General features: G+C 36.7%; 1 non-coding gene across 1 annotated transcript; it reads left to right on the top strand.

The window, feature by feature from the left end:
• The first annotated feature begins 48,008 nt into the window (after positions 1-48,008).
• LOC138079407 (small nucleolar RNA SNORD22) lies at positions 48,009-48,131 on the top strand. The gene has a single exon (XR_011144879.1). It is a non-coding gene; the product is annotated as a small nucleolar RNA SNORD22 (small nucleolar RNA).
• Positions 48,132-72,089: the final 23,958 nt, after the last annotated feature.

Raw genomic sequence — 72,089 nt, 5'->3', positions numbered from 1 at the left:
CTAAGTCGTGTCCAACTCTTTGCAATGTTATGGACAGTAGCCCACTAGGCTCCTCTGTCCATGGACTTACCAGGCAAGAATACTGGAGTGGGGTGTTATTATCATTTCCAGGGGATCTTCCCAACCCAGGGATTTAATCTGTGTCTCCTGCACTGGCAGGTGGATTCTTTACCACTGAGCCACCATGGAAGTCCTTCACCCAGAAAACACTTTACAATTAAAAAAGAGCAGAGGTCTAATGTGGACTTTATAGCAAACTCCAAGAGAGAAGACAGACCCCCAAGTGATCTGGAACAAGTTTTATGTCATCTGAAATGGAGGTTTATATAACTTTTGAAAATATCTCCTGGAATTGTATTGGGTTCTGGTAGAGACAGGGCAGAGAAAAGATTCACAGTTTTAAATAAGGACTTTCCAGCAAAATTTCTAAGCATAGGTCAGGAGCCTATGGTCATGTGTTCACTAGACACCTACTCCAAAATGTACCCTTTTCCTGAAACAGCCTACAATGAATGACTCATCAAATGAAGAATACAAAAATCCAGCCTAAACTTAGCCCAATGATGGAGCATTTTAGCTCCAGAACTTCCTGAATCTGGCTTCCCAGGTGGTGTTGGTGGTAAAGAACCCACCTCCCAGTGCATGAGACCTAAGAGACAAGGGTTTATTCCTTGGGTCGGGAAGATCCCCTAGAGGTGGGCATGGAAACCCACTCTAGTATTCTTGCCTGGAGAACCCCATGGACAGAGGAGCCTGGTGGGCCACAGTCCATAGGGTTGAAAAGGGTCAGACACGACTGAAGTGACAGCCTGTATGCACGCATGCACTCAATACTGCACTTTAGCTTCACTTCTCCTTCTAACTCTGCTCCTTTCACTCTTCTTACCACTGGTGCTAATACCAAGGATATAGCTTAATAAAATTCCTCATTCCTAATAGGCTCCTCTTCAATGAACACTTCCTGGGGAACCTCATTTCTGTCACAAACCTCACAGTCACATTATTTAAGATGTTTGTTTTCATCATCTCTACGTATTCAGTTCAAACTCACCCTGTAACTCTCTGCAGTCTTTTCAACATTTCAGTTCAGTTCAGTCATTCAGTCATGTCCGACTCTTTGCGACCCCAAGAACTGCCACACACCAGGCCTCCGTGTCCATCACCAACTCCTGGAGTTCACTCAAACTCATGTCCATCGAGTCGGTGATGCCATCCAGCCATCTCATCCTCTGTCGTCCCCTTCTCCTCCTGCTCCCAATCCCTCCCAACATCAGAGTCTTTTCCAATGAGTCAACTCTTCGCATGAGGTGGCCAAAGTACTGGAGTTTTAGATTTAGCATCATTCCTTCCAAAAAACACCCAGGACTGATCTCTTTTAGAATGGACTGGTTGGATCTCCTCACAGTCCATGGGACTCTCAAGAGTCTTCTCCAACACCACAGTTCAAAAACATCAATTCTTCGGCACTCAGCTGTCTTCACAGTCCAACTCTCACATCCATACATGACCACTGGAGAAACCATAGCCTTGTCTAGACGGACCTTTGTTGGCAAAGTAATATCTCTGTTTTTGAATATGCTATCTAGATTGGTCATAAATTTCCTTCCTAACCACCCTATTAAAAACGTCCCCCAAGAAAATCGTCCATGGCTCTTTCATTATTAATACCCCCAAAATTTTACGCCTATCTAGATCTTTCAAAAGAATCCAGAATTAATTCATTTTTATTTTATTTTTAAATTTGAGCATTATTTTATTTATTTGGGGGTTGACATGTACACACTAATATATTTAAAATAGATAACCAATAAGGACCTCTGCTCATCTAAACAAGGACCTTTATTAATCTACTCAAAAATAGTTAACCAACAGGAAAAACTACTCAATATTTAGTAATAACCTAAATGGGAAGAGAACTTGAGAAAATAACAGATATATGTATATGTGTAACTGAATCACTTTGCTGTACACCTGAAATTAACACAACATTGCTGATCAGCTATGTGCATGCTGTGTGCTCAGTTGCTTCACTCGTGTCTGACTCTCTGTGACCCCATGGACTGTAGCCCACCTGGCTCCTCTGTCCATGGGATTCTCCAGGCAAGAATACTGGAGTGGGTTGCCATGCCCTCCTCCAGGGATCTTCCTGACCCAGGGATCGAATCCATGACTCTAGTGTCTCCTGCATTACAGGCAGATTCCTTCCCAGATTCTGGATCAGCAGGGAAGCCCACTAATCCACTATGCTCTGATATAAAACAAAATTAAGAATAAGTAAAGAATTGTATCCAACTCATCAAAAAATTGCTATATAGTTTACAATATTATATTACCCTCAAGTGTATGGTTTTTTGATCACTTACTCTAGGCGAATATGAATGACTCAAACTTCAGATGTAATTAAAATGTTAGGGAAGTTGGAACTTTCATGAAATAAGGCAGGGTCCTGGAGTTACACTGACTTCTCATTTTACTGTTTTGGAAGAAAATTGTACTGTCTCTCTTGATGCTTTCAGAAAGAGCCAGAGATGTCACTGCCTGACAGCAAACCTAACTCAGTGGTATCCTCAAGTGTCGCTGGAAGTGACCCCTCCCTGCTGACCTAGTTTATCACACCTTCAGAGAAGGCAAGCTATTCTTAGGGCACCCAGGTGCACTGATTGAGCAGGCTGTGCAGAGGCTTTTCTGTCACAAGTTAACTTGTGATTAATATGAAATATTGAGTTATTTCATCAAACTTGCTTCGTGAGATTTCATAAATGGTCTGTTAGGAGTTCTTTTTTTATACATTGATATCTAGGACATGTTTCACTATGAATACAGATTTTTTAAAGTAAGCTTTAAGAGTGTTATTTATCATTCTATATTCAGCCTTTTAACATGTTTATTGACAGGAAAGGGTTTCTTGATCTGGCTGGGTGGTTAGAAGTGGACTGGCATTAGCAGCACTCACTGTATTAAAATAAGGAGAATTTGATAGACTCCATTTTAACAAAGAGTTTCTTATGCTGGTCAGAGAGAATTTAGCAAAGTTATTTATTTAAAAGACATTATGTTGCTGTGGTTATTACAAGGTGTATATTTAATGGGTTGCACACAGATCTATAGTGCATATATATCACATATATATATTATGCACAGTGTGTAAATCTGTGTTAGAGTGGATCTGGCACTGGAAGGAGTTTTCTATGGCTGACACCTTATTCTATAGGAATTGTGTATATGAACAGCTCATAACTCAAATAATTAACATACTTTAAACTGCACTTACTAGTATAACTTCGTTAGCAGCATAACTTCCTCTTTTGTCCCTGTACTTTACATTAGTTTACTTCTGGAAAAAAATACAGAAGAAAATAATAATTTCCCTGGCACCATTCCCATCTTCTGATTTTGAAGTCCTCAAATAAAATGGCCAATTTTTCTTGTCATATTCTAATCATAATTTTCTTATGAAAGAAGAAATCAGGGAATTAAAAAAAAAAACTGAAAGCAATTTGAAGAGTACAACTAAAGAAAAAACATTCATTTACTTTGCTCTGTCTCTCCTTCACAATGTATCCTCTTATTGGTTTTAAATTTGTTTGAATTTTGATAACAAAAGGTGTTAATATTCAGAAAAGAGAATGCATTGCTTCCCATAAACTGGATACAGTGAGAAACTGAAACTTTATGAGGTGCCCATACTGTGTAAGGCATTAAATTTCCTCAGTCAGCTCAGTCACTCAGTCATGTTCGACTCTTGCAACCCCATAGACTGCAGCATGCCAGGCCTCCCTGTCCATCACCAACTCCCAGAGCTTAATCAAACTCATGTCCATTGAGATGGTGATGCCATCCAACCATCTCATCCTCTAATGTCCCATTCTCCTCCTGCCTTCAATCCTACCCAAAATCAGGGTCTCTTATAATGAGCCAGTTCTTCACATCAGGTGGCCAAAGTATTGGAGTTTCAACTTCAAAATCAGTCCTTCCAATGAGTATTCAAGATTAATTTCCTTTAGGATGGACTGGTTGGATCTCCTTGCTGTCCAAGGGCCTCTCAAGAGTCTTCTCCAACACCACAGTTCAAAAGCGTCAATTATTCAGCACAGCCTTTTTCACAGTCCAAATCTCACATCCATATATAACCACAGGAAAAACCATAGCCTTAACTAGACGGACCTTAGTAGGCAAAGTAATGTCACTGCTTTTGAATATACTATCTAGGTTGGTCATAACTTTTATTCCAAGGAGTAAGCATCTTTTAATTTCATGGCTGCGATCACCATCTGCAGTGATTTTGGAGCCCCCCAAAATAAAGTCTGACACTGTTTCCACTGTTTCCCCATCTGTTTCCCATGAAGTGATGGGACTGGACGCCATGATCTTCATTTTCTGAATGTTGAGCTTTAAGCCAACTTTTTCACTTTCCACGTTCACTTTCATCAAGAGGCTTTTTATTTCCTCTTCACTTTCTGCCATAAGAGTGGTGTCATCTGCATATCTGAGGTTATTGATATTTCTCGTGGCAATCTTGATTCCAGCTTGTGTTTCTTCAGTCCAGCGTTTCCCATGATGTACTCTGCATAGAAGTTAAATAAGCAGGGTGACAATATACAGCCTTGACGTACTCCTTTTCCTATTTGAAACCAGTCTGCTGTTCCATGTCCAGTTCTAACTGTTGCTTTCTGACCTGCATACAGATTTATCAAGAGGCAGATCAGGTGGTCTGTTATTCCCATCTCTTTCAGAATTTTCCACAGTTGATTGTGATCCACACAGTCAAAGGCTTTGGCATAGTCAATAAAGCAGAAATAGATGTTTTTCTGGAACTCTCTTGCTTTTTCCATGATCCAGCGGATGTTGGCAATTTGATCTCTGGTTCCTCTGCCTTTTCTAAAACCAGCTTGAACACCAGGGAGTTCGTGGTTCACATATTGCTGAAGCCTGGCTTGAGGAATTTTGAGCATTATTTTACTAGCATGTGAGATGAGTGCAATGTTCGGTAGTCTGAGCATTCTTTGGCATTGCCTTTCTTTGGCATTGGAATGAAAACTGACCTTTTCCACTCCTGTGGCCACTGCTGAGTTTTCCAAATTTGCTGGCATATTGAGTGCAGCACTTTCACAGCATCATCTTTCAGGATTTGAAACAGCTCCACTGGAATGCCATAACTTCCACTAGCTTTGTTCGTAGTGATGCTTTCTAAGGCCCATTTGACTTCACATTCCAGGATGTCTGGCTCTAAGTGAGTGATCACACCATCGTGATTATCTGGGTCGTGAAGGTCTTTTTTGTACAGTTCTTCTGTATATTCTTGCCACCTCTTCTTAACATCTTCCGCTTCTGTTAGGTCCATACCATTTTCTGTCCTTTATTGAGCCCATCTTTGCATGAAATGGTCCCTTGGTATCTCTAATTTTCTTGAAGAGATCTCTATTCTTTCCCATTCTGTTCTTTTCCTCTATTTCTTTGCATTGGTCGCTGAAGAAGGCTTTCTTATGTCTTCTATCTATTCTTTGGGACTCTGCATTCATATGCTTGTATCTTTCTTTTCCTCCTTTGTTTTTGGCCTCTCTTCTTTTCACAGCTATTTGTAAGGTCTCCCCAGACAGCCATTTTGGGTTTTTTGCATTTCTTTTCCAGAGGGATGGTCTTGATCCCTGTCTCCTGTACAGTGTCACGAACCTCATACCACAGTTCATCAGGTACTCTATCTATCAGATCTAGGCCCTTAAATCGATTTCTCACTTCCACTGTATAATCATAAGGGATTTGGTTTAGGTCATACCTCAATGGTGTAGGGGTTTTCCCTACTTTCTTCAATTTAAGTCTGAATTTGGTAATAAGGAATTCATGATCTGAGCCACAGTCAGCTCCTGGTCTTGTTTTGTTGACTGTATAGAGCTTCTCCATCTTTGGCTGCAGAGAATAGAATCAATCTGATTTTGGTGTTGACCATCTGGTGATGTCCATGTGTAGAGTCTTCTCTTGTGTTGTTGGAAGAGGGTGTTTGCTATGACCAGTGCATTTTCTTGGCAAAACTCTATTAGTCTTTGCCCTGCTTTATTCCACATTCCAAGGCCAAATTTGCCTGTTACTCCAGGTGTTTCTTGACTTCCTACTTTTGCATTCCAGTCCACTATAATGAAAAGGGCATCTTTTTTGGGTGTTAGTTCTAAAAGGTCTTGTAGATCCTCATAGAACCTTTCAACTTCAGCTTCTTCAGTGTTACTGGTTGGGGCATAGACTTGGATTACTGTGATATTGAATGGTTTGTCTTGGAAATGAACAGAGGTCATTCTGTCGTTTTTGAGATTGCATCCAAGCACTGCATTTCAGAATCTTGTTGACCATGATGGCTACTCCACTTCTTCTGAGGGATTCCTGCCCACAGTAGTAGATATAATGGTCATCTGAGTTAAATTCACCCATTCCAGTCTATTTCAGTTCTCTGATTCCTAGAATGTCGACGTTCAGTCTTGCCATCTCTTGTTTGACCACTTCCAATTTGCTTTGATTCATGGACCTGACATTCCATGTTCCTATGCAATATTGCTCTTTACAGCATTGGACTTTGCTTCTATCACCAGTCACATCCATAGCTGGGTATTGTTTTTGCATTGGCTCCATCCCTTCATTGTTTCTGGAGTTATTTCTCCACTGATCTCCAGTAGCGTGTTGGGCACCTACTGACCTGGGGAGTTCCTCTTTCAGTATCCTATCATTTTGCCTTTTCATACTGTTCATGGGGTTTTCAAGGCAAGAATATTGAAGTGGTTTGCCATTCCCTTCTCCAGTGGACCACATTCTTCCAAGATCCTATGCAATATTGCTCTTTATAGCATTGGACTTTACTTTCATCACCAGTCACATCCACAACCTGGTGTTGTTGTTGCTTTGGCACCATCTCTTCATTCTTTCTGGAGTTATTTCTCCACTGATCTCCAATAGCATATTTGGCACCTACCAATCTGGGACGTTCATCTTTCAGTGTCCTATCTTATTGCCTTTTCATACTGTTCAAGGGGTTCTCAAGGCAAGAATATTGAAGTGGCTTGCCATTCCCTTCTCCAGTGGATCATATTTCATCAGAATTCTCCACCATGACCCGTCTATCTTGGGTTGCCCTACACGGCAAAGTTCATAGTTTCCTTGAGTTAGACAAGGCTGTGGTCCATGTGATCATATTGGTTAGTTTTCTATGATGGTGGTTTTCAGTCTATCTGCCCTCTGATGGAGAAGGATGAGAGGCTTATGGAAGTTTCCTGATGGGTTACACTGACTGAGGGGGAAACTGGGTCTTGTTCTGATGGGTGCGGCCATGCTCAGTAAATCTTTAATCCAATTTTCTGTTGATGTTTAATATGGTGTCTAGGTTAGTCGTAGCTTTTTTTCCAAGGAGCAAGTGTTTTTAAATTTAATATAGTATCTTGTGTTTATACAATGACAATATCTAAAAAATACTTTCACAAAATTAGTTCACAGAAATGTCAGATGTTTTTATGGTGTCGATTTTACCAATGAGGAAATTTAGACAAATTACCTCTCTCTAAGTCTCACAGATTGGATCTGCTGATGACTGCTTTTCATTTAAAGCCCAGCCATTTCTACATGACACTGCTCAAAGGTTATATTGAAATCTGTCTTTTCAATTATAAAACATTCAATATTTCTTTGGCATTACATCTTTTAAGTGTTAAGCTGTTTCCAGATTGTAAAAGGAACCTTTTGGGTAGCAGAGAATTGCAGTAGAGGACATATTTATTTATACATCAACAAACTTAAAAATGTGTAGTCATTTATGGATACTGCATATTTTAGTTACATTTCGAATGTAATTTTGTGTTATCTCCATTTCTGACTTTTCTGAAACATAGCTTGTCCACTGTTAGATGTTGACAGACAATTCAAATTTGATTTATGGTAATCACTTCTAAAAGAAAATTATAGATTAAATCATACACTTTCAAAAATAGACCTTTTAAAAATCCTTAAATTTTATGGGCTGCTTTAATTATTTTAATCTCATATTTCAGCATCCAGATCTTTTCCACCACCAAGATTGATCTTCAGAAGTAAATGAAATATAATTATCTTTTTATGTTATGTGAAAATTAAGGATATCATCAACACTTAAGATGTAAATCCTTTCAATAAGTTAACCTATTCATTGTCTTAATTTGAGATAAAAGTTTGTTTTAAACATTTGCCTGGGAGTATTCAAGTACAACCAGAGAAGGCGATAGCACCCCACTCCACCACTGTTGCTTGGAAAATCACATGGACGGAGGAGCCTGGTAGGCTGCAGTCCATGGGATCTCTGAGAGTCGGACACGACTGAAGTGACTTAGCAGTAGCAGCAGCACACAATTACAACTAAAACATATGCTGTATGCTTGCATATGACATCTCAGGAAAAAATGTAAATTAAACAAATTCATAAATTAAACAGGTTTTATTTTACCCCTACTGTGATTCAAGTTTCCCATCTCATTTAGAATAAATTCACTTTCTTTGTGTGTGTGTTTGTGGTGAGAGCTTTTCATATATCCTCTTTTAGCAACTTCTAAATATACAATGCAGTTTTGTTTTTTTTTAAACAAATCCACCATGCTATACATTAGATCCCCACAACTTATTCATCTTATTGCTGGAAGTTTGTATCATTTTCCAGCACAAGGTAACTTGTGCTTAATATGAAATATTGAGTTATTTCATCAAACTTGCTTCCTGAGCTTCTTTGACCACCTTCATCAATTTTCCCCATCCTCATTGCCTCATCCCTGGCAGTCACCATTCTAGTCTGTTTCTACTAACTCAGCTTTTTACATTTCACATATAACAGAAAATGCAGTCTTTCTCTAACTTAGCTCATGTAGCATAATGCCCTCACGATCTACCCATGTTGTCACAAACGACAGAATTTTCTTTCTTTACAAAAAGACTATTATTCCATTGTATATTTATACCACATTTTCTTTATCCATTCATACAATGGAAGACACTTTTGTCTCCCTATCTTGGCTGTTGTAAATAATGCAGCAATTAACATAGAAGTGCAGCTATCTTTTTGAGACAGTAGTGCATTTCCTTCAGTTATATATCCAGTAGTAGAACTGATGAATCATATGGTAGTTCCATTTTTAACTTTTTGAGTAATATCCATACTATTTTCCATAAGAGCAGTACCAGTTGAGAATCCCACTTTTTCTCCCACACTCAACAAACTTATTGCATCTTTTCTATAATAGTCATTCTACAGGTGTGAGATTATATCTTATTACAGTTTGATTTGATAGTGAATGCCTAACAGCCCCTGATGATGAATGATATTAAGCACTTTTCATTTACTTGTTGCCCATTTGCATGTCTTTAATAGAAATATATCTATTCATGACTTTTGTCCATTTTAAAATTGGATCATTTGGTTTTCTGTTTGTTTTGGTTTTGTTTGTTTTTGCTATTGAATTATATGAGTCCCTTGTATATTTAAGGTATTAACTCTTTATCAGAGATGTGGTTTGAAAATATTGGGTTGGCCAAAAAGTTCATTTGAGTTTTTTTATAAGATGCTATGGAAAACAGTTTATGAATGAACTTTTTGGCCAATACAGTGGTTTGTTCGTTGTTTTTTTTTTCCATTTAATGACTTGTCTTTTCATTATGTTTCATTATGTTTCAATGTTTAGGTGAGTAAGTGATAATTAAGTGTAAGCCAGAGGGTACAGCTTCCCTGTTGGCACAGTGGTAAACAATCCATCTGCCAAGTCAGAGACTCAGATTTGATCCCTGGATTGGGAAGATCCCTTGGAGAAGGAAATGGCAACCCACTCCAGTATTCTTGCCTGGGAAGTCCCATGGACTGAGGAGCCTGGTGGGCTACAGTCCATGGAGTCACAAGAGTGGGACACGACCTAGCCACTAAACAACTCAAAGGGTACATTGGAGACTTGGGGAGATATTATACACTTGCTACTACTGCTTACTGTCATGTGTACTTTCACGCATTTTCTCTAATTTTGTATGACTATTTCAAAAGCAGTAGTATTATATCCATTTATATATAAGCAATAGAGACTATTGGAATTGTGGTGCAGGAGAAGACTCTTGAGAGTCCTTTGGATTGCAAGGAGATCAAACCAGCCAATCCCAAAGGGAATAAACCCTGAAAGAGTCATTGAAGGACCGATGCTGAAGCTGAAGCTTTGGTGTTTTGTCCACCTAATGAAAAAAGCTAACTCAGTGGAAAAGGCCCTGATGCTGGGAAAGATTGAAGGCAGGAGGAGAAGGGGACAACTTAGTGACGGAACAATAATAGCAACAATAGAGACAAAAATGTAGTAAAATATCTTGTTTAGTCACTAAGTTGTGTCCAACCCCTGCAGCCCCATGGATTGTGGCCTGTAGGCTCCTCTATCCATGGGATTCAAGAGTACTGGAATGGGTAGCCATTTCCTTCTCCAGGAGATCTTCCCGACCCAGAAATCGAACCTGGGTCTCCTGCATTGCAGGCAGATGTTTCACCAACTGAACTACCAGGGAAGCCCCAAGGGGACACTGTGGGTGCATGGGCTGGAAAATGAACCCAGGCCTCCCTCATGGCAGGTGAGAATTCTACCACTGAACCACCCGTGAACCAGTAATATATCTTGACTAAGATCAAACACCCCAATAATGTCTGATCTGAGATTCATTTATAGGCTTGTTTGTTTCAAAAGTCAACCGCTTTTTCACATATCTGACTTCAGGAAAAATTAGGAAATTGTCAAAGTTGAAATTTATTTCCCAAATTGTGGTATTTTTCTACTTTTTAGTGTATTTTCATGGTCTCTTGGAGAAGGCAATGGCATCCCACTCCAGTACTCTCACCTGGAATATCCCATGGATGGAGGAGCCTGGTGGGCTGCAGTCCATGGGGTCTCTAAGAGTCGGACACGACTGAGAGACTTCACTTTCACTTTTCACTTTCCTGCATTGGAGAAGGAAATGGCAACCCACTCCGGTATTTTTGCCTGGAGAATCCCAGGGCTGGGGGAGCCTGGTGGGCTGCCATCTATGGGGTCGCACAGAATTGGACACGACTGAAGTGACTTAGCAGCAGCAGCATGGTCTCTTTAGTCAGAGTTGGGTTTAAGAAAGAAATGTACTTACATTAAGCTTAAAAAATCATGTGTGTTTTTTCCTCCTCATATATTTATTAAAAGAAAGAAAAATAAACTGTAACAATGAATGATTAATATAATGTACAATTTTCAAAGCATGATTGAATGAGATTACTTTGAGGGTTTGGTTACTCAGCATTTAATTTTACCTGTTTATCATGTCAGTTTTTGAAAGAATAATTATTCTCTTTCCATCAAATGGTGTTCAGTCTTAGAGCTTGCATTATGAGCTTTTTGTTCAGTCAGCCATGTCTGACTCTTTGTGACCCCATGGACTACAGCACGCCAGGCTTTCCTGTCCTTCACCATCTCCAGGAGCTTGCTCAAACTCATGTCCATCCAGTTGGTGATGCCATCCAACCATCTCATCCTCTGTCGTCCCCTTCTCCTCCTGCCTTCAATCTTTCCCAGCATCAGGGTCTTTTCCAGTGGACTGGTAGTTCTCATCAGATGGCCTATATTGAAGCTTCAGCATCAGCATCAGTCCTTCCAATGAATATTCAGGGTAGATTTCCTTTAGAATTAACTGGTTTGATCTCCTTGCTGTCCAAGGACTCTAGAGAGTCTTCTCCAACACCACAGTTTGAAGGCATCAATTCTTCAGCACTCAGCCTTCTTTATGCTCCAGCTCTCACCTCTCTACATGACTACTGGGAAAAAAACATAGCTTTGACCATATGGAATTATGTAGGCAAAGTAACATCTCTGCTTTTTAATACACTTTCTAGGTTTGCCATTGCTTTTCTGCTAAGGAGCAACTGTCTTTTAATTTCACAGCTGCAGTCCCTGTCCACAATGATTCTTATGGGGTTTTGTGGCACCAATCCTCCAGAATATTAGGTTCATTTTATCAATGGAGGCTGTGTATCTTTCCCTACCTAGAGCTCTATTACTGACACAGCAACTGGGCTAAGTCCACAGACACATAAGGGCAGCATGGCCCTAGTTGGTCAGATTCTAGAACTTCAGACAGCATTTAAAATATTTTTTGATTTTTGCACATTGTAAACATCATTTGTTTTGTTTGTTATGATTGTTATTTAAAGTTATCCTTAAACACCTTGGCAGGGTCTATTTTTGGGGAATCTTCTAGTTTTTAATTTCTTCCTATGCTCATGACCCCTTGTCCTGATTCACATATTTTGGATGGTGTGCTTCACTAAATTACCTTCATACTTGGAAGAGATGAGAATGGATTAACATGGCATCTGTGAAACATGGGGAAATAGCAGAAGCATTCACATATTTGATTTCTCTGCAACATTGTATCTCCCACAATATCCCCCTCTCTTAAACTTGCACATTTGAATCTATTTCTTGAAGCTTGTAGTAGGCAGCATGATATTCTCCCAAAGACATCCTAATTCCCAGAGCCTGTGAACATACTTATGTGGCAAAATTGTTCTTTGCAGAAGCAATCAAGTTAAAAATATTAAGATCATTCTGGATTATCTGGGTGGACCCAATCTAATTACATCGGTCCTAAAAAGTCAAGACTCTTTCCTAATTGTGGGCAGAGGGAAAGGGGGCTACAGGAGAATGCTTAGAGAGATTTATCATTGCTGAATTGAAGAGTGGAGGAGGGAAGTCACAAGCTTAGGAATGCCGGCAGCCTCTAGAAGCTGGAAGAAGCAAAGGCACAGATCTCGCCCAGAGCTTTTGGGAAGGAACACAGCTCTGCTGACACTATGATTTTAGCCCTTGTGACCTATTTTGGAATTCTAACCTACAGAATTGTAACGTAATAGATTTGTGTTTCCTGATACCACCAAGTTTGTGGTAATTTGTTAAGAGCAAAAATAGAAAGCTAACACAATCATTCTTCCCTTATAATAACATGTGCTCCTGGTTCTCTCTCTGCTTCAAAAATCGTCTCTCTTCTGTACCACAGGCTCTTCAGTGTTCATCTTTATTTACTGGGTCTCTGTGAGGATTTCTATAGTTATTGTTTCCTTACTGTGCTATTTTCTATAGGCACCATTCCATCTACTGCCACACAAGTACTCTGCTAAAATTACTGCCTGTGCCTACTAATGAAATAGCACCCCAAAAGCAATGCCAACAGCCTGCAGGGAACCATGTCTAAAGGAAGTTCCCATAGATAATCTTGAAGTTAATTTGTCCAAAATCAAGTTCATTGATCTCACTCCAGTATCTCACTTTTACAACTCATTTCTTGAATTCCCTAAGTTTAATCTGCTACTATGTTTAATATATCCTTCTCCCAGAAAAATAAGTATCAATCAATCTTTTCTAGCACCCAAATACAATTTCACTTCACCATTTTCACCATTACTGATCTAATTCAGCTCCTCATTATTTCTCTGCTAAATCATTGAGAAATAGTTTATTCTGATGCTTTAAGCTGAAAAAAATTTTCATAATTGAATGTCTGTATATACTGTGTTTAAAGATACATATCTATAGTGTGTATAGTAGGTGGGATAATATCCTCTTTGGGACTCTATTCTTCAAGAGAAAAAGAAAAAATTTGAATCAGTAGTGGACAACCTCACAACTGATAAAGATCAGGTATCAAGATATCTCTTTGATTATAAATGATAAGTTCAACTAATGAGATGCATGTTCAATTTGCAGAATCACCAATAATACTATTGCTATTTTTTATTCCCATAATATTACTTATAGACCTAGAAGTACTCATCCAAACACACAATGTTTAAGTATGGAACTGGAACTATGGCTCTAATTACAGTGTTCCATGCTATATTTAAGCAAAGCTATGCAAAATGTCACATTGAGCTCTGAAAAATTAAAATGTTAACAATTTTTTATGAATAATTGCCAAATTTTCACATTCTGGGGTTTAATTTGAATGCTGTACTGATTATACAAGCCTTTGAATAATTCATGTATAGACCTTCTCCATTACCCTGACAATCAGAGTAGTTTGCTGGTTCCAAAAAGCTGCTATGTGACAATATTACCTACTATGATTGGGGATGTAAATGCAGTATTAATTATTTTTTCAGGAAGAAATAGAAATGGAGTACCTGAAGAAAATTAACTGACAAATTTCTGTTTCAAGTGACCTTCGTAAAACCTCACATAAAAACATATTTGTGACTTCATTTTCTGTTGATCTTTGTCTGTTTAGTGACCTTCTGAGCACTATGAATGTAGATGTAAATTTCTTTATCCAATAGAGAATTGAGATAGTAAAAGAAAATCTGACAGCATAGTTGACTGTTGATGAAATATAATCACAGATCTCATTTTCTACTAAGAGAGGTTGTACAGGCTACTTGAGTTTTTGCAAAGAACTGGGCATATCATAGGCTTTGCTTGCAAAGATTCCGGAAGTCAAGCAAATAAATGCGTATGTAGCTCTAAAAACACACAGATGCCTATCTGCCCCACTCCTACCCCCAGATACCTTCCGACTTACCTTTAGAGGTAACTGGCTTTATCAGTAATCTTGCCACCACCTAGATGCAGGTACATCTTAGCAAGGGTACCCTTGCTCCAATAAGGCTCTGCATTCCAAAGAAATATTTTTGTTGGTGTTTAGTCACTAGTCATGTCCAAATCTTTTCGACCTCATGGACTGTAGCATGCTAGGCTTCCCTGTCCTTCACTATCTCCCAGAGTTTGCTGAAATTCATTTTTTTGAGTCGGTGATGCTATCCAACCATCTCATCCTCTCCCAGCCTCTTCTTTCACCTTCAATCTTTCCCAGCATCAGGGTCTTTTCCAATGGGTTGGCTCTTTGCATCAAGTGGCCAAAGTATTGGAGCTTCAGCTTTAGCATCAGCCCTTCCAATGAATATTCAGGGTTGATTTCCTTTAGAATTAACTGGTTTTATTTCCTTGCAAACCAGTGTAGTCCACCACAAAAATGTAATTCAATTCCATCTCCATTTCATTCCATTTCTTACTGAAATCCTTTATGGATATCATTGTCTGTCTCAGTGATTAAGTGTGGAGGCTTCACAGTCAGGGGCCCTAAGGTTGAATCACACCCTGTGTCTTACTTGACCTAAGATCTTAAGTGCATTCACCCCTATAAACTTTTGTTTTTTCTTATGTAAAGGTTGTACTGATGGCAATTACAGTACTTGTTGTATATGTTTAGGTGAGAAATCAATGATATAATTTATATTAAAAAATAACATATTATGTAACACATATTGAGAAACAAATAATGAAAATGACCTACAGTTTTCTTTATTCATGTTTCCTGTTATTTTATTTTCTAGTTGTTAATGTTTTGTTTTGTTTTATAGTGGTCAATCTCTTGGTCTGAAGTGAAGAAGTGAAGAGAAGTCTCTCAGTCATGTCCGACTCTTTGTGACCCCATGGACTGTAGCCCACCAGGCTCCTCGATTCATGGGATTTTCCAGGCATGAATACTACAGTGGGTTGCTATTTCCTTCTCCAGGGGATCTTCCCGACCCAGGGATTGAACCCGGGTCTCCCCCATTATAGGCAGATGCTTTACCATCCAAGCTACCAGGGAAGCCTAATCTCTTGGTCTAGATCTAATTTATTTTATAGATGGAAGGTGACCTAGAGAATGTCATACTTTTTTTCTGTATTAATTCCAGATTCTCACTGACCACGATGTTTACCTGGACACTTTCTAAAAACAGAAATTATCAGTCTGTCTCTTCACCACTAGCCTCCTGGATTCTGATTTTGTATTTCTTGGATGACAGATGATGAATCTGTATTTAAAAATTGTTCCCAGCTGATTTTTATAAATTCATTAGGTGCCCACTGCTCTTAGCCATGAGTGTTCAACCTGTGCTTCAGGAGAACCATAACCTCCTAAATGTGTTTTCAAAGTCTCTTGAGATGGACATTTTGTGTATTACCCTAAGAAAAATATACCATTTTTTTTCTTTCAAAATATAAAAAAAATTCCTAAATTTATTATCTCTGCACCTAGAATTAGACAGACAGAGAGAACAAATTGTGAACATAAGAAGTCGATGTGGTTTGTAATTTTGTCTTCTAAATGGTGACTTTATTGATGACTATATTAGGGATGAACATAATAGAATGGGCTTTAGGAAGCATTACTACAAACAAAAGTAGTGGAAATGAGGGAATTCCAGATGAGTTTTTTCAAATCCTAAAAGATGACGCTGTTAAAGTGCTAAACTCAATATGTCAGCAAATTTGGAAAACGCAGCAGTGGCCACAAGACTGGAAGAGGTCCACTTTCATCCCAATCCCAAAGCAAGGCAATGCCAAAGAATGTTCAGACTACCACACAACTGTGCCCATTTCACATGCTAGCAAGGTAATGCTCAAAATCCTTTAAGCTAGGCTTCAACAATAGGTGAACCAAGAACTTCCAGATGTAAAAGCTGGATTGAGAAAAGACAGACAAAATAGAGATCAACTGACCAGCATCCGTTATATCACAGAGACAAGAGAATTCCAGAAAAAAACTTCTGCTTCATTGATTACACTAAAGACTTTGATTGTGTGGATCACTACAAACTGTGGAAAATTCTTAAAGAGATGGGCATACCAGATTACCTTACCTGCCTACTGAGAAACCTGTATGCAGATCAAAAGCAACAGTTAGAAATGAACATGGAACAATGGATTGGTTCAAAATCGGGAAAGGAGTATGTTAAGTATATATATTGTCACCCTGCTTATTTAGCTTATATGCAGAGTACATCATGCAAAATACTAGGCTGAATGAATTACAAGCTGGAAGCAAGATGGCTGGGAGAAATACTAACAACCTCATATTTGCAAAAGATACCATTCTAATGTAAGAAAGTGAAGAGGAACTAAAAGGCCTCTTGATGAGGGTGAAAGAGGAGAGTGAAAAAGCTGGCTTAAAACTCAACATTCAAAAAACTAAGATCATGGCATGTAGTCCCATCACTTCATAGAAAATAGAAGAGGAAAAAGTCAAAGCAGTGACAGATTTTCTTTTCTTGGGCTCCAAAATTCCTGTGGATGGTGACTGCAGCGATGAAACTAAAAGATGTCTGCTCCTTGGGAGGAAAGCTGTGAGAAACCTAGACAGTGTATTCAAAAGCAGAGACATCACTTTGTCAACAAAGTCCTTATAGTCAATGCTATGTCTTTTCCAGTAATCATGTATGGATGTTAGAGCTGGACTATAAAGAAGGCTGATTGCTGATGAATTGATGCTTTGGAATTGTGCTGCTGGAGAAGACTCTTGAGAGTTCCTTGGACTGCAAGTAAATCAAACCAGTCAATCCTAAAGGAAATCAACCCTGAATATTCAGTGGAAGGACTTATTTTGAAGTTGAAGCTCCAATACTTTTGCCACCTGATGCAAACAGCCAATTCATTGGAAAAGACCCTGATGCTGAAAAAGACTGAAGGCAAAAAGAGAAGTGGGCAACAGAGGATGAGATGTTTAGATTGCATCACCTACTAAACAGACATGAATTTGAGCAAACGCCACGAGATAGGGGAGGACAGAGGAGCCTGGCATGCTGCAGTCCATGGGTTCAAAAAGAGTCAGACATGACTTAGTGACTGAACAACAAGTGGCACCGTGAACTTCATCTCCTTTAAAAATTAATAGTGACTTTTGAAAATACGTCAGTGCAATTTTTGGCTTTACCGCCATGAATAGATAATTTTCTTTCAAATGTTAGGCTTGTTTTCCACATGAACTTTTATGAAGAACATTTTTTTTTTCCTTTGTCAAAATACACAAATAGCAATAGACACATTGGAAAGGCCATACTTAGTCCTATGCTCATTTGTCCTTCTTGACATCATCACCTATGCATTGTCCATTTTATTTCATCTCATGGTGTATGTGTGCCAAGTCACCTTAGTCATGTCTGACTCTGTGGGACCCCATGGAATGTAGCCCACCAGGCTTCTCTGTCCATAGCATTTTCTAGGCAAAAATACTGAAGTGGGTTGCCATTCCCTTCTCCAGGGGATCTTTCTGACCCAGGGATCAAACCCATGTCTCTCACGTCTCCTGTGTTGGCAGGCAAGTTCTTTACCACTAGTGCCATCTGGGAAGCCCCTTTATCTCATGGTTATGGATCACAAAACTTTTCTATTCCTTACATGATTTTCACTGTCATTTCTTTAATTCTTTAAATGTTGTATATCTGGTGAGTGTTTTTTTTTTTTAAGAAATAATTCTGAGTCATTGAATGCGTAGCCATATTTATCAATGATAAATATGTTTTATAAAGTAATTGATTTTAATTTTGTAAAGCAGAACCATAATTTCATCTTATTGTTGTAGTCACTAAGTCATGTCTGACTATGTGACTCCATGGATTACAGCATGCCAAGCCTCCCTGTCCCTCACTATCTCCCAAACTTTGCCCAATTTCATATCTGTTGAGTTGCTGCTGCCATCCAACCATCTCATCCTCTGCTGCTGCTTCTCCTTCTGCCTTCAATCTTTCCCAGCTTCAGAGTCTTTTCCAATGAGTCAGTTCATGTCAGGTAGCCCAAGTATTGGACTTTCAGCTTTAAAATCAGCCCTTCCAATGAATATTCAGTGTTGATTCTCTTTAGGATAGACTGGTTTGATATTCTTGCTGTGAGTCTTCTTTAGCACTACAATTTGAAAGCATCAATTCTTTGGCACTCAGCCTTCTTAATGGTCCAACTCTCACATCCATCTGTACATGAGTACCAGAAAGACCATAGCTGTGACTGTGCATTTTTGTCGGCAAGGTGATGTCTTTGCTTTGTAATATGTATGTGTTTGCCATAGCTTTCCTTTCAGGAAGAAAGTTTCTTCTTATTTCATGGCTGCAGTCACCATCTGCAGTGGTTTTTGGAGCCCAAGAAGGGAGAATCTGTCAGTGCTTCCGCTCTTTTCCCCCTTCTATTTGCCATGAAGTGAAGGGACTGGATGTCATGATCTTAGTGTTTTGAATGTTAAATTTTAAGCTAGCTTTTCACTTTCCTCTTTATCTTCATCAAGAAACTCTTTAGTTCCTCTTTGCTTTCTGACATTACAGTGGTATCATTTGCATAGCTGAGGTTGTTGATATTTCTCCCATCAATCTTGATTCCAGCTTGTAACTTAACAGCCCAACATTTAGTATGATACATGAATAATATAAGATACATTTGGATGGGTTCATATAAATTATAATGAAAGATAAATTTTACGTCAGCTTATAAATTTAGTTCTACTATAATCTGAAAAGAAAAGACAGAGGAACCAGAGATCAAGCTGCCAACATTTGTTGCATCATAGAGAAAGCAAGCAAATTCCAGCTATTTCTGCTTTATTGACTACACACTATAATTCAGTACTACAATTTGACTGTGAGGATCACAAGAAACTGTGGAAAATTCTTGAAGTGCTGGGAATACCAGACCATCTTACCTGTCTCCTGAGAAACCTGTGTGTGTGTCAAGAAGCAACAGTTAGAAGCTTACATGGAACAATGGGCTGTTTCAAAATTGGAAAAGGAATATGACAGGCTGTATGTTGTCTCCCTTTCCAATTTTGAACCAGTCCATTGTTCCATGTAAGTTTCTAACTGTTGCTTCTTGACACATACACAGGTTTCTCAGGAGACAGGTAAGATATTCTGGTATTCTCATCTCTTCAAGAATTTTCCACAGTTTGTTGTGATCCACACAGTCAAAGGCTTTAGCGTAATCAATAAAGTAGAAATAGATATTTTTCTGGAATCCTCTTGCTCTCTCTGAAAGTGAAAGTGAAGTCGTTAAATTGTGTCTGATTCTTTGCGACCCCATGGACTGTAGCCTATCAGGCTCCTCCATCCATGGGATTCTCCAGGCAAGAGTGCTGCAGTGGATTGCTGTCATGCAACAAGTGTTGGCAGCTTGATCTCTGTTTCCTCTGTCTTTTATTTTCAACTTATAGTAAGACTAAATTTGTAAGCTGACATAAAATTTTTCTTTCATTATAATTTATGTGAACTCATGCAAATGCGTCTTGTGTTATTCATGTATATGTCCTTAATTACATGTTTTATGTACATATATATTATTTAAAACATACTATGCTAACATCTTAGATATATAACTGATAACATTAAATTTTTTATATTTGTGTTTATAATTTAGGAGTTTTCCTAGTGAATTTCCACAGCAAAGTACAAATAGTTCTTTGGGGGTTCCAAGTCCAGATCTAAAAATCAAGTTTGAGTTAATATTTAAAGTCCAAGTCATTTTTTATAAGTATTTAGGGTTCCTGTGTTTACATTAGTTTAAAAAATTGACCTTTTTGCTCATATATTTGTTACAAAAGAGTAGAGAAGGCTTATTTCATAAGTATAAAAATTGTGATGTTTCCTAATACACAGTCAGGTTGCATGTTTATTTTGAGAGATAGAGAAAGAACAAGAGAGTAGAGGATTAATACCTATTCCCAGAGATATTTTGGTCACAAAGTATTGGAACTTAAAGTTTACAGTATCTCTGGTCCACTTGACTTTAGCGCATAAACTGCAGACTCATTGAAGTTTGTTTTTCGTGCACTGCATCCTTCATAGACATTGACAATAAAAATCTACTGCCTCTACTGAGTATCTTCTATTTACAAGATGTGTTAGGATCTCTTTTATCAACGTAAGTGGGAGAAACACACAAAAATAGAGACAGAGAGGATGATACAGGAATAAAGAAGGAAAAGGACACAAAGACATAGGTGAGACAGTAAGAAAGAATGAAGGGAGGGAGGAGAGAGATACATAGAGGAATGTTAGTGAGTGATAAAGATGCAAAAAAAGAGAGAGAGAGAGAGAGAAGGAAGGTCAGAAAATTAGGGAAAGAAACAGAAACAGTGTCTGCTTTAGACATGAACTACGAGGAAAAAAAATCTAATATAATTTAACTGGTAGTCTATCCATGATTATATAAATATTTCTGAAACAAAGGAAAAGCAGGGCACAGGTGTCATGGTTATGATCATATAAATGCCATTATTTCATATGCATCTATTGCTGGGAGCAATCTCTTCTTCATTTTATTTGAAAATTTGGCTTCTAATATGCAGTGATCCATCATTTGTAAGAGAAATGTGCAGAAAGATAAATTGTACAGTAGTCTGACAAATCTTATTACAGCAACATATAGAAGAGGAAAAATTAACAGCTAATCCATTATAAATGTCAAATCTACAGTGCCACTTTCTTCATAACTATTGTATTTCCATTTCTTTCTCATTAATTCTTAGTCCTTATGAAATAGTTTTCATTGGTTGGTCACTCATGTAAATCCATGAACTTCTAATCAAATATGTCACTGTTACCTTTAATTTAAAAGCATTATTGCAAAAAGTCAGTGAAAATTTTCCTCCTGAAAAAACAGACCAATGCATACCTAAAATTAATCACATTGGCCTTTTCAGTTAAAATAGAGGGGGAAACCTTATTTCATCTTTTGTTCAATTTTAAATTATTATAATTATATGTAGAAGTAGAAAAGCAAAAGAAGTTACTATTTAATATTTTCAGAAAGACCATAAACAAATAACAATGTATTTACTAGATTCTTTAGAGAAAGGATTGGTTGCTAGATAAGTATCTGAGGCTGCCTCTTTATGGAGGATGACTGGTAACTATTATTTTTTCTTCCTGGCACTTTTTCCTTTCACCTTCTTTTAGATCTGTTGGCAAATCTCTTGTTTCTTTGTATGTGAGTCTATAACAGAAGCAGCAACAGAATCAATGAGGACTTTTTCCAAGTAAAGAAGTTTCAAACACATTGCTACTCCCCTGGTAACACACAGAATTTAATTATTGTTCTATTCAAGTCTACCCATAGTGACTTGCATGGCCAATAGAAAATGGCAGAGGTGATGCTTGGCCAACTTCAGGTCTAGGTTTTAAGATGACTAACAGCTTATTTAATTCCCTCCAGGAGCTGTGAGTGAAAATATGAGAAATTTAAGTATTCAGAGGCCACCATTCTCTAAGGAAATCCAAAATACAGAGATTGTCCACATGTAAGCACCCCACCTGAGAGTGCTCCACCTGAACCAAGCTTCCTACCCATCCTCATAAAGAGAGCAGAAGTCATAATGGTTTATCTAGATTAGGTGATCAGTCTACTACCAAATAACCTCTGTTAAAACCAGCTGAACTAGATTTTCCCAGGAAATCCTTGCCAAAATGTATGAGCTACAAAATTGCAAGATACAATAAATGCTGTCTTTTGAGCTACAATGTTTGTGGTAGCTGTTACAGTAGGTTTCATACATGAATGTTGAAAGTGAGGATTTTTTGGCAGAATGATTGAAAGGAGATTTTGTGAACATACAGAAACCTTATTGACCTAAGGGCATAATCACCCTTTGAGTTAAGTGTGGTATGATTTAATAAGTTGATTCAGGTTTTAGGATTTACAATATAAACCAGTTTGATTTTATTCCTAGTATTTGCAACTTTATAATGTTTGAAAACCATCCTAGTAATCTCACATTTGCTTATAATTGTCTAAAAGCTTTTGAAATTGTAAATAATTTACCAAGGTCAAAATAACACATTTAGGTACATTTTGCTGTAGAAAACAAATTGGAAACTTTTTTGAATAGGCACACCCTTTAACAAGGTATGAAGACTAACTCTTGCTCTTGTGACTTTCACATTGTGTTACTGTCTTGGGGCTCTTCTAGTCCTTGATTGCTCTCCAGTGGCATTTCTTCCTTCACTTTTTCTATTATAATGTCACCATTTTATTCTTGTTTTATCCCTCTAGATATTAAACTGCTGTGACTATTTTCCTCCTCATAATTTCTCTATTTCTCTCCTACAGATGGCTATGTGGCTCTTAACTCTACATTTCCAACACCCAACTAGTGGTTCTATCTCCATGTACCAACTTTCAATCACCTCTTTACTACTATTTTAGTAATTCCAATAATGTGCAACACAAATTGCCTAAAAGTAGAGGCCTTTCACCTTAATTTATTTTTCTGATCTCTCTCTCCCTGTCTTTTTCTTTCTTTCATCTTCTGCTAGTCTTTATTCAACAGAAAGATCAGATTATTCTTACAGGACAAATGTTACTTTTGCAATTTCTACCTATGTATTAAGATCTCCTTTTAACTCATAAAATGTGATCCCACCTTATAGTCAACTTCTGTTTGACACTTCAGGAGTGTCAAACCTCCTGTTTGCTAACAGGAGGTTTTCTTCATGCCTAGCTTAACTACCATATCCTATAAGTGATGTCCCAACCATTTTTGAGCACATTCTCAGGAGTGATATAGCACAAAAACTATTTGCAAATTTGATTAGAACAGCCAATTCTAATTATTCCACAAAGTAGGGTAACAACTGCAGTGTTACTTCTAGAACAAACATGCACCTTTAATTTCCTGTATGCAACCAAACACTATTCAGAGTTTTAGTGTAAATGGTGCCGTGTGTATAAAACTGCTAACATCAGTAACAACATATCACAACACATCCCAAACTAAGAATTTGAGACCTATTGAGAAGTACCAGCTTGATAATCTTACAGTCTCTAATAATATTGTATGAAGATGAATTCAACATATTTATTATCAAAAAGCACATTGGTTTGAAAATCAGCTGGTTTACAAACAAGTACAGCAAAGTGTATGATTGCAATAATATACCCATGTGAAAGGTATCTCATCTTGAGGTATGCAGGTCAAGGGAAGGACTGGGACACAGTCAAGTCCTGGGATGACTTTTACCTGAACTGAATCTCATGGGACAGAAGAAACTAAGTCAGAAGGAGTGGTTGGCAGGGTTATAGGACGTCGAGGAGTTGCGTCTCAGATAAAAAAGAGCATCATGTTCCTAATGGTACAGAAATGGGAGAGATTATCGCAACACTGGGAAATTCCTTTTACCTATTTAAAATGAATAAAAAGTATGAGATAATATGGTTTTGAAAAGTCATGTTTAACTCAGAAAGAGGACTTTTCAAATCTTGATAAGTAGCTTTGATTTTTAAAAATAGGATGAGGGAAACTGTTAATTTTAACTTTATAGTCAACACTATAATTTACAAAATAACTGCTGAAAAAAAAAATGTGATGGCCAGATATCATGTATGAAGGCCAAATATGTTGAAAAAAGACAAAATACATATTGAGATTCTAAACTTTTCTGGGGGTGGTCTAGATGGTGAGAGAGGTTAAAAAGATGTTCAAAATGTAGACTTTATAGAATGTAGTGACCTCATGAAATATGGACAGTTGAGGGTAGAGTCAAATTGCATGAAGGCAGACTCTTAACCCTTAGTTAGGTTGGCTGCATGGTGGGGTTACATTACAAAACTGGGAATATGAGAATATGATCAGTCATGAGAAGGAAAACATTCATTTGTAAGAGCACTATTACCCCAGTGTTGGGGTCCAAGGGTAGAAAATATTCTTGGGAGTAACTAACAGAAAGAAAAAGAAAGTAACTTCTATTCCCAGACCGTGAGAGATGGGTAAGTGCCAAACCCCTACAGTCTCTCATCTATGTGTCAATTTTATCATCCATAAAGTTATTGATAATTTAGGTGAAAAGGAATTCATGATTTAGACCAAATCACACAAGTCAAAATTTCAAAAGACAGGAACCAAACTCAGTTCATTTCTGGCAACCAAATATTTTTCTTTCAACTATACCTGAATTTAAAGCATTGTAGAGGTAGAAATTAAAGCATGGTTAACTGGGGCTGGAACACATCTAACATAAGCAAATTGATATGACTTAACAAAAGTAGAATTTTGGTTATTATTTATCCATGCAGAAGGAATGCCAGTATAAAATCAAGCTGGAATCTCTCAAGGGTCCTTATTCTCATCTCCCTACTAGTTTTCCTTTCTTTTCCCAGCTTCTATTAAATTACTATATCAAAATAGTCACACAGATAATTTTTCAAGAGCAAAAGAGAGGTCTGAGATTGTTTGCCTTTTAGTTTGAAATATAGTTAGATCCTTTAATGAAAATGTGTTCTCTTATAAATAGAGAGTAATTATAAAAAATTAAAGATACCTATTTGAAATTATCCATTCTTTCTAGGTGCTGTGTTTAAAGGATAAATAAGATCACCACATATATATCACAAATATAATTTTTATCACAAAATATACATGCCATACTACAAACTTGAATCTCATAATTTAAAAAGAACAGAGCAGACATATACTCCAAGTGTGTTTCATCTGGTCAAATACAAATGAATTTAAGACAAGCTAAGTTCAACCCCTGGGTCGGGAAGATCCCCTGGAGAAGGAAATGGCAACCCGCTCCAGTACTCTTGTCTGAAGAATCCCATGGAGGGAGGAGCCTGGTAGGCTAGAGTCCATGGGGTCGCAAAGAGTCGGACACGACTGAGCAACTTCACTTAACAAGCCATTGGTATGAATCTTTTTGATAGATTTTATAAGAAACTATTAAGAAAGAATTGTCTGTTTTAATTTACCCAGGCTTAAATACTATACAGGAAGATAAACATTGAATTATAGCCAGCGATTTTTCTTTCAGAGAAGTTTTGCTTTTGTTTTAACTTATATGTAAATTTACACCTAGAGTAACATATATTTATAAACAAAAACAGAAAGGCTTAATATATAGTTCAAATATAAATTTATATAGAATGATATCCATATCTCAGAAAAAAACCCAAAATATTTTAAATAGGAATGGTGGTTCTTATAACAATGTATTCTAGATAAAAGTAAACAATATGGAAATGGTCATGCCTAAATACTTTGTAATATTCTTTTATGTAGTTTATTAATTGAAATTCACATTACAATGTGTATACATGTCATGCTCAAGGTGTGATGTCTAAACACTGAAAAGCCAATACATATCAAGGTTTTTATACATTACTATATGCCAGTTGCCATGCTAGTAATTTCTATAGGGATCATTTCATTTTATTCCCATCTAAAATTCAGTGTTGAGTTCAAAGTGAGCTATCTGTAGCAACATGGCAGACTTATCCATATTATCAGATATTATCCAGTTGATCTCATCACTGCAGTTCCCTCCATCTTTTTTATCTACCCCTATTGTTTTCTTAGGGTTTCCCTGGTGGCTCAGTGGTAAAGAACCTTCCTCCCAATGCAGGAGACACAGGAGATGCAGTTCAATCACTGGGTCAATAAGCTCCTCTGGAGGAGGAAATGGCAACCTACTCCAGTATTCTTGCCTGGAAAATTCCACAGACAGGGGAGACGGGTGGGCTGCAGGCCATGGAGTCTTGAAGAGTTGGACACAACTTAGCGACTAAACAACTGTTCTTTCACCTTATTGATCTGAAGTTTCCTGAAATTTTTTAGACTTATTTAACATGTTTGTTTGGTTTCAAAATGGTAAGCTGAAACTTAGATTACTAACAGAATGTATAAAATTTTAGGAGAATTTTCAGAAACCGACTGACATGTTAGGAGCACAGTGAAAAACCTTCATTCAGGACAATGTATAAAATGAGAAATAAAGTTTTAAAGACATAAATAAAATGTTACAGAAACTAAGTCACATCCAGAAAGAACAAAGGGTTTTTTCTACAGGGTCCCTAAATTTAGAGTAGTACCTCAGTAATTCCAGCTATCATCACTTTGTTTCATGTTCATTTGAGCACATATACTATATTTTATTTTCTCTATCTCCTACCATCTGGATAGAATTCAGCACCTAATTAGGTCCTGGCCTGCTGTAGTTGCTGGAAATTTTTTCAAAGAGTTGACTTAGTACAGAAGGGTGGGGGGGTGGGGCGGAAAAGGGGAGTTCGTATTTAAACTAAAACTTGAAATTCAGAACATTTCCACATTATGTACATCTTAAACATTTCTAAGAACAAAGAAAATGCATAATAGAACCCATACTCCTAAGCCTTGGAAGACATTAAAAATGGAAGTAAAAACAAAGAACAATGCTGACAAGATGGAATTGTGTATCAGCTTACTGAAATCTGGTGCCTAGTGTAACTCCAATTCTATTAGGTTATCCCATTTTAGGGTTTCCAACACACTACGATGACTCACCATCAGACCCCCAAACTGGAATCCTATGTGTCCTTTTTTAAATTACATCCTAATAATGCTGTGATCTCCTCTTAATTGTATTGCTTCATCCACAGCAGCTAAGTATAAAGAAAGCATTTTAACTGAGAAGCAAATTCCCCAAAAGGAAATGGAGATTTTTTTAGCAATGTGTACAAGAAGACTGCTTCCAAGAAACAATATAGGAAGTATATACAAATCCACTGTTACTTGGTGAGAAAGTAGCAGGGGATTGGGACATGAAACTATGGTTCACAAAACAAGAATGATCATGAAAGGGTGTTGACTGACCTAGACATGATGTTCTTACAGCAAGAATGAGTCAATAGAGGAAACTCATGGGATTTGGTTGTATGCTGAGTATCCCCGATTGGTAATGTGAAGTCCTATAAACAAACAGGCAATATTCATTTGAAGACAAGAAAATAATAAAAATAAAATCTCAAAAAAGAAAAAAGAAAAAACAAGTTAGTAGAAATTAGAATTGTTTTTCTGGGTCTTACAAATCTGTGCATTCCTTCTGAACCATTCCATTTTGTCTTTTGTTCTTTACAAACTACAGTTTACCAAAGTAATTTGCTGTCACATAATTCTGTTATATCTTGATAAACTGTTATAGTTGGTTGTGAAAGGGACTGTTTACATATTTGCAAATCTTTATATCACAAACAACAGCTGATGGTTTTACAGAATTAAATTCTGATGGCATTAAATACCATATATTATTAATTAATAGAAGCTCACAGCAATATCTACAGCATCCAAGTATATTGTATAAGAAGCAGTTGCTTAATCATACACTCAGTAAGTTTCTATTAAACCTCTATTCTGTGCTACAAACTGTTACTGACACTAGAAATATAGTAGTGAACAAGACAGAATTGCCTGCCTTCTTGGAGATCACATTCTACTTTGAAAAGAGAGACAATAAACAAACAAACAAAAATAAACTATATAGTATGTCAGCTGGTCATAGAGTCACTGAAGCAAAATAAAGCAGTGAAGGGATGGAATTGCACTTGGGTTGTAAAAATACTTTAGATTTGTTCGTTTGCTTGCTTGCTTGTTTTACCTATGAAAATTTCTTTTATCACCATGATGCACATGATGGAAGTACATGTACTTTCTTAAAGTGCTAAAAGAGTTTAATGAAGTCTGTAAATCATGATTTATTGATGAGCTCAAGGCAAAGGTAACCGTTACTCACCATTTTTTGTCACGAGTCTGTTTGTGTGTGTTTTGGTGCACTAAGAGATGTTACTTAAACCTCAAGTCAAGTATGCAATGTTCTTTGGGTGACAAATTCATATCTTTTTGATCATGGCATGTGTCAGTTATACAGGACACCAGCATTAATATTTGAAAAATAACTGTTTGCTCAAGCATAATTTTTCTGCCTTCTCTCCAAAAATAGCATTGTCAGTTCTAGTTCTGCTAATGGAAGAAGAAATTTATTTCCTGCAAAATGTGCTAATCTGTGTCATGGACAAAGTACTCACACGTATTATATACTTGATAAACTTTGATAGTTAATTAAAAAGGAAAGAAATAGAATTTTAAATATCAGGTCAACAGGATATGAACATATTTTAGTAGTAGTCTACAGAGGAAGGACACCAAGGCCTATATGTTCTGAAACATCTCTCTTTTATTCTCTCATTCAAACAAGCAATAAAATGACTGCATTGTAAAGCTGTATTAGCACTGATATGTGAATTAGCTAGTCATTCATAAAAAAAAATGAGGTCTCAGAAGCACTGAGCCTTAACAGTTGGATTTGACTGTAGATTCATTAGAAATGAATCTTCATCCTAAAAAATGAGAGGGAGGGCAGCTTGACTAGAGATAGAACAGTAATAACCAAATAAACAAAGAAAATTACTGTGATTTTTAGCTTCACATTTTGGCCAGCTCTGTAGTTTTTATTTTTACTTTATCCTTCCCATTTTCTTTAGTTTCGATCCAAACCTTTGATAATATTTTTATGAGGTCAGATCAAATTTAATTAGCAAGCTTAGTTTGAGACTTGTCACAGATTTATGTATATTTTTATGCACTCATATAAAGGGTGTTCTTTTATGATCATCTTAACAGAAAACCCTCAACAGATCTTGATTGTTTTTACTCTTTGGATTTAGGCTCATTTTTCTTACTTCAGGAAACATGATTCTTTATGTACAGCAATACTCTTAAATGTATTTTTCAATAGCTGTGTTCATATTATTCTATACTTTCTGAATGAACAGATTTCCATCTAATTCAGAGCAATAGATTTTTTTTACAAACTAATAAGCAAACCATATTTCTATATAAATAGCCAAAAGCAAAGAGAAATAACATAGTAAAGCCAGACAATTTTTAAAGTGCTACAGAAGAAAAGGATTGAAATTCTGGTACATTAAAAAATAATTCTGAATTTGAATTCCAAATTTCATAAAGTTTGAAAAGATATCTGTTATTTCACAAACTGCACAACTGTTTTTCTCAAATAGACTTTTTTTCCAGTTGTTACAGGTAAAGTTATGCCAGCTTTACAACAATCCGATTCTTTAGAATAACAGCCAGTCAACATTTCTTTTCTTCTCTAGATGGTAATAACCCTGACATTTCTGAATCTCCCCAAAGCAATCATTTAGTGTTCCAAATATTTAGTAAAAAAATCTGAAGACAACTTAGTAGCACATTAGGTACTTCCTTCAAAAAATTAGCCAATCTAGTCTCTAAAATAGGGATGGCATTTTAGACTCTCACACCTAGGACCATTTCAGACTGAATATAAAAAAGAGTAAGGTGTGAATCCTGGGTCGGCTGAAAAGAAAGGCAGGGAGTACATTTGGTGAAATTGCTATTTGCTAAAATTGAATAGGTCTGTCACTCACTTGAATGTCATGGTCCTAACTCCTTGGGGAAATGGAACAGTCAGACGTTTCCATCCTTGTGGAGTGGAATATCTCCCCCCATATCAATAAGCAGAATATAACAGCCATCAGCAATTTCAGGCCTCCAAACGTGAATGAGGACTCCTAAAAGGGAAAGCAAAGCCTGTGATCCAGCAGATGCTACTCCCTCCTCATAGTGACAGCTGAAAAGCTGGGAGAGAGGGGGATTTGAGCAGTAAAAAAACCCAAAAAACCAAAAAACAAAACCAGGATGCTGGCCCCAGGTAGCTGAGATGGATATTAAAGGAATGACAAATAACCCCAGACATTGCATTTCCCCATAAGTTGCTATTATTGTTCAATTTAAGTCCTGTCTGATTCATTGTAACCGCATGGGCTGCAGCACACTAGGCTTCCCTATCCTTAACCATCTCCAGCAGTTTGCTCAGATTCATGCCCTTTGAGCTCATGATACCATCTAACCATCTCCTCCTCTGTTGCTCTCTTCTTATTTTGCCTTCAATCTTTCCCAGCATCAGGGTCTTTTCCAATGAGTCAGCTCTTCACATCAAGTGGCCAAAGGATTGGAGCTTCAGTTTCAGCATCAGTTCTTCTAATGAATATTCAGGGTTGATTTCCTTTATGATTGACTAGTTTGAGCTCCTTGTAGTCCAAGGGACTCTCAACAGTCTTCTCCAGCACCACAGTTCAAAGAAATCATTTCCTTGGCACTCAGCCTTCTTTATAGTCCAATTCTCACATCCATATATGGCTACTGGAAAGACCATAGTTTTGACCTTTGTTTGCAATGTCTTTGATTTTTAACACACTGTCTAGATTTAGCATAGCCTTCCTTCCAAGGAGCAAGCCTCTTTTAATTTCATGGCTGCATTTATCATCTGCAGTGATTTTGGAGCCCAAGAAAGTAAAATTTGTCACTGCTCCCACTTTTTCCCCCTTCTATTTGCCATGAAGTAATGGGAACAGATGCCTTGACTTAGTTTCTGAATGTCGAGTTTTAAGCCAGCTTTTTTCACTCTCCTCTTTAAGCTTCATCAAGAAGCTCTTTAGTTCCTCTTCAGTTTCTGTATTAGAGTGGTATTATCTGCATATCTGAGGTTGTTGATATTTCTCCTGGCAATCTTGATTCCAGTTTGTGATCATCTAGCTGAGCATTTCACATGAATACTCTGCATAGAAGTTAGATAAGCAGGGTGACAATATACAGCCTTGTACTCCTTTCACAATTTTGAACCAACGTGTTGTTCCATGTCCTGTTCTAACTGTCATTTCTTGACCCACATACAGGTTTATCAGGAGACAGGTAAGGTGGTCTGTTAATCCTTCCTCTTCAAGAATTTTCCTCAGTTTGTTGTGATCCACACAGTCAACGACTTTATCATAGTCAATAAAGCAGAAGTAGATATTTTTCTAGAATTCCCTTGCTTTCTCTGTGACGCAATGACTGTTTGCAATTTGATCTCTAGAAGAGTGCAAAATTCCTTGAGATAACTAGTTTTCCATAATTAACAGTAATCTGTGATGTTCAGACTGTCTGCCCTCCTTTGTTACAAACTTCTATATATCCTGACTTCTTCCCTCACTTCCTCGGATCATTTCTCAGGACTACTTGAGACGCTACCTCACAGGCTTGAAGTCCTAACATTCCCATTCAATTAAACACTCTATACATTCAGATTGTGACCATATTTTTTAGTCCACACACTGTGTAGAGTGTCTTGACAAAAAACCGAAAACGATGCTAAGACGGTCACTGAAATCCTATCAATGGAAACTTGACTCTTTGTTAGCACTGACTTGAAGCTACTCAGGATTTCTCAACTCATTATGCTTTTAGGCCACTCTAAGATGCTTGGGCAATCTACAGAAGAATTGTGGGCATATTGGCACAGTTCTGCTGGGCAGCTAACTAAGAGAGAAGACGTTCTCAAAGGAGGTCTCCTTCTGGTCAGATGCTACAGCCCAAGATATAGCCATACAACCATATGGCCCCAGTCTTTCTCATGAATCCAGTTCAATGACAGAAGTTGGTACAACATAATTCCTGTGAATTAAAAAATACCAACTTTCTGCTGCAAACCACTTGACTGCACAGTGTTGAGCCTTGAGTTGCTTTGATATGGGAAAAGACAGGATCCCAACAAAATGTGTCAAATAAGCTCCATTACTTTTGAGATTTGAATAGTCAAATGACAATCTGCATGTTGGCATAGAAATTTACATACACATACAGATATAGATGATACAGATACAGACAAATATACAGGTAAAGCTAGAGGTATATACACATGACTCTCTCTGTGTATTGGGGTTAGGGAGAGCCACAATTATATGTGCATGGTTGGGAAAAACTGGCATGGAAACACTGGTGGCCTTCCTATATTTTATTTTCAAAAATTGCTCAGTCTGAAATTAACATGAAAATAAAGGTTACCAATATTAATAGTTCGAATCCACGTTGGAATTTGAAACAGACACAACCTGGCTTAGAATGACATTTTGTTAGTTCAATAAACCCAGTCTTTCTTCAGGTTACCTTACTTCTACTTCTTGATTGCAAATGTAGCTTGCTTAGCAGTTTGCCCTACATTTTGGCCTTTGTGAACACAAAAAGATCCATCATAGAAAGGAAAGCATTTGGCTAGACATCGAAATGCTGATAGGATGTTACCAAGTAGGCAAGGTGTTGTCCCTTTGCTTTTAGTTTGACCACTTGGAAAGTATTTTATTTTTCTTACAACATGTTTCTTTTTTTGTCATTTCCTATTTGGGGAGCTGTCTTATAGGAAAATTAGTAAAAATGTAAATGTCCACTCTCAAATATTTTAGCCATGATATCTAGGAATATGTTAATAAACAATTTAAAATGTTCTAATAACATTTGTGATAACTTGTCTGTCCCTTTTTATCATTCAATAATGGTAAGCTAAAAAATCACATTTTCTTTATAATTCTAATGATGGTATATTTTAGATTAGTATATTATTTAAATGTGCAAACTGCAAATTGACAACATCTGGTACTTTAATGCAAAATGATATGGCACTGCTTGTAAGAGCAAGGTTACATAATTTGATACAGGTTTTTTATGCATTACATAAATAGCAATAATTAATTCAAAGCTGCAACCAACTGCATTTTGATGCTCTTTGAACTCTGAAATGAGAAGATCTGTGGTATCTTCTTACTTGGTGCACAGAAGTAACACAGAAGTAAATAATAGGAATATGATGTGCTTAAAATGAAAATGACTAAATGTTTTAAAACATTTAATTTTTATTACCATTAAATAAAATATCTTAAGTGGTCATTGAGATCTAATATATTACTGACTGTCTCACTGCAAATCTATGATGTTTGGCTAAAATTTATTTCAAGCTAAATTATTTGTTCATTGAACAAAATACACAAGTAGCATAACAAGTTATTTGAAAGAGACGATTTATATGGTTGTAGGCAATGAAACAAACATACAAATATATTGCATATATAGAACTGAAAATGAATATAACACAGTTTTATCTATAGGTATCTAATCATTTCTTTGAAACTTTGGAGTCAGTGGGAGAAGGTGAGGGTGAGATGATTTGAGAGAATAGCATTGAACTATATACATTACCATATGTAAAACAGATGACTAGTGTGAATTCGATGCATGAAGCAGGGCACCCAAATTCAGTGCTCTGTACAACCGAGAGGGATAGGGTGATGCTGGAGGTGGGAGGGGAGTTCAGGATAGGAGGGGACACACGTATACCTATGGCTGATTCATGTTGATGTATGACAAATACTATCACAATATTGTAAAGTAATTATCCTCCAATTAAAATAAATAGATTTTAAGGAATTTTAAAAATAAAATTAATTTTAAAAGGTAAACAAAGTTCTGTAGATTGATGAGAGAATGTTCAATATACATTTTTAAAATTTAGCACGTTATAAACATGATTATAATTCATTGCTAAGAAATAAAAAGTATAGTTAACTTTTTTATCTGTTTCCAATGAGTGTAAAAAAATATATATGAAGGTGAAAACTGCAACAAAAATAGAAAGTCATTAAGCTAACATAAAGAAATCAAGTTTTGTGCCCTTAGTGCAAATTCATTATTCAAGAATTCTATGAAAGAAGATATAGTGTATATTTATATTTCTGAAATATTAAAAAAATGATTCCTAAAAGATTTATAAGCAGAAGGGAAATTGGCATAAAGGACAATTAACAACATAATGAATCTAAAGCTTCATAAAGTCTTGAAATGTTTTTTTCAGTAGTATTAAGCATATGGGTCATTTGAAAAGACAGCAAGCATAGTGCATTACAACAATACACCAGAAGTCAGGAATTTTATTCCCAATTTCTATCATCTATGAAATGCCCCCAGACAATCCTCTTTAACCTTTGCTTCTACCCAGGGAGAAAATAAAGATAATAATATTTGCTTCTTATCAGACAAAAATTTTTCAAAGATTCATAGGCTACTCTTAAAAACAGATTTTGAAGTCCTAGGGGGAAAGAGTTGTGTCATTTATAACTATAAAATATTATTTCAAAACTGAACTAAGTTCACTTGTTATGAATTTCAAAATCAATTTCAAAAGAAAAGAGTTATGCAGAGAATTTTTTCTTGGTTGAAATGTCATGAACTTGGCAAAAGATTTAGTGTTTTATGAAAGGACCTGTACAGGAATAAATTTTCAGAATTGAAACTTTCTGAATGTCTCTAGGCATTTTAAATAATCTAAAAATGTCAGTATCCCAGCGTTGTGAATTTTTAGCCCAACACGAAGATAGACGGTGTCACAGAGGATGACACAAACGCTAAGCAGGGATGCATCATCTCCCATGAGCTTTGGGGTTTTCTTCTTCCTCTTGACTTCACCACACTTGATTCAGAGTAAGCACATATTCCCAGTAAGATTCAATTGAATCTAAGTGTATAGTCATATGTAATGCCCAGACTCAGGTAAGAAGACAGAAAGCAAGAGGAAACAAGGTGTAAAATAGTATAGTTTGCTTATACTTCATAACTACAAATCTCTTAAGAGGAACTATTTGTGTTTTTCTTTCCCATTAAAGGAACTGAAGGATATTATGATTTAGTAAATCACTGAGGATCACAGAGATACTGGTAAAGTTATTTGCTAGCAGGTCACCTGACTCTAAATTACTTTTGCCTTTGCAGCACCAACTAGGAGACAGACGGTACCCCCTAAGAATGTCTCCTTCATAGATAGAAATAACTGAGTTAACTTGACTACTGATGTCTATTTGCTACATTTCTAAAGAGCTCTTAGCCAATCCTTTTTACTTATGATGTTGCTAAAGCAGAGCTGCTCTTCTCTGTCCTTGACTTTGGCTTCCACCACTTCAGCACCTGTCGGTTTAGTGTCTGCGCTGACTACATCTCTCTATCTGCCTGAAATAGATTGAATGAAAGCCATATCTAGACAAAGAGAAAAATTATAGACACATGAGTAAGTTCTACAACTTGATTTTGAAAGATATTTATGTGTCCTAATATGAAATATTATAAGAGGACTATATATGTTATCTGCTGGGAAATTTTCACTTTAAAAAAAAGAGTATAATTATTTATTAAAGAATCATATTGAAGTTCAATAGATCTCTCTGTTGACAACCATGTGAATATATTTAACATTACTGAATTGTAATGTAAAAATGATTAAGATATTAATATAATGCTATGCTTTTTTTCAAACACAAAAATAAAAGAGTCTCCCCAAACAAACAAACAATGCAGCTATTTTACTTTAAGAATATTAGTAAAAGCATTATGCCTTATACAGACACATGGATTTTAAGACAAGGAATATAAGCTGGTGAATTCATCAAAGGACATGGCTGTGCTAAATGTTTATGCAGCTCATAACAGAGCATCAGAGTACAGGAAGCAAAATCTGCTAAAATTGCAAGAGAGAAAAGACAAATTCACAATTACAGTTTGAGATTTTAAGATAACTTTCTAAAGAATCGATGGAGCCAATAGATCATCAAAGTATCTACTGAATTTGACGTTATCAATACTTGTTCAGTTCAGTTCAGTTCAGTCGCTCAGTCGTGTCTGACTCTTTGCGACCCCATGAATCGCAGCACGCCAGGCCTCCCTGTCCATCACCAACGCCCGGAGTTCACCCAAACTCATGTCCATGGAATCCGTGATGCCATCCAGCCATCTCATCCTTGGTTGTCCCCTTCTCCTCCCGCCCTCAATCCCTCCCAGCATCAGAGTCTTTTCCAGTGAGTCAACTCATTGCATGAGGTGGCCAAAGTACTGGAGTTTCAGCTTCAGCATCATTCCTTCCAAAGAAATTCCAGGGCTGAGCTCTTTCAGAATGGACTGGTTGGATCTCCTTGCAGTCCAAGGGACTCTCAAGAGTCTTCTCCAACACCACAGTTCAAAAGCATCAATTCTTTGGCGCTCAGCCTTCTTCACAATCCAAATCTCACATCCATACATGATTACTGGAAAAACCATAACCTTGACTAGATGGACATTAGTCGGTAAAGTAATGTCTCTGCTTTTGAATATATTATCTAGGCTGCCCATAACTTTTCTTCCAAGGAGTAAGCGTCTTTTAATTTCATGGCTGCAGTCACCATCTGCAGTGATTTTGGAGCGCCCCATAATAAAGTCTGACACCGTTTCCACTGTTTCCCCATCTATTTCCCATGAAGTGATAGGACCAGATGCCATGATCTTCGTTTTCTGAATATTGAGCTTTAAGCCAACTTTTTCACTCTTCTCTTTCACTTTCATCAAGAGGCTTTTGAGTTTCCCTTCACTTTCTGCCATAAGGGTGGTGTCATCTGCATATCTGAGGTTATTGATATTTCCACTGGCAATCTTGATTCCAGCTTGTGTTTCTTCCAGCCCAGGGTTTCTCATGATGTACTCTGCATATAAGTTAAATAAGCACAGTGACAACATACAGCCTTGACGTACTCCTTTTCCTATTTGGAACCAGTCTGTTGTTCCATGTCCAGTTCTAACTGTTGCTTCCTGACCTGCATACAGATTTCTCAAGAGGCAGGTCAGGTGGTCTGGTATTCCCATCTCTTTCAGAATTTTCCACAGTTTATTGTGATCCACATAGTCAAAGGCTTTGGTATAGTCAATAAAGCAGAAATAGATGTTTTTCTGGAACTCTCTTGCTTTTTCGATGATCCAGCAGATGTTGGCAATTTGATCTCTGGTTCCTCTGCCTGTTCTAAAACTAGCTTGAACATCAGGAAATTCATGGTTCACATATTGCCTGGCTTGGAGAATTTTGAGCATTACTTTACTAACATGTGAGATGAGTGCAATTGTGAGGTAGTTTAAGCATTCTTTGGCATTGCCTTTCTTTGGGATTGGAATGAAAACTGACCTTTTCCAGTCCTGTGGGCACTGCTGAGTTTTCCAAATTTGCTGGCATATTGAGTGCAGCCCTTTCACAGCATCATCTTTCAGGTTTTGAAATAGCTCAACTGGAATGCCATCACCTCCACTAGTTTTGTTCATAGTGATGCTTTCTAAGGCCCACTTGAATTCACATTCTAGGATGTCTGGCTCTGGATGATTGATCACACCATCATGATTATCTGGGTCATGAAGATGTTTCTTGTACAGTTCTTCTAATACTAAATATAAATGAATAAATCTTTATTTATTTTATTTTCTAGAATTAGGGTTCAGTTCAGTTCAGTTGCTCAGTTGTGTCTGACTCTTTGTGACCCCATGAATCGCAGCAAGCCAGGCCTCCCTGTCCATCACCAACTCCCAGGTTTCACTCAGACTCACATTCATAGAGTCAGTGATGCCATCCAGCCATCTCATCCTTTGTCATCCCCTTCTCCTCCTGCCCCCAATCCCTCCCAGCATCAGAGTCTTTTCCAATGGATCAACTCTTCGCATGAGTTGGCCAAAGTTCTGGAGTATCAGCTTCAGCATCATTCCCTCCAAAGAAATCCCAGGGTTGATCTCTTTCAGAATGGATTGGTTGGATCTCCTTGCAGTCCAAGGACTCTCAAGAGTCTTCTCCAACACCACAGTTCAAAAGCATCAATTCTTCGGCACTCAGCTTTCTTCACAGTCCAACTCTCACATCCATACGTGATTACTGGAAAAACCATAGCCTTGAGTAGATGGACCTTTGTTGGCAAAGTAATGTCTCTGCTTTTCAATATGCTATCTATGTTGGTCATAACTTTTCTTCCAAGGAGTAAGCGTCTTTTAATTTCATGGCTGCAGTCACCATCTGCAGTGATTTTGGAGCGCCCCATAATAAAGTCTGACACTGTTTCCACTGTTTCCCCATCTATTTCCCATGAAATGATGGGACCAGATGCCATGATCTTCGTTTTCTGAATGTTCAGCTTTAAGCCAACTTTTTCCCTCTCCTCTTTCACTTTCATCAAGAGGCTTTTTATTTCCTCTTCACTTTCTGCCATAAGGGTGGTGTCATCTGTATATCTGAGGTTATTAATATTTCTCCCGGCAATTTTAATTCCAGCTTGTACTTCTTCCAGCCCAACAATTCTCATATTGTACTCTGCATATAAGTTAAATAAGCAGGGTGACAATATACAGCCTTGACGTACTCCTTTTCCTATTTGGAACCAGTCTGTTGTTTCATGTCCAGTTCTAACTGTTGCTTCCTGACCTGCATACAGATTTCTCAAGAGGCAGGTCAGGTGGTCTGGTATACCCATCTCTTTCATAATTTTACACAGTTTATTGTGATCCACATAGTCAAAGGCTTGGCATAGTCAATAAAGCAGAAATAGATGTTTTTCTGGAACTCTCCTTCTTTTTTGATGATCCAGCTGATGTTGGCAATTTGATCTGTGGTTCCTCTGCCTTTTCTAAAACCAGCTTGAACATCTGGAATTTCACAGTTCATGTGTTGCTGAATTAGGGTTAAATACACTTATTGTCTCATACATTTTTGGTTTTGTACATGATAATTTATATGTTATAATCAATTTTACAAATAATGAAAATAATCATGCTACTAATGTTTTTGTGTTACTTGTTTTCATGTACTAATTTATATTATTTATGTGTATTTATTTATTTAATCTTCAAAGTAATCTTAAGAATTAAGTATATTGTAGCCTCACTTTCAGAGAAGGCAATGGCACCCTACTCCAGTATTTTGCCTGGAAAGTCCTATGGACGGAGGAGACTGGTAGGCTGCAGTCCATGGGGTCGCTAGAGTTGGACACGACTGAACTACTTCACTTTCACTTTTCACTTTCATGCATTGGAGAAGGAAATGGCAACCCACTCCAGTGTTCTTGCCTGGAGAATCCCAGGGATGGAGAAGCCTGGTGGGCTGCCTCTATGGGGGTCGCACAGTGTTGGATACGGCTGAAGCGACTTAGCAGCAGCAGCAGCATCACTTTACACGGAAAGATATATTGAGGCAAGTAAGTTGAATAAGTTAGTCAAAATCATGCAGCTAGTAACAAGCAGGGTTAGGATCTGATAAATCATTCTAATATATAATTACCTATACATTTCTTATTGATGCTTTTGAACTGTGGTGTTGGAGAAGACTCTTGAGAGTCCCTTGGACTGCAAGGAGATCCAACCAGTCCATTCTGAAGGAGATCAGCCCTGGGATTTCTTTGGAAGGAATGAAGCTAAAGCTGAAACTCCAGTACTTTGGCCACCTCATGTGAAGAGTTGACTCATTGGAAAAGACTCTGATGCTGGGAGGCATTGAGGGCAGGAGGAAAAGAGGACAACAGAGGATGAGATGGCTGGATGGCATCACTGACTCGATGGATGTGAGTCTGAGTGAACTCCAGGAGATGGTGATGGACAGGGAGGCCTGGCATGCTGTGATTCATGGGGTCGCAAAGAGTCGGACATGACTGAGTGACTGAACTGAACTGAACTGATACATTTCTTCATATATTTTGCTATGGAAAGTATAATATGTTTTACCACAATTTATTTATTTATGCATATATGTGTCTAGTTGTCTAATTTATCTCAAAATCTCTACCAGCATTCACTCATTTCTTTTTTTAACCCATGAAAGCTCAAAAACTGTCAATAATATTCTTGGCAGTATGTGAACATATGTGTATTTATCCAAAATCCTCTCTAGCATTTTCACATTTGAATGTAGTGTTTAATACAGGCAGGTATTTATAGGTAAAGACATACATATTAGTACTATTTTGGCATTGATGACTTTAGATATTATATAGTCAATCTCCACAGGCCGCAGTTTATGACACTAACATTGGCATAGATCTCAGCTACTTCTAAAGTTTTAGAATGAATAAAATACTGGTGTGAGATTGTGTTAAAGGTAAAGTGTTTGTTGTACGAGTAAGTGCTTAGCAATTCCAACTGCTCTATGCAGTTTATTTCCCATTGCCTGTGTCATAAACATCTAAGTGTTCCTCTGCATTAAAAGTAAAACTTTTGTTTAATTCTACAGGTCTTTCAGTGAGGCCTTTCTTTGATAAAATTCAAATTGAGAAAAGTCCATTTGAACTCTACGCATTCAGGAAAAATGTTTATGTAAATCATGCTCTATGGGATAGGAATATTATTATTTGGAGATGTATGAATTACTAGATAATGTACATTAAATGAATGGTCATACCTGAAAGAAGTGAAGTAAAAATTACCTCCATCTTTTTGCCCTGCTGCTCAGAGTGAAGAAGAAAAATTAACTTTTAAGAACTACTTTACTAATATAATTATAAAGTTAATATCACAACTTTATATTATAAAGTTAATATCACAAAATTTAAAACACAATTTAATTTCAAGCAAATTTTAAATACTCATAAACAAAATTACTTTAATGATTGCCATGCCAGCACCCTGGTGTGCTGCACAATATTCAAGGAAAACCTATGGAAAATTTTTAACTTGTGGGGGGAACAATTACATCTTTGGACACCCACAAACTACTACTTCTAAATGATTGTACTGAACTACTTGGTGATGAGAATTAGTAAGCATTTATTTTGGCTTAGAGATGTTTTGAAAAAATTACTAAAACATTAATAGAGTACCATGGACCCAGAAAATATGAGTCCCTCTGTTTCAGACATGTCCTGTTTTTGTTTTGTTGGAATTTACCTATAATGGAAACTATCGGGCTAATTTGCTTTTAGATTACTAATCCAGAATCTGGCATGTATATACTGAGAATTTATTTAAAGGTAACAAGAATTTTAACTTGCTTTCCCAATCATCATGTTCTATTTCCCAAGCAAGCCTGTGTTATTAGGGAAAAAGTAAAAAGAAATTAACTGGTTCTCTATATTCTACCTGTTTATTTTCTGTCAAAAAAGGCTAAGAGACCAGAAATCTATTTCAACATTTTACCTGTGCAAGGTATTCATTAAAATCCCTCCCCCAATAGCTCCCACTATTGTCTTAGGGTAATTTTCCCCCTTAACATTTTTTCCTTTTTTATCTTGTATTTTTCCTATCATACATTTATCCAGATGTTGATTTAAGAGCTATTCTTCCAGAGAGAAAATACTTCCTAACAGGATAGATTTTCAAATTCAGCACTAGAGAAATAAACTAACCAAGTCTGTGACAGAGCATAGAAGCTAGAGTAATATACCTTGTCAGTGAAATTAAAAAATCATCGTATTATCGGATCCATCTCTAATTACAAAGATTTCTTAGGAGAACCTAATGTTTCCTCGAGAACTATCATCTCCTCTTGTACTCTCAATAAATCTCAGATGTGTCTTTAGCTGCATGTAATTATGTGACTTCTTAAAGTGTTTGAAACAGAATCCAGATGAATGAAGACTCTTAAAGCCTCCTGATAGAAGAGCAAAGTGCTAAGAGGGTCCCTATTGTAACTGCCATGACAACCCCTATCTTTTAAGCTGAAATTCAGCTTTTTTAGAGTAGCTACTTTTCAGTTCCATGGGGTGAAACTCAATTTGTATCACTGGCTGCTGTGCTGTCAAGGACAATTTCAAAGCCCTGTTGAGTGCTAAGTCTTCTTGTTAGTTTGTTTGCTTGTTTGAGAATAATCTTTAGACAGGCATAATGACACATGTCATAACATTTCCCAAACTGAACTTTTTCTTCCCTCTGGAAATGATGAGATTGGAAGAAAAAAAAAAAACATAATTAGTGTAAAACAAATGAATACAGAACAAAGCCAGGTCTTCTTTGCAATCAAGGATACACAGCGATCATTTCTGCAGAGTATGAACCTTGTATCCAAGAGGAGATTTATAGGCCCCTTCATGAACTGGTGGAAGGAAGTTATGCTACTTAATGAGAACAAATATAACTAAAGAGAGAGGACTGAGAATGATTCTTCTGGGAAGGATGGATGATTTAGAGCATCTAACTAAATTTAAAAAATCATTGTCTTGTTGATTTTTATTGATAATTAATAAACATTGACATCAGTTGATATTTAATCATCTAAATTGATTCTATTTAAAATAATCACTTATAAAAATTAGTTAATAGACTGGAAGAACAACAGTTGAAGGCAATACCTTGTTGTATGAAATCTATCTCTTAAAAAGGTTAAAGTAAATAAATCCACACATATATAAATAAATGATAAAATGTTAATATCAATATAATGAGTTGCATATACTTATATGTAGTGGTTATATTTGGTTTAAAGGATGGTAAAGGAAATAAGAACTGAAGAGCCTCTTGAAGAAAGTGAGAGAGGAGAGTGGAAAAGTTGGCTTAAAACTCAATGTTCAGAAAACTAAGATCATGGAATCTGGTCCCATCACTTCAAGGCAAATAGATGAGGAAACAGTGGAAAGAGTGGCAGACTTTATTTGGGCAGGGGGGAGCTCCGAAATCTGCAGATGGTGATCGCAGCCATGAAATTAAAAGACACTTACTCCTTGAAAGGAAAGTGATGACCAACCTAGACAGCATATTAAAAAGCAGAGACATTACTTTGCCAACAAAGGTCCATCTAGTCAAGGCTATGGTTTTTCCTGTGGTCATGTATGGATGTGAGAGTTGGACTGTGGAGAAAGCTGAGCACTGAAGAATTGATGCTTTTGAACTGTGGTGTTGGAGAAGACTCTTGAGAGTCCCTTGGACAGTAAGGAGATCCAAGCCATCCATCCTAAAGGAAATCAGTCCTGAATATTCCTTGGAAGGACTGATGCTAAAGCTGAAACTCCAATACTTTGGCCACCTGTTAGGAAGAACTGACTCATTTGAAAAGACCGTGATGTTGGGAAAGATTGAAGGTAGGAGGAGAAGGGGACAACAGAGGATGAGATGGTTGGATGGCATCACAGACTCAATGGACATGAGTTTGAATAAACTCCGGGAGTTGGTGATGGACAGGGAGTTAGACAAAGATGTCTAACTCTTTGATGAAGTCTCAAAGAGTTAGACATGTGTGAGCGACTGAACTGAACTGAACTGAAAGGAAATAAAGCTTTTATTTTGTATTATTCTTTACTGTCCTGTGAATTTTGGAAGATGATTGATGATTTTAATGTCATTAATTTTCACAGCAGTTTGATTTTTATTCATCAACTTTAAGCTTTTTATAATATATATACATGGATAATTATAGGCTATAAAATATAACATTACATACAAAAATTTCCTAGTGGAATTTATTTCTTAAAACTTTCTTTGAATATCTAAGAGATATTACAAATTATACACGCCTATATATTCATATGGAGTAGGAAACGGCAACCCACTCCAGTACCCTTGCCTGGAAAATCCCATGGACTGAGGAGCCTGGTGGGCTACAGCCCAGGGGTCGCTAAGGTCACTTCACAGGGCAGTGGTAAAGAATCTGCCTGCAAATTCAGGAGACTCAGGAGATACAGTTTTGATCTCTGCATCAGGAAGATCCCTGGAGGAGGAAATGACGGCTCACACCAGTATTATTGCCTGGAAAATTCCGTGGACAAAGGACCCTGGAGGGCTATAGTCCATGGGGTTGCAAAGAGTTGGACATGTACTTATATAAAGAAAATTTATGATTTTTGTGAAATGTTTGCCTCTATGAATATAATCTTTTCCTCTATTAAATGCTTTCAAGCTGAATTCAATTTAATCTAAAAACATATCTGTATCTGCTTTCCTCATTTATTATTTTATTTATTGGCTATTTTAATGCTTCAAATCTAATTTTATTTACTGTTTCTTGTTGTTCTGTTTCTCACTGTCAGCTATATAGTTTTAGAATCCATCTCTCATAACCCTAGAAGTTAGCCCATCTAAAGTCAACTCTTATAACTGATTTTTACTTCACTGTTATCTTTTATTGTCTGTTTCTTTAAAGCTATATGTATTTTTCTCTATCATAGCTGGTTTTTGTTCTTATATGCTATTCATTCTAGTTTTAGTTCAATAAAATTCTTAAGTCTAACAGTGCCAAGGAAGAAATAAGTTTTAATTATTTTTATTCTTTATTTGAAGGAAGAAAGGTTGTTCATCAACAATCTTTGCTTTCCCCATCATATTCTTTTAAATAGAATCCAGTTTTATGGAATTAATGTGAAAAAAATTTAATATTACTAAGTTTCCCAAAATGATAGTTTGCCTTCCATATTTTATTTTTAAATCATAATTATATGAAGTATTATACTTTACTCCTTTATTACTGTGAAATTCCTTCTTGAGTTCTGGGTATTTATTTTTTTCTTTTGGCCATACCACCCGGCATATGGTATCTTAGTTCCCCCATCAGAGATCAAACATGCATCTCCTGCATTGGAAGACAGAGCCTTAACCACTGGTCCACTGGGAAATTCTTTTGATTAATTTTTTGAAGACTAATGTTTGTTCCATTGGTAAAACTTGTTTCATTTGTAAAACCCCCCACAGAAAAAGACCAAAGAAGTAGCTATACTTTCAATTCTTTTCTATCCCAAAAGCATAATAGGAATGCAAATTATTTTAGTAGTAATAATGGAATGATTGTAGGCTACTGTCTTCTGTTTTTTTTTAATGTTGGAATTACATATATTCTGCTATAAATAATTATGATATTTTTCAATAATTCTGTATAAAATTTGGTGAACAGTTTTGGTTAACTGAATTTTTATTCTCTATTTCTTTTCTCTCTCTTTTCTGTCCTTTATTCCATCTCCGTTATCTCTATTTTCCTCTCATTTATCTATGTGTTTCCTTCATATTCTGAATATCCAATACTGGTTCTTTGTAAAAAGATAGAGAAAAATTTATTTTTCTCCATCCAATAATAGTTCTGTATGACCTCTAAACAAATGCAATTTTTCTAGTTAAGTTTAAATTTCCTTTCATGTCTAATTTAATATTTGCCTCTATGTCACCCTTTTCTTTTGGCTTTCTACTATTATTTAATAGAAACTACTTCTATTTGCATATTTTTCTTAAGAAACCAGGCCGATATTATTATGCTTTTCTAGTTTCTTTTACAAGGGCATTGCAAAGTTTGTATTCTTTTGACTTTATCCATTACCAGCATTTGGTGTGAATATAAGGTGGTTGACAGCCTTTAAAATTGCAAAGCCAGCTACTTCCTCCTTAGAACAAAATCTCAATATCATTTGGATGGGACTAAACTTATTTGGGGTTTTCCAGATGGTTCAGTGGTAAAGAATCTGCCTACCAATCCAGGAGATACGGGTTCAGTCCCTGGGTATGGAAGATCCCCTAGAAAAGGAAATGACAACCCACTCCAGTATTCTTGCCTGGAGAATTCCATGGGCAGAGGAGCCTAGAGGCTGCAAAAAGAGTCAGATACAACTTAGCAACTAAACAACACACCTTACTTAAATCTGACACTTAACAGATTTCTATATAACACAAGTGCTCTGGTGGAATTTCTGTATTTTCCTGCTCCATCAGGTTGTCTTATTTAACTAGGGAGTTAGAATTTTTATTTCAATATATTATACATTAATGTTAAAAACCACACACACAGCACAAACACTCATTTTTCAACTATGTTTCTTCTGTACTGTTCCCCTGCTTGAATGTTAAGCATTGTAAATAAAGTAGCAATACTGCCTTTTATTTATTTATTTTAACCTAGAATCAAGACTTTACTCACACAGAATCATATAGGGATCACAGTAGCAATTTTTTAAATTTTGTCAACAAAATGAGTTTTTCTAAAAAATAAGTTTCTAGAAAATGTTTTCTAAAAAATAAGTTTCTAGAAAATAAGTTTTCTAAAAAATAATCTATAGGCTTTGCTTACATCTTCAGAAAGGCACCAGGGTGTAGTAAACAACACAAAATTTAGAATCAAGAAGTCTTTGATTTGATTCTGGAGTCTTAGAGACTTGACTTTATTCTGAATATATTTGCCATATGAATTTGGGTCAATATCTAGCCTTGTTGATCTTCAATTTATTCATTGTTGCTGTCATTGAACTGTGAAGTTCTATAATAGAAAATCATGTAAGTAATTAGCAGAGTACTTAACAATGAATTAATCTTAGCTATTATTAGCTGACACTCTTTATGCAATCTTGTACATTTATATATATATTACAATGGCGCATTTGAAGAACGTGATATATACATTTAGTGGTTCACTGTTTTAAGAGAGAAGTTAGGAGGCATGCATTTGGCATGCTTTAATTTATTTGAGTAAATGACTTGAGCTTTTTCCTTAAAGTAGGGAGTAAATAAATATACTCTTAACAATCTTAGATGAGCACTGATGCATAAACAAATATTTAAAATGAAATTATGATTAAGCTTTAACACTGAATTAATAGGAAGAAATAAATATGGGGAATCCAGAAAATATAAATATATATCATACTTCACACTTCAACATTTTGAATCATGAGTGTACATGTGTATGTGAGCTTGTGTATGTTGTTATAATTATGTAGGTGAGAAACACATCTAGTCTGTTGAGTTGAGGACAGCTGAGAAAGAGTTGTAAAAGTGTTTAGGTTCTTGAATATGAAGAATATTGAGGCATTAATTAAAATATGCATTATTTATCAAGAAGAAAACAACAGTAAATACTCCAACTCAAATATAGCTCAACATGCTTCAAGGTTTCATAGGTACATTTAATGTGAAGATAAAGATGTGAAATCATGTTCTGTACACATTATATTTGTAGAGATTTTATTTTTGCAATTTAGCAAATCAGTTGTGATTACTATAGGCTTCTGTTATATTTGCCGGAGTTGACATAAACTGGATTGGAATGGAATTAGTTTCTTCCAAGGCTTATGACTGAAATCCCTGTAGCTATCATCAGATATTATACTGTGCTATTTCAGATTGTTAATGAAAAAGCCATGTGGGTTCCATCAGTGACAAATGTAAATTATGGTAGCAATTCAATTTAATTATTTTTTACTGAATATTAACTCTTACTTAGAATGATTTTAATGTGCATATACATATATACCCTTGTGAACAGTAATAAAGACTACCTTACATTTTAATTGTTAGTCACCTCCTACTCTTTGAGACCCCATGGACTGTAGCCCTCCAGGGCTCCTCTGTTCATGGGATTCTCCAGACAAGAATACTGGAGTGGGTTACCATTTCCTTCTCCAGCAGATCTTCCCAACCCAGTGATCAAAACTGGGTCTACTGCCTTGTATGCAGATTCTTTGCCATCGAGCCACCAGGAAGCTTATATCTAAGTATTAAGAATATATTTTAGGGTTTCCCTGGTGGCTCAGTGGTAAAGAATCTGCCTGCCAATGCAGGAGATACAGGTTCGATTCCTGATCCAGGAAGATCACACCTGCTGCAGAGAAACTGAGCTCCTGGGCCACAATCCCTGAGCCTGCGCTCTAGAGGACGGGAACTGCCACTACTGAGGCCAAGCGGCACAACTCCTGAAGCCTGTGCACCCTGGAGCCTGTGCTTTGCAAAAGAGTAGCCACCACAGTGAGTAGCCCACGCGCGCTGCAACTAGAGAGTAGCCCCTACTCTCTGCAACTAGAGAAATGCCCATGCAGTAATGAAGATCAAGCACCGCCAAAAGTAAATAAATAAATAACATACTGTAAATCCAGAGAAGAAGCAGTCACACATTCCACCTCCTGTTCTAGTCCCACAACCTGTAACGGTGAACCCGCTGGAGCTGGCTGGGGGAGGACGCAAGTTTGTTTCAGAGGGACTGTCTGAGAGATAATGAGGGTCTCCAAACACAAGGAAGGAAGAAATATCACTTTGTGAAAAATCAATTCTACACTTTTTTCCAGGCCTGGAGAAAGAACAGGGTACATATAATGGAAGTCAACTCTCAGAGGATATCAAAAAGGGAATTTACAAGTCATTACTTGTAAAACCTACCTGTTCAAATTAGCATACAATCATTTCAGCTTTTCTAAATATAGTCTTATTTTAACTTTCAAATAAAGGGAAAAGATCAAATAAGCTTTTGGATGTTTGAACCTATCTAGACCTTGTGAAAATTAGTGCCGAATACTCACTGGCTTTGTCATACACAACAAATGAAATTTTGAATATTTTCCACATTTGCTTTAAAAGGTGCTAATCAAGAGTTGGTTGTTAATTGAGTATCTTCATGTCTCATAATGAAATTAATAACACAAATTGTTCTAAAAATGATTATAAAAACCACTCTACTGATGCAAACTGTATAGAGGAGAATAGCTTCAGGTTAGAAGAATAACGATTTGTGAGTAATACTGTGAGGAAAATAAAGCAATAATAACATCCTAGAAGGAAAACTTAGAGGCACACGGGGGACCCTGTGGCAAAGAAGGAGCCAAACCAGTGTGGGTCTTAAAGGTGTTTCTCCACAGGGATTATTGATGATAATAACTGTTACATATTGATTTCTGACATGTCTAGCCCTTGAGTCCTACAGTCCAGGAAAGAAACGGTTTACACTATAATTGTCATGATGACAAATATAAATTGAAAAACAGATTCTTAACAGCTTCTGGGCAGAAATTCCTTTTTACATGGTGATCATGAGTGTGCATTTCTCTGTAACTTCAACTGTCACACAGGGCCAAAGGAAAGAAATAAACAGTCTCCATAGAGTGCAAGGTGTGGACAGACATCAGTGAGGCTACTTCACATCCAGCAATTTTGTTAGCACCCTACCTGAGAAAGAAAGTTTGTTTCCAAAATGCCAATTCCACAACCCAGCTTTGGGCAGGAAATCAAACACAACTTGCTAAAAGAACTGTGCCTCAGAGAAAATTTCTGGAGAAGGCATGCATCACTAATCATGCCTCAACATCCTGTTAATCAAAAATTTTGTCCCAAGTATACAATTCTTAGGAGATCCCTTTATAAGAAACATAAAAATGAAGCTACTAAGCTCCGATATTGACATTAATACCACTAGTGTCAAATATATTGGAAAGAAATCAAACATTTAACCCAATAAACAAATTGTGATTCCTTCACCATCCCATTGGGGCTTAGTAATGATTCAGAGCACATAATGACTTCAACCAAAGTTTAGGTGAGTTTGTTTTTTAGTTGCTTTTTTTTTCTCTTAGGTTTTTATTACTATTATGGCAAAAAAAAAAAAAAAGTAAACTGTTAAGTCCTTTTGAGACACAGATGTATAGAATGGACTTTTGGACTCTGTAGGAGAGGGAGAGGGTGGGATGATTTGGGAGAATGGCACTGAAACATGTATACTATCATGTAAGAAACGAAGTGCCAGTCTATGTTCGATGCAGGATACAGGATGCTTGGGGCTGGTGCATGGGGATGATCCAGAGAGATGATATGGGGTGGAGGTGGGAGGGGGGTTCAGGATTGGGAGCTTGTATACACCCGTGGTGGATTCATGTCAATGTATGGCAAAACCAATACAGTGTTGTAAAGTAAAATAAAGTAAAAAAAAAAAAAAAAGTCAAAGTTAGAGAGGCTATATATATATATAAAGACCTCCAAATGGTCTGATGTGACAATTTTAAAGTGTGATTTGAGGCACATACCTTGAATTATTATAAAAGTTTTAAATCTAAAGACTGTTCAGAAAAAAGACTAAGAGAAATTATGTCAGGGATAATTTCTGTAATCATATTCCAGTGCTCTCAGTTAAGTCGCAATCTGAACAATGCTCTGTCAGAGTGCTGATTGACCATAGCCATTACAGAATACGGAGGGGAAATATAACCAAAAAGAGTTTTAATTTGAAAATATTTTTTAGAGGTCTATAAGCTTTAGTAAGAATTTTAGTATGAAATACCTGTAAATGTAAATGTAAAAATATAATACCTGTCAATGTAAAAATATCTGTAAATGTAAAAAGCTAGTGAAAATGCATTGATTCTAGAAGAAGCATGTATCAGGCACATTTGAGTTATCTTTTTTTCAAAGGTTTGCCCTCTGACTATGTTAATAATCAATATTATCCAAGATGCTTACATTCTCATGTCTTTACTTATTCTTAAAATTGATTTAAATACACTTGTAAAAGTCATAAAGAGTTGGCTTTTTCTTTTATAAAAATAAATGAGTAAAGTGGCTCTTTTCAAAATTTTATTCTTTTATTAAGCACCACCAGTGTGGTTCGTAGTGAAACAGTAAGATCTGAAAGAGTCCAAAAAAAAAATTGCAAAATCAAAGAAAACTTCAAAAAACATGACATGTTCAAGAAATACAGATAGTACAATACACTGGAATTTTGTAGTGCAGCAGAAAGCTTGAAAGTTGTATATCTATGCAAATTCTAGGGTAAACACTAAGATGAGACATGGCATAATCAGAATGACATTTAATATAGTGATTTCAATGGGAATGTGTGACGAAATATGATTGACAAAAGGGATTAACATCTGAGCCCTTTGATGTGAAACTCCTGATGGTTTCTCATATACCTATGGCTGATCCATGTTGATGTTTGGCAGAAACCAACAAAATTCTGTAAAGCAATTATCCTTCAATTAAAAAAAGTAAATTAAAAAAAATGCAACTTGAATATTCAAGAGTCTCCCAAGCATTTGTTGTCTGTTACCGAATTTTCAGTGTTTACTTATAGGAGGCTTGTTTTCCCAAAGCACAAAAGATCTTTTTGGTTCTGGAGTATGAGAAGATAAAACATGTATCCGCACATAGCCTGATTAAGTCTAAGCCACAACCTTGACCATATAAAGTTAAAATGGGTACCACATAAATTAATATGTAGATAGGACTATATGTAGAGGGCACTTGTTGTTATTCAGTCACTAAGCCATGTCCCACTCTTTGAGATCCCATGAACTGCAGCATGCCAGGCTTCCCTGTCCATCACTATCTCCCTGAGTTTGCTCAAGTTCATATCCATTGAGTCAGTGATACCATCCAACCAACACATCCTCTGTCTTCCCCTTCTCCTCTGGCCCTCAGTTTTTCCTAGTATCAAAGTCTTTTCCAATGATTCAGCACTTTGAGTCAGGTGGCCAAAGTAATGGAGCTTCAGCTTCAGCATCAGTCCTTCCAATACATACATTCAGGGTTAATTTTCCTTAGGATTGACTGGTCTGATCTTGCAGTCCAAGGGACTCTCAAGAGTCTTCTCCAACACCACAGATTGAAAGCTCAATTCTTCTGCACTCAGCCTTCTTTATGGTCCAACTCTCACATCCATTAGAGGGTGCTAATTTTACTGCAATGATGCAATACGTAGAACAGAATAAGGGCTTCTGAAAGATATTAATTTCCTAATCCCAGCAATTTGTAAATATTTTATGTGGCAAGTGGGAATTAAGTTTGCAGATGGAATAAATTTTCCAATAATGAATTAGAAACAATTTACTCTGGATCATCTGAGCAGACCCAGTGTAATCAGAAGGTCCTTTTATATGTGGAAGAGGGAGAAGGAAGAGTTAGCTTCAGAGTACCGTGGTATGAGAAAGACTGGCCATTGCTCCCTTTGAAGATGGAAAGGGGATATAAGGCAAGGAGAGAGGATAGCCTCTAGAATCTGGAAAAGGCAAAGAAATAGATGCTTCTCTAGAGCCTCCATAGGAAACGCAGTCCTGCTTGCATGTTGATTTTGGCCCAGGAATACCCATTTTGCATTGCTGACCTCTGTAAATGCAAGATGATGACCCTGTGTTATGTTGAGCTGCCATGTTATATGGTACAGCAGCCATGGAAAATTAATAAGAATGTTTTGACTTATCTACTTGCACTAAGCACATTTGTACCCTTGTGTTAAGGCTTTGAACGACATAACAAACATCCGATAGGAGAATTTTTTGTTTGGTTTATTCTCATTTCTCCCTTGACTTATCCTCCAATAATAACCTCTCCCTCTACAAACATAGAAAAGCCAAAAACTACAGTTTCTATACTGAAGTGAAGTCACTCAGTCGTGCCCGACTCTTTGCGACCCCATGGATAGTAGCCTGCACCAAGCTCCTCCGTCCATGGGATTTTCAAGGCAAGAGTACTGGAGTGGGTTGCCATTTCCTTCTCCAGGGAATCTTCCCAACCCAGGGACCGAACCCAGGTCTTTCACATTATAGACAGACGCTTTACCGTCTGAGCCACCAGGGAAGCCTTCTATACTGAACTGCTATGTATTTGTGACATATGAATATTTGCAATGTTGTTAAAAAGAAATGATAGAGAACAATATGTATAGAATTAGACTGCTATAATGAGTATGCCAGGATATTATTTATATATAATTAACTCAATAAAATATTAAAAAATATATTTATATTTACTCTGAAAAATTTTTTCCTCATTGCCACCAGAAGCCAGCTGACTCATAAACCTACAGAGGTGTGGAAGAGGAGACATTTTCCCCTTGAATACTCGGGGTCATGTATGGGAAAGCAGCACATATAAACACACACCCTGAACTGGTCTGCAATGTCCTTGTGCCCCTGAGGGAAATTCCTGCTGTGGTGTAAACTTGACCTGATTTGCACTGACCTGCAGGGCTCTGCCTGGAAAAATGCCTCCTGCAGAGAGGTGCCTTCAGGTCAGGCTTGTTTGGGATAGAACATTAGATGCATAATCAGTTATATCTCAGTAACCTTTAGACACTTTTCTTTTAGGAAGAAAAATATTTTCAATTTCGATCATTACCACATTTTTTAACTTCAAAAATGAATTCTCCATCCTATCAAACCCAGACACAGTAAAACAATGACAGTATCATATTACTGAAAAGAGATAGACTACATGGAATTACAATAAAAACCTGAAATACTCTTCTCATTTGATTCAGAGAGCCAGCTCTGGGACTTGTCAGGTGTGATACTTGATGACAATAAGTGCAATTAATCTTACATAAAATTTTGCCTAATCTATAATACAGAAAAGTGTTTTTTTTAGCAGCTAATAGGTTATTTTGAAGTGAAAAGAAGGTATTTGTCAACTAGGTCAAGAGGAGTAACAAAATTGGAAATAAAAAATCAAAGACAAAGAATGAATACAGAATGAAGTCAGATTTTCAGCAGCATTGCAACCCATTTAAAGGCAAATGAGTTTTACTTTGTTTCATTTTTAACCAATGTCCACCTAATAATATTTTTCTAATGTCAAAGTAGCAAGGAATTTGCTGTTTTATATGCATAAATGGAAGTGGACAACAGAAAATAAGAGGGTTGAATGGGATCACTGATTCAACGGACAGGTTTGAGCAAACTCTGGGAGATAGTGAAGGACAGGGAAGCCTGGCAAGCTGCAGTCCTTGGGGTCGCAAAGTGTTGGACACGACTGAAGGACTGAAAACAACAACAAATGCATTAATATACACATGTACATACATGGCTACTGTAAGTTTAAATGCTCTATCAGATCTATTATTTGTGTAATTTTAGGTTTGATATTAAATTGTAAATGGAGAATGTTACTACTATATGCCATAATTTTAGGTTAAGTAGTCTTTAAGAGTAAAACTAAAAAAATAAGAATAAAAAAAGAGTAGCATTAATAGCTACCTCCCTTTTAAAATAACAGAACAGAGGCCTTCAGGTATGATGCAAGCCTGACTAACTATTTAAGATTTACAACACTGCTATCACCAAATTAGCACCTTTTAAATAAAAAATAGACAATTGTCACTTGAAACTTTTATTATTAATGGGGATTTTTATTAACATCAAGAATAATTTAACTATGGAAGTTTACCTTATATATATATAATAGTGTACTAACCACAAGTCTAAAGCTTAAGGTATTTTCAGTTTATGCACTCATATAACGCTGCTGCTGCTGCTGCTAAGTCGTTTCAGTCGTGTCCATCTCTGTGCGACCTCATAGACGGCAGCCCACCAGGCTCCTCCATCCCTGGGATTCTCCATGCAAGACACTAGAGTGGGTTGCCATTTCCTTCTCCAATGCAGGAAAGTGAAAAGTCAAACTGAAGTCGCTCAGTCGTGTCCGACTCAGCGACCCCATGGACTGCAGCCTACCAGCCTCCTCCATCCATGGGATTTTCCAGGCAAGAGTACTGGAGCAGGTCGCCATTGCCTTCTCCGCATATAACGCTGCTGCTGCTGCTAAGTCACTTCAGTCGTGTCCAGCTCTGTGTGACCCCATAGACAGCAGCCTACCAGGCTCCTCCGTCCATGGGATTTTCCAGGCGAGAGTACTGGAGTAGGGTGCCATTGCCTTCTCCAGCATATAACGCTACATAGGTATATAAATTAGGAAATGTTTTATATTGTATTTTAAAACATCAATGGAGTTTTCACTTTCTAAAAGAGAAGAAGATCAAATCTAAAAAAAATTTTAAAAAAACAATACAATATTGTAAAGTAATTAACCTCCAATTAAAATAAATAAACATATTAAAAATAAAAATTAAAAAAATTAAAAAATAACTTTCCAAACTTGCATAAATTAGAAAGAAAGAAAATTTATGTTGAATATCATGAAAATAAACCAGAGAGTCAGAGAAATCAGTAAATGTATGCTCCAAGCAAGATCAGACCACCAAATCTCATTTATTTTTTGATAGTTGTTAGACTAGACATCAGGGAGTTGTTGATGGGAAACACAGTGGATCTACCATATTGAACTTGAAGGAATCAACATGTGTTTACAACATGCAATACTTGTACATACTTGTACAAATTGTCAGAGAAGGAGGATTCAAAAAAAGTTTCCACATTGCTGGGATTATTTGTATTAGAGACAGAATTTTAAGGTTGGCTTGTTCTTTCATGCCTGATAATGTTTAGAAACCAGAATTCTAACATTTTCAGAATTATTCTTGTTCTTTGTAAAGCACCTAAAATAACCACTGAGAACTGGAGCTTATCTTTAGAAATTTGAAGCAAAGCTGTGAATCATATTAATACTTAAAAAAAATTAAAGCAGCTTCACATTAATTAACATCAAATGAATTTGGAAAGCAGCCAAAAGAAACACAATACACACACAAACAAAAAATACTTTGTTCTTTAGTTGTTGTTTTCTTCTAAAATAAGTGATTGTCTTCCAGCATGAATTCAAAGTTCCTCATCATTTAACTCTCAAATCTTACCCTCAAATGTCATGCACTCAAGCCAAGACTTTTGAAAATTTTATATATATATGAGCATATATTTATATATATATGAGAATATATTTATCCTATTTTCTTACAATACAGGGACAAATGAATCACTTCAGGGGTATACACTGTACAGTTCCCTGGGCCCTACATTAAGAGATCTTGATTTGGAAAATCTGCGGCAGAACCTGAATTCTGAAATTGTAAAATATACTACTCAGGTGATTTTATTGAAAGTAATTTGATTAGTAGCAACTAGTAGGACTGACTCAGAAATATAAGTACTTCCATTTATGATATTGCCTATAGATATATTTCACAATATTTAGTGATTTATCCAATAGTTTTTATTGCATTATTGCTCAGCCACCCCAAATGTATGTGAAGATACAGGTTAAGAAAGTTGCATTAGTTCTTCAAACATATTATGCTGCTACTGCTACTGCTGCTGCTAAGTCGCTTCAGTCGTGTCCAACTCTGTGTGACCCCATAGACAGCAACCCAGCAGGCTCCCCCGTCCCTGGGATTCTCCAGGCAAGAACACTGGAGTGGGTTGCCATTTCCTTCTCCAGTGCATGAAAGTGAAAAGTGAAAGTGAAGTCGCTCAGTCATGTCCGACTCTTAGCGACCCCATGGACTGCAGCCCACCAGGCTCCTCTGTCCATGGGAGTTTCCAGGCAAGAGTACTACGGTGGGGTGCCGCTGCCTTCTCCGCAAGCATGTTATATGGTTGGTTAAAACATTATTGGCTTAGCTAAATGTTCTATACCTCTACTCTGCAATGAGATAGATACTGAGATTATCTGAATTTACTGAATTACTATGAAATAATTGGATTTTCCCATAAACACATAAATTAGAGCTGAATTTCAACATTTTCTTAATCAGAGCCTATTTTGTACAAGGCAGAATGATGAATAAAACTGTATGTGCCATACTATGCTCTATAAAGAGGGTGCTATAATAAAATCAGTGTACAATGTGTGGTGTGTGTGTGTTTGTGTGTGTGTGTGTGTGCGTGTGTCCATGCATGGTCTACCTTAGTTAGATTACAAAAAGCTTCTCTGAAGAGATACTACTGGATCAACAACAAAGTGAGCTAAAGAGGAAAAGTGGCCAGAAGTTTCCATTTAGTAAAATATTAGGTTCTGTTATGTAGCATTACACTTAGAGATGTTTTCCTTTTGCAAAGAAACAGGGAAAAGAAAATTAAGGAATGTCAATTCTGCATCAAGCAGTCTTTTATCCTGTTTCCCATATATTGCATAATTTTTTAATTGTCTTTTTTAAATTAATTTATTTATTTTTAATTGAAGGATGATTGCTTTACAGATTGTTGTTGTTTTCTGTCAAACCTTCAATATGAATTAGCCATAGATATACATATATCCCCTCCCTCTTGAACCTCCCTCCCATCTCTCTCCCCATCTCACCCCTCTAGATTGATACAGAGCCTCTGTTTGAGTTTCCTGAGCCATACAGCAAGTGGAAGAGAGGGTGAGATGTATGGAAAGAGTAACATGGAAATTTACATTACTATATGTAAAAAAGATAGCCAATGGGAATTTGCTGTATTTGCCATATATTGTATTATTAAAGATTACCACTGAATATTGCCATTTCTACCAAAGTCTGAAAAAATGTAATTTACAATGAGTTTTAAAGCCCAATAAACATAACAAACAGATAAAGCATATAGCATGTTAAGAGTCATGTAAGTTCAATGAGAAATAAACAAAATGGAACAGACATTAACAGGGAGATTCAGTGATGGGGTGATGTGTGGGAGGCAATCTACAGCATTAAAGAAGGTGGAGAGACAGATTTTTTTTTAGAAAGTGAGACTTGAGCAAAGACCATAAGGAGGTAGAAGTATCCAAGTGTATGTTAAGGAGGAGAACTTTTCTGACAGAGGAGGGAAAATCTATAAGAAAGTCAGTGATAGCAAATATAACTGGCAGGTTGAAGGAACACTGAGGAAGCCAAGATGATAACAGGGCAGAGAGTTAGTGGGGTGTGCAGGGACTGGCCCCAAAGCCAATTAATGCTGTTTAACTTTTACTCTGAGCAAAGGGTGAGGTGTTAAAAGAGTGGGAGCACAGAAGTTTCTGGATCGGGGCTGCCTTTGACAAGGATCCCCACAACTCTGTTGAGTCACGTGAGGATACAGAGACACTGAATCTCCTTCTCAGATTCTCCTGCTGGTTCCTTCTCTTCTTCTGGATTTCTTAATATTGAAATGTCCTGGGCTCAAACTTTGCTCTTCCCTTCTCCGGCTACACTCACCCCCTTAGTGCCTTTATCCTAAGTAGTGGCATAAAATACCATCTATAGCTTGCCAAGTCCCAAATTCATATTTCCACCTGGGACCTCTCCTCACATTCCAATCACATGTACCCAAATGCTGCCTGAAAATCACTACTCTGATTCTTAATAACAGGTCTAAGTGGGGCCTTCCCATCTTTCTCTTAAAATCTATTAGTTTTGTTGCCTTTTTCCTTTTATCACTATTATCTTTCTGTCATTGCCAGGTCATGAGAGTTGACTTGAGAGTGTGGGGTACTTTTTGTGCTTAGTATGAACAGGTAAAAAATGATATTTAGAAGATTCGAGGATAGTGGGAAGACATGGATATTGGAGGTACACGGGTGGGATGAGTCTTCACTCTCATGACTGTACAGGCTTCCTCGTAAGCTTTTCCCACCACTACCTCCAGGTTTGTGCAAACAGCGAACAGGAGAGTTTCTAGTTGTTATTCTTCATGATCCCCAGATCCAAGAAAGCAGCACCTCTTTTGTTCTCGAGTAAGCATCCAGAAAACTCAAGGAAGACTTTTCCAAGGAAAACCAAATCTTGGGACACAGCCAAGATCAGGAAAACTCTACTATTCATCTAGGGGACCTTACTAACAACCAATCAGGGGAATGATGGTGGAATAAAACACCAGACTGTCTCACTGAAGTGTTGTGTCCTGGTTTATTCATAAACACAATAATCATTTGCTGTGGAAGACTTACAGACTTCTAATGGAATGTGTTGTGCTGAACTCCAAATTTATAAAGCAAAACCAAATACCATGTTTAACTTGAATAAATCTATTTACTCCATCTTCAATTCAGACAAAACTCATACTGAGATGGTATTAAATAGTCACTGCATTAAATTTTTTTCATCTTGTCTTCTCACATGACATCAATGAAAACAAAGAATGACAAAGTCTTATAGAATTAAACTTTTGAGGATTTGAAGGTACAAGTCCACCAGATTTTTAAGGTTTCTGAAATTTTGTTATATATTTTCAAAAGAGAGTGAAAAATATTATGTCCCAGCTGTACTATCAACATAGATGCTAATCTTGAATATGAATTAAAGCAGTAACACTATAGGCATAAGTGATAAACTCTGAGAAGATCATATCATATATCCCTAGTGGCTCTCATATATCATGACCAGTTAAATGTGTTTTGCTTTTTCCCCCTTTGGGCAAGTTATTTATACCACCATTTCACAAACACGAAAACCAGAGTGTTGCTAATACAGTAAACAAGCAGCAAAGAAAGAGCACAGTCTATTTTACTACAATCCCCGAATGCCAGTAAAGTTTATTTCTCCTTTGACAGATTGAAAATTGCAATTTGGAACTAAAAGCTTATCCCTGCCATAAAGATTGGCTGGTGAAGTTTTACGAAGAAATGAGAATTTTGGTTGCTGATTGTATTTGAATGCTGTTGGAAAAGAGACTCTCACCAGAAAAGGTTGTGCCCTTGATGTGTTAAGCAGGCTGCCCACTTAACCCAAAGGTCTATTCAAACAGTTCAATCAAATTGTTAGCTGTCACAAAGCCATCCAAATACATTAGAGCAGTTCTGTTAACAGCTGAAAGACCTTGTGTAAGCACCAACTATATTTATTGAGACTAAAGCATGAGTCCCAGTTGAGAAGCTGAAAATGGACCTCAGGTTAAAAAGGATAAGTTCTTAAATAGATTATTGATTGTACTGACTCCAAATATATGAACAGTGATCTTCTAAGACAGTGATTTTCAATGTGAATCTGCAACATTAGCATTATCTTGAAGACTTGTTAGAAATGCAAATTCTTGAGTCCTAACCCCTGGAGGACGTCATGCCAACCACTCCAGTATTCTTACCTGGAGAATCCCAATGGACAGAGGAGCCTGGCAGGCTAAAGTCCATGGGGTCCCAAAGAGTCAGACACAACTGAAGCAACTTAGCATACATACAGCAAGGTAACACTGAATCAGAAAACCCTGGAGGGCAAACCCAGAATAACTTCCAGATGATTCTGACTCCAACTATAGCATAAAACCGTTTCTCCAGGAGTCATTTTTGATGAGGCATTATGAACACTACATTTATTTTAACACTGAAAGCAAATTGTTTTTTCTTATTGCCACATGGCATGCAGAATTCTGATGAGGGACTGAACCTGTGCCCCCTGCAATGAAAGCATGGAGTCTTAACCACTGGACCACCAGGATGTACCTGAAGTACACCACCTGACGTACTTTTCAAAAGTAGTTTAATCGTGACAGGATGATCTTCGATCCTTTCCAAGATAAATCATTCAACATCACAGTAATCCAAGTCTACGCCCCAACCACTGATGGAAAAGAAGATGAAATAAAACAGCTCTATAAAGATTTATGAGACCTTCTAGAACTAACACCCAAAACAGATGCCCTTTTCATCATAGGGGACTGGAATGCAAGAGTGGGAAATCAAGAGACACCTGAAGTAATAGATAAGTTTGGCTTTTGGAGTACAAATGAAACAGGGGAAAGGCTAACAGTTTTGTCAAGAGAACAAAATGGTCATAGCAAGCACCTTCTTCAAAAAACACAAGAGATGACTCTACACATGGACATCACCAGATATTCTATATCTAAATCAGATTAATTTTATTCTTTGCAGCAGAATGTGGAGATGCTCTATCAGTCAGAAACCAAAACTGGGAGCTGACTGTGGCTCAAATCATGAGCTCCTTCTTGCCAAATTCAGACTTAAAGTGAAGAACGTAGGGAAAACCACTAGGCCACTCAGGTATTACCTAAATCAAGTCCCTTATGATTATCCAGTGGAGGTGACTAATAAATTCAGGGGATTAGATCTGGTAGAAAGAGTGTCTGAAAAACTATGGATAGAGGTTCATAACATTGTACAGGAGGCAGTGACCACACGTATCCCAAGAAATAAATGCAAGAAGGCAAAGTGGTTTTCAGAGTAGGCTTTACAAATAGCTGAGAAAAGAAGCGAAAGGCAAAGGAGAAAACGAAAGATAAACCCATCTGAATGCAGAATTCCAGAGAATCACAAGGAGGGATAAGATGGCCTTTTTAAGTACTGCAAAAAAAGATAGGGGACAATAATATAATGAGAAAGACTAGCAATCTCTTCAAGAAAATTAGAATTACCAAGGGAAACTTACATTCACTTCTAGCTCAGTCGGTAAAGAATCTTCCCGACTGAGAAGGAGACCCAGGTTCGATCCCTTCGTTGGGAAGATCCTTTAGAGAAAGGAAAGGCAACTCTCTCTGGTATTCTGGTCTGAAGAACTCCAGAGGAACTTGGTGGGCTATAGTCTATAGGGACACATAAGATTCAGTCGTTCATGACTGAATGACTAACACATTTTCACTTATTTCAGCTGCCTAATATTTATCTAAGTTCACTGTAATGAGCCAATGTATTTGCATCAGTCAGGTGTGTATTGATATTTCAAACCTTGTATTATGGATTATCTTCTAAAAATATAATGAAAACTTAAAATTTGGCTAAAATTAATACTGCACACACAAATATTAGTAAAAATATAACATAAGAGAACTTGTTAAAAAGACTAATAAAATTATAATATGCAATTAAATGGATTTGTGAGCACTTAAAATTTTAATTAATTTCAGATTAAGGTAAAAAAATTTAATATTTATTTTATTTTGGCTAACATTTTTTATTTGAATTTTTCTTCTTTCTTAAGAAGCATGCTGATAGAAGATAAAATATTTTCTATTAATATAAAGATATTAATAGAAATATATATCAGAATATATTTAAAATATATCCCAAATGATTTAGGAGTATGGTCTTACCTTCTCATGCTCAATCACTAAAACTGAAAATGAACAACTAAAGAAATAAAATTAACCTTAAAAATATAAGACATATGAATATATATATATGTAACCTTTATAGCTTTTGGCTAAGTATTCATTTAAGTAAAATGTTTATGTATTATTCTAAGAAAATTATATTTGAGATATTTTAAGATATTTTCAAAATAATGAAAACAAAATTGATTACATTTATGAAGCATTAAATATACATTTGATCACCTTAATTTAGTAAATGGATAATTACTGACTACTTGGCTCATTTTGTTATCTTCTGTGTAAAATGCTAAGAAGAGTAAGGAAAATAAGTGAATATGAAGAGCTCTATATTTTAAACAGCTTATATGGACAACTACATATTTCCAATTAGGTTTATCGAATAGACCTATTATTTTAATACCACAGAGAGTAGAAGGAATTGGATTTAGGATTGTTTGTGTATTTTGTGTGTTATTTTTCCTCAATATACAGTTACCATAAAATTTCAAAAGACAGTATTATGCATGCAACAATGTCAACATTCAGAGGGAAAAACAATGTTCTATGTGTCCTCATATTGAGAAACCTCTACTTACATCCCAAGATCTATTTTACTAAAATTATAATCACCCTCCTATATTCAACCATAATGGATTTTTACTAAAATCAGTAAAATAATGATGCATGAGAACATTCACTTAAAGTACTTAAAGTAAGATAAATTAGCTTTAGGTATGTAACATAAAAGTGTAATCCAGTCATTTTTGCATGAAAATTCTAATATTTCAGTGGTACCTGAATGCTAATGCAATCCTATACCCTTTAAATTCTTCAGGTGCTATACAACTGATTTTAGAATTAACACATATAAAGAGTGTACTGGAGTGGGTAGCCATTCCCTTCTCCAGGGGATCTTCCCAACCCAAGGATCAAACCCGGGTCTCCCACATTATAGGCAGATTTTTTACCAGCTGAGACACCAGGGAAGCCCAGGAATACTGGAGTGGGTAACCTATCCCTTCTCCAGCAGATTTTTCAAACCCAGGGATCTAAGCAGGGTCTTCTGCATTGCAGGTGGATTCTTTACCAACTGAGCTATCAGGGAACTCATTTATAGAATTTAATAAAACACCAAAGCAGTTGGTAAAGAATCTGCCTGCAATGCAGGAGACACAGGTTTGATAACTGAGTTGGAAAGATCCCCTGGAGAAGGAAATGGCAACCCACTCCAGGATTCTTGTCTGGAGAATCTCATGGACAGAGAAGCCTGGCAGTCTACATAGTCTCTGGGGTTGCAAGGGTTGGAGATGACTTAGCAACTAAACTACAACCACCACCAAAAAGTGTATAGTAAATATATAAGGCTTATGTGGCATATTTTTACAGTTTTTCTCTATCTATAAGCACATACATAAGTATATACACATATACGGGGCTTTATTTTTTATTCTTGTATATAAAAGGAATAATTCATGAAAGATGGAAAATCAATATTATTTGTGGTTGCACTGGAGATCAAAATTAACATCTTAATTTATAGCAATCTACTTTTGTTAATACCAGTTTGATTTCAATAGTATACAAGAAAATTTGTTCCTATATATTTTGGTTCTATTTCCTAGCCTTTTAATTTTTTGTAGGGTTTCTGTTTTTTTGTTTGGCTTTTTTCTGCACAGATTACATCTTTAAACATTATATGCCCATCATTACAGATTTATAAGTATTGTTTTATGAATTTTTAAAAAAAATCACATAAGTTAAAGAAAATTTACAAAATTATTTGTGGTGTCTTATAATTACCCATGTAGTTATTTTATTCCGTGCTCTTTTTCCTTCAAATAATTTGAGTTAAAGAGCCAAACTGCAATGGAGGAAACACAAGTTTTGTCCCTGGGTTGGGAAGATCCCTTGAAATAGGAAATGGCAACCCACTCCAATATTCTTGCCTGGGAAATGCCATGAACAAAGGAGGCTGGTGGGCTACAGTCCCAGGAGTCACAAAAGAGCTGGATGCAATTTGGCAACTAAACAACAACAAAATCTGAGTTACTAGCTAACGTCCTCCCCTAGGAACAATCCCTTTAGAACTTCTTGTGGTACAGTTCTGCTTATAATGAATTCTCGTTTTTTTTCAGCTTAAGAATGTCCTAGTTTTTCTTCATTTTTGAAGGGTAGTTTTGTCAGGTATAGAATTTTGGGATGACTTTTAATTTCTTTCTTGCATTGGTTATGTTACGCCTCTGACTCTGACCTCCCTGGATTCTAAAGATGTAAATTTTTAATCAGTGTACTCTTGCTACTTTTGAGCATTTCTCTTTGGTTGTGACTTTGGACAATTTGATTATTTTGTGTCATGAAGGTTAATTTATATGTCAGCATGGCTGGACTGCAGGACGCCATATGTTTGGTTAAACACTATTTCTGCATATGTCTGTGAGGTATTTTCTGTATGACATTAACAATTTGGTCAGTTGACTGAGCAAAGCACATTTGGAGGGGGGGCCTCATCAAATCTGTTAAGGCCTAAATAGAATAAAAGAATGGGTAAGAAAAAGAGTTATTTCTCTCAATCTGACTACCTTCTAGTCGGGACATTGGTTTTTTTCTCACCTTCTGAGTTGCACTCTGCCTGGAACTTACACCACAGCCTTCCCTGGTTCTCAAACCTTAGGACTCAGAGTGGAAGCACGGGATTGTCTCTCCTGGGCCTCCAGCTCATTAACCACAGATCTTAGATATCAGTCTCCATGATTGCATGCCCCAATTCCTTACCATAAATACCTCTTTCTCTCTCTTTTTGGGCTTGTTCTCTGGGAAACCCAGACGAATAAGATAAATTTTGGTAAAATAAACAGCTCTGGAGAAACTGAATTTTAAGGATGAGTTTTCTGAATTGGCTCTCTAATCTGATTAGACTTAAATGCTAATAACTCTATTAATATTTCTAGTGACAAGAGAACACTGATAGTAGACAACCCTTTGTGGAGATATGTACAACATACCCATAGGGTATCCCTAAACTACTACTTATGTACACACATATATGTACGTATATATACATATACTTTAAAGTTATACCATCACCATTAAAAATCTGTACATTAATGTTCTGTGCCAATAATACTATGCATTTTTATTGGAGCTGGATGCTTATATATACCTTGGAATATTTTTGGAACATAGTGAATATAATGAGGTTGTCTGGTGGCTACTACTACTGCTGGACAAAATGATAACAGAGAAGGAGGAGCTCAGGGATTCAAATTCCCAGCTCAAGAGCTGAAAGCTTCTGTGTTTGGGCTGCAGGGGACATGGATATCCTGTAGCCCTGGTTTTGAAACTGCTGAAAATCAAGTTCAAAATTTCATCCTGGCTGAATAACAATGCAATGGAACTCCCAGCTTTGTAGGATGACTAATGTTAAAGTGAGGTAACTGACTGGGAAAGAATAGGATCCTGTACATTTGACTAGTTACGTGATAAAACTGAGGATATTGAGACCTTCAAGTCCTGATGTTGTTCAGTCACTCAATCATTCCTGACTCTTTGTGACCCCATGGCTGCAGCACAGCAGGCTTCCCTGTCCTCCATCATCACCTGGAACTTGCTCAAACTCATGTCCATTGAGTCAGTGATGGCATCCAACCATCTTGTCCTCTGTCATCTCCTTCTCCTCCTGCCTGCGATTTTCCCCAGCATCAGGGTCTTTTCTAATGAGTTGGCCCTTCACCTCAGGTGCCAAATTATTGTAGCTTCAGCATCAACATCAGTATAATATTCATTATAATGAATGTTCAGGGTTGATTTCTTTTAGGATTGACTGGCTTGATCTCCTTGCAGTCCAAGGGACTCTCAAGAGTCTTCTCCAACACCACAGCTCAAAAGCAACAAATCTTAGGTGCTCAACCTTCTTTATGGTCCAACTCTCACATCCATACATGACTACTTAGTTGGCAAAGAAATGTCTCTGCTTTTGAATACTCTGTCTAGGCTTGTCATAGCTTTTCTTCCAAGGAGCGTGCACATTTTCATTTTGTAGCTGCAGTAACCAGCTGCAGTGATTTTGAGCCCAAGAAAATAAAGCTTGTCATTGTTTTCATTGTTTCCCCATCTATTTGCCATGACATGATGGAACCGGATCCCATGATCTTAGTTTTTGGAATGTTGAGTTTTAAGGCAGCATTTTCACTCTTCACTTTCACCTTCATCAAGAGGCTTTTTAGTTCCTCTTTACTTTCTGCATAAGGGTGGTGTAATCTGCTTATCTGTGGTTAATTGATATTTCTCCTGGCAATCTTGATTTCAGCTTGTGCTTCTTGCAGCCCAGCATTTTGCATGATGTAATCTGCATGTAAGTTAAATAATCAGGGTGACAATAGACAGCCTTGACTGTACTCCTTTCCCAGTTTTGAACTAGTCCGCAGTTACACATCCAGTTCTAATGGTTGCTTCTTGACCTGCATACAGATTTCTCAGGAGGCAGGTAAGTGATTTCTCCCATCACTTTATGAATTTTCCACAGTTTGGTGTGATCCACAGAATCAAAGTTTTAGTGTAGTCAATGAAGCAGAAGTAGATGTTTTTCTGGAATTCTCTTGCTTTTTCTAGGATTCAGTGGATGTTGGCAATTTGATCTCTGGTTCTTTTGCCTTTACTACATCCAGCTTGAGCATCTGTAAGTTCTCAGTTTACATACTTTGAAGGCTATTGGAGGATTTTGAGCATGACCTTGCTAGCATGTGAAATAAGTTCAATTGTGGTTAGTTTGAACATTCTTTGGCATTGCCCTTCTTTGGGATTAGAATGAAAGCTGACCTTTTCCAATCCTGTGGCTGCTGCTGATTTTTCCAAAATTGCTAGCATATGAGTGCAGCACTTTCACAGCATCATCTTTTAGGATTTAAAATAGCACAACTGGAATTCCATCACCTTCACTAGCTTATTTGTAGTGATCTTCCTAAGGCCCACTTGATTTCACACTCCAATATCTGGCTCTAGGTGAATCACACCATTGTGGTTATTTGGGTCATTAAGATCTTTTTTTGGAAACTTCCATGTATTCTTGTCATCTCTACTTAATATCTTCTGCTTCTGTTAGGTCCATAGTTTCTGCCCTTTGTTGTGTCCATCTTTGCAAGAAAATTTCCTTTGGTATCTCTAATTTTCTTGAATAGGTCTCTAGTCTTTCCCATTCTATTTTCCCTCTATTGTTTTTGCATTGATCCCTTAGGAATGCTTTCTTATCTCACCTTTCTATCCTTTGGAATTCTGCATTCAGATGGGTATATCTTTCCTTTTTCTCCTTTGCCTTTCACTTCTCTTCTTTTCTCAGTTATTTGAAAAGCTTCCTCACACAGCCATTTTTCTTTTTTTCCCATTTCTTTTTCTTGGGATAGTTTTGAGCACTGCTTCCTGTACAATGTCATGAACCTTGGACAATAGTTCTTCAGGCACTCTGTTAATCATATCTAATCTTGTGGATCTATTTGTCAATCCCACTGTATAATCATAAAGGATTTGATTTAGGTCATACCTGAATGGCCTAGTGATTTCCCCTACTTTTCCAATTTAAGTCTGAGTTTGGCAATGAGGAGCTTGTGATCTGAGAGAGTCAGCTCCCTGTCTTTTATTTTGATGACTGTATAGATCTTCTGCATCTTCAACGGCAAAGAATATAATCAATCAGATTTTGGTATTGACCTTCTGGTGATGTCCATGTGCAAGAGTCGTCCCTTGTGTTGTTGAAAAAGGGTGTTTGCTCTTACCAATGTGTTCTCTTGGTACAAATTTGCTAGCCCTTGCCATGCTTCATTTTATACTCCAAGGCCAACCTGGAATTAATCCAGGTATCATTTGACTTCCTACTTTTGCATTCCAGTCCCCTATGATGAAAAGGACATCTTTTTTCTTTTTTTTCTTTTTCTGGTTTTAGTTCTATAAAGTCTTATTGGCCTTCATAGAACCATTCAACTTCAGCTTCTTCAGCATTCCTTTTGGGGGCATAGACTTAGATTACTGTGTATTGAATGGTTTGCTTAGGAAATGAACAGAGATCCTCCTGTCATTTTTGAGATTGCACCCAAGTACTGCATTTTGGATCCTTTTGTTGACTATGAGGGCTACTCCATTTCTTCTAAGGGATTCTTGCTCACAGTAGTAAATATAATGGTCATCTGATTAAGTTCAGCCATTCCCATCCATTTTAGTTCACTGATTCCTAAAATGTTCGCTCTTGCCATCTCTTGTTTGACCACTTCAAATTTACCTTGATTCATGTACCTAACATTCCAGGTTGCTATGCAACATTGTTCTTTACAGTATCAGACTTTACTTTTACCAACAGACATATCCACAACTGGGCATTGCTTCCTCTTTCTAATGAGTCATATTTGCCAGTGAAAGAGGACTTCCGGGGTCCAGTGGAAACAGCCTCCACAACCCTAGAAGAAGGGCCCTCCACAGTAACAGAAGCCTTCCCACCCCCACCTGAGAGGATTACTTTGCATTGACTGAGGGAATGAAAAAGGCCTCTCCTGAAGCAGCTGCTCTTGGAAGGAAAGCTATGACAAACCTAGAGAGCATATTAAAAAGCAGAGTCATCATGTTGTCAACAAATATCAGTATAGTCAAAGGTATGATTTTTCCAGTAGCCATGTGCAGATGTAAGATTTGGACCATATAGAAGTTGAGCACTGAAGAACAGATGCTTTCAAATTGTGGTCCTGGAGAAGGCTTTGAGAGTCCCTTGGACAGCAAGGAGATTAATCCTAAGGGAATCAATCCTGAATATTCAATGGAAAGATTGATGCTGAAACTGAAGCTCCAATACTTTGGCCACCTGATGTGAAGAGCTGATTCACTGTATAAAACTCTGATGCTGGGAAAGATTGAAGGCAGGAGGAGAAGGGGATGACAGAGGATGAGATGGTTGGATGGCATCACCAACACAATGGACATGTATTTGAGTAAACTCCAGCAGATAGTGAAAGGCAGAGGAGCCTGATGTGATGTCAACACATCAAAGATTTAACACATCATGGGTTACAAAGAGTCAAAAAGACTTAGGGACTGAACAACAATGAGGCAGTTGCCATGCAAGACAACACTGGTTCTCTTCAGGACCCATACTCACTCCCTCTCTTTGCTTGTTGACCTATCAGTTCAGTTCAGTCACTCAGTTGTGTCCAACTCTTTGCGACCCCATGAATCGCAGCACGCCAGGGCTACCTGTCCATCACCAACTCCCAGAGTTCACTCAGACCCACGTCGACTCAATTCCCAGCAAGCCCTTAATGGAAAGGTATCAAGTACGATTCATGGGAGGATTGCACTACACTTCAAAACCTGTTTTCTAATTTATAATAAAAATTTGGAAATATACAGTTGATTCTCTTTATTTGCAAAAGTTTTGTTCTATAACTTCACTATGACCACGGAATTAGGAAATACTAAATTATTGCTCCTGCTGCGGCTACTGCTTATTGCTCCTAGGGAATGTACACAATTGGATGCTTATGTATCTCTGTTCACATTTTCATGGCCTGACCATCACGACCTTGTGTTATGTGTGTTTTATTTAAAGACACCTTATTATTCATATATATATATATATACACACACACACATGCATATTACATACATACATATGGAGATATATGTTAACTAATTAATGTTGAACTCATGGCCAACACCACTCTTAATCATGCTTGACTGAAGCGTATCTAACACACATATTTCCTCCATAGGGCACATGACACCTGTGTCTTATGCAGAGGAATCTTAGCACATTAGAAGCATGTTTGAGGAGAATTTTAATCAGTAACCACCACCACCACCTCCAACAACAAAGCACAACAATGCAAAAAATGTGGCACTAAACAGACCATGAGAAGGACCACTTCTTTACAATTTGAAAACTAAACCAGGAAAGCAGCATTAACCTCATTTGCCCTCAGGCGGCGGGGCTTCCCTGATGGCTTCCTTGGTTAAGAATCCACTTGCAATGCAGGAGACCCCGGTTTGATTCCTGGTTCTCAGATGGGAACATGTATCAGGTTCTTTCCTCAGGTAGGAAGCTTGGGAAGTACTGATTTGGTGATTTCAAATACATTTCAGCAGGTGGGTTAATTTGCAAATATGAAATTTATGAATAATAAAAATCAACTGCATTTTTAAGTTGTCAAGGTTTGTATTTTTAAATGAGACTTATTTTTGATATTAAGTTCTAATTATACTTCTTTTGGCTCAATATCTGATCAATAAGGCAATGATTCATTTGTATTTTTTCAAGTTTGGTTTTATGATGTATCCTGGGCCAATTCAACTTCATTTCTCATAGATACTCAAATACTTGTCTCTTCTGAGTTATAGGGACTTATATAAATGAATAAAGCTAATTTTTTATGTGTTTTCAATTTTTAAATTATGCTTTTTCTATCTGACCTATTCATGTTAAACTATCCCACTGCAGGGATCTATCCATTTAAAAAGTTCTGCTAATGTTTGCTTTGTATAATTTAAAGATATGACTGTTCAGGGTATATAAACTAAGAATTTTTATTTCTTCCAATAAAATATTCCATATATATATATATATATATATATATATATATATATATATACATGTATATATAGTATTTTCACTTTACTTACAAGTTATTTTGTGGACTGATTGTCCCATTCTTCTTAGTACAGGTTTTCTGAATTACCACAATAAATGTATTGACATATTTCTTATAAAGAATATATAGGTAAATTTTGTTTTTAATTTTATACTAATATATCAGTCTTTCAAATAACTCAAATTAATTTGTATCTATAATGATTACTAGGCATTTTTGTGTTGCATTAATTTTCATACCACCATTGCTTTTATACTTTGTTTTCTAACATATTTTTTAAAATTATATTTCTTCTTATGCTAATTTTAATTTCTTATACACATTTTAATAGTTACTCTGTGACCACATGGACTGTAGCTTGCCAGGCTTCTCCGTCCATGGAATTCTCTAGGCAAGAATAATGGAGTGGGTAGCTATTCCCTTCTCTAAGGCATCTTCCCAGCTCAGGGATCCAACCCCCAGGTCTCCAGAATTGCAGGCAAATTCTTTACCATCTGAGTCACCAGGGAAGCCCTTTAAGTTGAAAGACAAACATTAAATTCACAAATTTTAAGTTTAATTTAAAAAAGTCATCCGCCTTAAAGTATACGAAAGTGGATATTACTGTAACTACATATCTCTGAAAGACTTATTTTTGCTACTCAATGTTTTAGTTTTAGTGTATTTTTATCTTCTCCAACCTAGACCTTATTTTAGTCATTAATTCTAAGCCAATTATTATCTAGCTTAATCAATATGCATACCAACATTTGTTCAAGATTACTTCTTCAATCTCAAACTTTCCTTTTTAATTCAGGTTTCCAGCTCCCTTCTTACTAAAGATATACCATTTGCAAAACAAAAGCAAAGACTGAGAGTACATAGTTGTTTGTTTCCTTCAAATGGGCTTCAATAAAATGTACATTCTCAGTCTTTGTCCCTGGAACTTCACATACACAGTATTATTTTCCAGCTTCCTTCTCAAATGATCATTTAACTGGTTATATTATTCTCGAGTCACAGTTATACTTTCTCAGTCTTTTCAAGATATAATTTCACAATCTTCAGCCTACTTAGTTTACATATTCAGAGGGTTCAAAATTTTATCTATCATGGAAAATTATGAATCAAATTATTTTGAATATTGTCTCCCAGAATCCTTTTAGTACCACCTTCTGAAACTCAGAAAATATTCTATTGGCTCTTTATTTTTTCTTTTCCTTACATGTTGACATTTTTATCACTTTGAAATCTATTCTACTTAATATCTCAATGCACTCTTTCTTAGGATACTTTTGCTTCCTGAGCTGTAGATAGGTCCACACAGTGTTTTTCCTTCTCCTTACAGCTATTTTTCTATTTTCCAAAAAAAAAAAAAAAAAAAATTCCATTAATTTGTAGATTTGAAGACTCATGCTTCTCTTGGATGTTATAAATGGGACTCCATATCCCTGAGTCTTAGAGTTTTTGTTTCTCATAAATAATATTTTCTTTTCTCAGTTGAGAGTCCCAGGCAGAGAGATGAGCTTACTTGTAATCTTGTACATCAGCAGGTAAATTTACTGTTAGATAGTAATGCTCCTTCTGAGAAGCAGCTCTTTTAGGGACCTGGCATCGTGAAAGAGGGAACTCTTAGTTTATCATACCACCTGTTTAATTCCTTTTGTTTGAGTCCAGCTATTATATCAATTTATCATATTTAATGTTCATCTATTATATAATTTGTGTCATAAAAAACTTTTTAAGGTGGACCATCTTAAAAATCTTTTATTGAATTGTTGCAATATTATTTCTGTTTTATGTTTTAGCATTTTGTTTGTGAGGCATGTGGCACCTTAGCTTCTCAACTAGGGATCAAACTTGCAGCCCCTGCATCAGAAGGCGAAGTCTTAACCACTGGATTGTCAGGCAAGTTTCTGTACAATTTTTTAAGAGTTAGAAAATAAAG

Source organism: Capricornis sumatraensis, chromosome 4, assembly GCF_032405125.1.
Source record: "Capricornis sumatraensis isolate serow.1 chromosome 4, serow.2, whole genome shotgun sequence".
Classification (NCBI taxonomy): Eukaryota; Metazoa; Chordata; class Mammalia; order Artiodactyla; family Bovidae; genus Capricornis; species Capricornis sumatraensis.
The sequence above is the reverse complement of the archived record's forward strand: the minus strand, read 5'-3'. Positions and strand labels throughout refer to the sequence as shown.